Below are 60,948 nucleotides of genomic sequence, written 5' to 3' on the forward strand. Positions count from 1 at the left end.
CCATCCATCCATCCATCTATCTATCTATCTATCTATCTATCTATCTATCTATCTATCCATCCATCCATCCATCCATCCATCCATCCATCCATCTATCCATCCATCCATCCATCTATCTATCTATCTATCCATCCATCCATCCATCCATCTATCTAGTAGATAGTAACAACATAGCACCAATAATCCAACAAACAAACAATATAGTTCCCCAACAACAACAATAAAAACATCTCCCCATGAGTATTTTGTGGCTGCTGCTGGACAGAACTCAGTCACAGTTTGTGATGTTTCTGAACCTGGAAGTTAAGGCTGCAACAACTCTGCACCACTGTTCCACAACTGCAGGCTGATGTCTCCAGCTGCTCAACATCTGTCTGCATGTCTGCCATAGTGAGCGAGATGGAAAACATCGAGAGCAAGACAGCAGCCACACTTCAAGAAGCACTGCCATCAACATGTCTGATACACCACCTACAGAAATACAAGGACAGGTGAAGAAAGACCGGTGAGACACAGACAGGAGACATGGACAGGAGAGACAAGTAAAGATACAGGGGGTTAGGATAACTATCACCTGCAGCAGTTGCTGGAGACAGCATGGCATGGTTGATGCGAAGCAAGAAGTGCAACAGAGTCTCCCAGGTGTCTCTGCTCATCATGGTACTCTCTTTAGCCAGTACTTGGACAGCACACAGAACCTGCTGATAGAGAGACAGGTAGACCAGATTTACCTGGTCAGACCTGAGTGGAGAGTCAAGAAGAGAAGAGTTCAGAAGAAAACAGTAACAAGTACAACCACATTGATCTGCATGACACCACACTAATGGCTAGTCGTTGGATATAATAATAATGGATTGCATTTATATAGCGCTTTTCGAGAACCTCAAAGCACTTTACAATTCCACTATTCATTCACTCTCGCATTCACACACTGGTGGAGGCAGCTACAGTTGTAGCCACAGTCACCCCGGGGCAGACTGACAGAAGCGAGGCTGCCATATTGTGCCATCGGCCCCTCTGACCATCACCAGTAGGCGGTAGGTGAAGTGTCTTGCCCAAGGACACAATGACCGAAACTGGGGCTTGAACCGGCAACCTTCCGATTACAAGACGAACTGACAACTCTTGAGCCACAATATGATTAATAGAAGAATTTTATCTTTAATCACTGTCTCAACTGGTTTTGGTCTGGTAGGTGTCACTAAATAGAACAGCTTTGTGCAACATAAGGCAGAAGAAACGTCAACTACATCAATCTGACCTGACCGATACTCATCAGCCAGTAAAATAAGTATTGATAACTGTTAACACGTATGTTGTTATAACAACATGAATATAATATATGGCTTAATTCAAAGAAGGGCTGAGTTGCATCAAAAAACATCAAAACTAACAAGGTCCTTAAAGGTCAATGGTTCCTTAGTGGATCCCTGTATGGGATCAGTAAATCAGGGTAATCAGGTCTAGATTGTCTACCTGGGCAAGAACAGATTGAACAGGTGTCGGAGGATCTTCTGGACATACAGGTTGGGGTCTCTGCTGATTGGTGGAGGAGTGGAGTCTCTTGGGGAAACCAAGGCCATTAGCCAATCAGTGTAGATGTCAACGCAGAGTTTGACGGTATCTCCTTCTAGTGGGAGAGTGAGGCCATAACACAAGACCTCCATTGTCCACTTTACCTGCATATTCAGATTATTATTATTATTATTATTATTATTATTATTATTATTATTATTATTATTATTATTATGTTTCTGTCCTCAGTGATTAGGATTGAGATTAAGATTCAGATGTTTCTTTTGTATTTTTATGATGTGGTTTGTGTTACCTGCACAAGTAAATAAACTTGTTACATTCAGTTTTATTTATGTGGGTTAAATCACAATAACAGTCACCTCATGAGTACTCCAGTAAAGCTAAGAGAGCTGTACAGAGGTTTGGAGGTTACATATACTGTCATAGATACGACTTATGTTTCAAGGAAAATTTACATGCCAAACAGAAAAAGAAGTCCAGACCTGTCATCCACTGAAAATATTTGGTGAATTATTAAACAAAAAAATACATCAAAGGAGGCCTTTGTATCTAGGTTTTAATGATTGGTAAAAGGCTACATTCTCTGTTTATTAATATTTTGCACAGCCCCTCCACATTCTTGGTAACAGGGTCTGACTGTATCCAACTTGCTTTGCAGTAAACTGGTCTGGGCTTCAAGTCATTCTTCACTTCCTGCTGTGTTGTCTACCCCCACTGTGTGTTTGGCTTTAGTTAGAGGTCACACTCACCTGTTTGTCTGTGCATAGCAAGCTACGGGTGCCAGGGTTTCCAAGGCCAGCTCCCAGGGGTTTCACCACAGCAACAGCAATATCTCTGCCTACAGAAGGCGGGAAACAGCTGAGCACGCTCACTTGACCCCGCCCACCAGACAGTGATTGGTCCATGGTTGGAAATTCAGAGCTCAACTGCATAACAGACATGCAGAGTTTCTTATTGTGTGAACTGCTTAACAGGCCCTTGGCATGGCAGTTAAAGTGTAACTGCAGCTACATTAAACAGATATCAGCAGCTGTAATCTTCCCTTTTTGCACTTTGTGTACATGTTTATTCTGCAGTCAAGTTCACATGAAGTTGGAAAATCTTTCATTGTTGATGCCTTGTTGTCAGTTTAACACATTTACACTGACAACTGAATTGCAACATGAATCTCTAACATGTGAGCCTGAAAGTATTCAGCTCACAGATAAAATTAACTATTATAATGTACAATTATGCTAATGCAGTCTGAGGTTAATGTAATACCGTACAATACGATTTATTATACAATCTATAAATTCAACTGATACAGGATAAAGTGGTTGTTTGTTATTTTGAGTTCATCTAATTTGAAAATATCTCTTCACAGTGTCCATATGCAGTCCTTCTCTTAAGAAGAATAGACAGTGGTTAGATGGAGAGAGAAAAGCAGATAATAAAAGAAAGTGAAGGACACAAAGTAAATTGAAGAATAAGATGTGCTGTTGGAAGACATTTGATCGCTAAGATCAGGGTGTTTAAATAAAAGTAAATAAATAAGTCCAGCTTGTATTGAAATAGTACTGCAGTAAATATACTTCCAGAGAAATGAAATACTGATTACAAGACAGTTCAACATTTCTAAAGCAGATTCCACATTAAACTCAAGCATCATACCTGCACAGGTGAGTCCAGCTGAATGGTTTGCAAGTGAAATTCTGCGCTACCACCTGCTGACACCAACAGTGAAATCAAATCAGTTACTCTAAGGCAAAACTTTAAGCTTCAAGTCACCTTCTGCTGCTGCCTTCAGGGTCAGTTAGGAAATGTGACATTTCAGTCAGAACCGGTTTAACTAGAGGTGTACCTCTCGAGCTGTTATTGCCAGACTGCAGCAAAGCACAGAGACAGTTTTTAGCTTACATTAAACAGATGGGTTTAGTATCAACATGTAGGACCTTCCCGATAGGTTGGTGTCATGTAACGACTCTGTTTGTTTTACTGAAAAAGCTCCATGTGTTAGAGTCCAAACCAGTAATTATCTACTGCTATTCATTCAGATGCTGCTCTCAGCAGTAGTTGGTTGCTCAAAATGTTCCCTAAGAACATCTTGATGCTCAATCATCCAGGTAAGGAAATTCCAAAAAGTTGATTCTGTTCATCTGGTCGTAGCGTTTTCAGTGGGAGAGACATTTAGTCACTCATCCAAGTCTCAACTGACTGCAGGTTTCCCCAACCTTATAAACAGTACCTTTTCACAAAGACTGAAACTAGCGCTGCTGAATGAACAATGAGCTGTGAGGTCAGTTGCAATGGCTGCAATCACAGCATTGTAAGATGGTGAAAGATGTACCCTTAGTCCCCCTCCACGATTCAGAGATGGTCTTTCCCTTTTCACATTAATGGCCTCCTCCTCTTTCAATTATGACGTTGAAAGAGTGTCCACTGGCCTGTAGGTGTAAATAGATTGTGGAGTCCTGGCCTGATGTTAGCTCTTCTGTTTTGTGCCACCTCTTTATTGTCATTGTTACCAGAACAATGAAACATAGTTTGGCATCTCTGCATTTGCAGCAGTAGATAAATTCAACATTCTTTGGATAGGAGAATGAGATAAATAAAGATAAAAATACGTGTAAGAGGTAATGCACACATTATATACAGAAACAAAATATATAGAAATATCTACAGGTACAGTGTAAGGAGTAGGATCAGTGCAGTATAAAGTGTGATGTGATTGGTTGTATTGCACTTTGAGTAAGGGGTAGGAATGCTGGTTGCTATTGTACAGTTATATAATAGAGGTATAAAATCACAGCAATTCTCCAGGCACTTAATGGTCGACAATATATAACTCTATTTGTGTGGAGGGACCCGATCTTTGGCGCAGCGTGTTTTGGAGTTTAAAAGCTGCAGAGACAGAAAATGGGTCTCAGCTGTTCCAATACTTATGAGACATAAGGGATCACTAAGGGTTTTCGCTTAGGCAGTGGTTGTCCTTTTTTCCTGGATCGGCTGGAGCTTTCTTTGGTGCCTTTCCAGCTTTGACAAAAGTCCAGCTGGGATAGCTACATTTAATCAGGGCCTTCTTGATGTGATGTTCTTCTGCTTCCCTGGTCATTGTGTCTGTTGGGATGAGTTCGCTCTGTGTTGTAGCGTCCTGATGACACCCAGTTTCTGCTCCAGTGGATGATGAGGGTCAAACCTTAAATACTGATTCCACAGCATGTCTTTTATCCTGTCTTCCTTCTCTCACCCCAACCGGTCGCAGCAGATGGCCCCGCCCCTCCCTGAGCCTGGTTCTGCCGGAGGTTTCTTCCTGTTAAAAGGGAGTTTTTCCTTCCCACTGTCGCCAAAGTGCTTATTCATAGGGGGTCATATGATTGTTGGGTTTTTCTCTGTATCTATGAAGCGCCTTGATGCGACTTTTGTTGTGATTTGGCGCTATATAAATAAAATTGAATTGAATTGAATTGATCCGTATGTGTAACTGTGTGCACCAGTGTCCTGCCAACTTGTTTGGCAGCTGGAAGCAGAGTTGGCATTATTGCAAATGAGTATCTAGCCAAACGGTTAACCCTACTCAGAACATATACGACCTACTGTACTCACATACATATAAAATACAGTTGTTTTAAGAATTCTGAAGTCAATGGGTACTGCAAGTATCAGTTCTCGTCCCTAATTGAACCATGATGCAGCGAAACGCATGATTTTTTCACTGCATAAAAAAGGCTATTAGAGTGCAGGAAAAGGACATTGTTCATGTTAAAAAGCACTTTCTACTAAACAATGAACAAATGAAGATCAAAGACACTTAAATACATCACTTTATTGATTATTAACAAGTACGTGTTTTATAGATTTGACACAATGACACAATGTCCTGCGTTTGATAGCTCAAGTATCAATGGATGAAAGAAAGTTCAGATATCTGAACATAAATGCACTGAAAGCATCAAATAATAGCGACTGAGTCAGAGTCCCCATCAGCTTCGCCAGCTGAGACGCTCAGCTCCAGCTTGTTTAGGCCCTGGGGATGCCTGCCAGACTGATGCATGAAGGGTTTTCTATCAGAAGAATCTTTTAAATGATTTGACAGTTTTTAATGACACTTGACGCCTTAGACAGCCTTCTTGCTCTGCAGCTGTTTGGGCAGCTTTCTGCGGTCCTTCATGGCGTTCCTCTTCCTCTTCTTGCTCAGGAAGTTGTCCAGTTTGCTGCTCTTCTTCAGCTCTTGGTATTTTTCAGCCAGCTGCAGCTTTTTCATGTCAGCTAGAAGCAAGAATAATTGAAAGAACAGTTATTAAAACTTCCACTACCTTCACAGATACTGTCACTGTTTATTTTTTACAGAAATGCAAAAAAATAAAATCAATTCTTATCAACGTTTCTTTTTTCATGATTATCTTAAATCAGAATCAGAATACTTTAATAATCCATAAGGAAATAGTCTAAGTCACAGTTGGGACCACAGGTCAGTGTATTCCTAATGTCAGTCCCAAGTGTGAATAAATGGGAAGGATTGCATCAGGAACTCAAGATGTCGTTTTGGAACGCTGGGGCCAAATACTTAGTGAATCAATAGATGTCACATTGAAAATAAGCATTCCGAGATCTATTGATGATCTTCTTACATTTCTTGAAGAAGAATGGTTTTCCACCCTCGCTGGCTCTCTCTCTCTGCTGTCTCTTGAACTGCAGCTCTCTCTCTCTCTGCTGCTCTTTGCTCTTCCTTGCTTGGTCTTGGTTTTCCTGCACAAAGTCAAATTTGACATTAAAAAGACCTCCGAATAGAACCATGCAAAGTAATTGTAATTGTTTCCATTAATGTTGCTGCCGCACACACACACACACACACACACACACACACTATAACCTATACAAAGAACAAAACACACACCCCTGAAAATCGCCAGTTACACAGACTGGAGTGAAAATCACTGAAAAAAGCAGCAAATGTTTAAAGAAAAACTGAAAGAGAGCCTGGAGAACTGAATATCAAACAGAATATTGATGCTGCACTGGCCCATTTGATGTTTGATGACCTCATGCAATGCATTACTATAACATGTAAAGTCAAATTTATTTATATAGCACATTTGAAACAACAACTGTTGACCAAGGTGCTGTACATTTAAGACAAAAGAGATAAAACATAGGAAGACATGATACAAATTTAAGGAAGAAGAATAAAATGAGAAGATCTGTGGGGCGATCGTGGCTCAAGAGTTGGGCGTTCATCTTGTAATCGGAAGGTTGCCGGCTCCGACAGTTTCAGTCGTTGTGTCCTTGGGCAAGACACTTCACCCGTTGCCTACTGGTGGTGGTCAGAGGGCCTGGTGGCGCAAGTGTCCGGCAGCCTCGCCTCTGTCAGTGCGCCCCAGGGTGGCTGTGGCTACAATGTAGCTGCCATCACCAGTGTGTGAATGTGTGTGTGAATGGGTGGATGATTGTGTATAGTCTAAAGCGCTTTGGGGTCCTTAGGACCAAGTAAAAGCGCTATACAAATGCAGACCATTTACCAAGATCTGGGTAAGAAATAAGACCAAAGTAATGCAAACTCACTCTGAGTTAAAAGGCAAGGAATAAAAGTGGGTTTTCAGATTTCAGGTTTTGAAAGTGTCCAATGTCGAGGAGGTCTTGAAATGAAGGGGACGTTTGTTCTACGATTTAGGAGCAGTCACAGCAAACAGAGGTCTCCTCTGTGCTTTAATCTTGACCTCAGGGCAGCTAGGAGCATTTGATCTGCACACAGTGATCTTGCAGGAGTATGAGGGTGCTAACCTCTGCAACATACAAAAATGAATAAAATCTTAAAATCAATTCGAAAACTAACTGACAGCCAGTGTAAGGATGCCAGTGTGGGAGAAATGTGCTCTCGCTTGCGTGTGGCAGCTAGTAACCACGGTTACTGCTGCAGCGGTTTTGTTTTTATTTTTTTAAATTGCAAAGTACTTTTACACATACTGCTGAAAATGCTGTTTGCCAACTACAAGCAATAGATTGGTTGCTGGTGCAGCCCTTTAAGAGGTCTGTAGCAACAAGAGGTTGATGATGCACGCTCCTTATATTGCACCTGCTCCTTTGCATGGTACATATAACTGGTACATATCTGGCAGAAACTTATGTTACGATGTATATTCCCTGTGTGTCGTTAGCTCTATAAGTCTATTTTTTGGCTTCTCTTTTTTTCTTATTCTACACGCTGCTAACGGAGAGATGCCAAACTGTGTGTCACTGTTCTTGTAACAGTGACAATAAAGATCTATTCTACTCTATTCTCTTCTATGATTTCATAAATCAACAAACTGAAATGGTTTTCCAGGAAGATGCTTAAATTGTAAAACTATTAATGCGTTTCTAGTTTTTCTTGATAAAAACGAACAAACTGAATAATTAAAAGTGAATGAAAGGCAGCAAAGACTCACCATCCTCTTCAAAAGGAACTGCAGTTTCTCCTTCTTCTGGCTGTTTTTCTTTATTCTCTTCAGCTTTTTCTGAACAATCTGCAAATAACAAAAATGGTGCCACTGTTACTCTTCTCACACTAACTGAAACAAACACGTTTTACAACTGTTATCATCTTAGATTCTTCAGCCTACAGTTAAAAATGTCTTTTTTGTTTCCATTCAGCACATTGTCGTTCATTTTCTCACCTCCTTCTCTTTGTGTCGGATGTCATTAATGAACTTATATGTCTTCTCAAAGATCTCTGGTTTGTATTCTCCAGACAAGTCATCAAATCGAGGATCTCTCAGCGTCTGGAGGACAGAACAAAAAACAAATCTGTATATACCATCTGTAGGGCTGCCACAAACGATTATTTTTGCGATTAGTCGACTAATCAGATCATCATCCATTGGACGTAAAACGTACAGCTTATTGCACCAGCAGCATCTGCTCTTATATAACTATCATTAGCTTACAGCTTTAACCTCCTAGGACCTGCCGTCCACATATGTGGACATCACATTTTGGGTTATTTAGACCAAAATACTCAATTTTGCTCTACAAGGGCCTGATATCCACTTATGAGGACATTATACTGCCTCTGTTCTATCAAAATTTTAAATGAATATCCTCATTTGTGGCTCTAATTTTTCTTAGAAACAAAAATAAGGTAAAAAATAATCTGGTAATTCTTTGTTTTTACATTCATCAGGCCCCAATATGCCCAAATATCAAAGAGAAATTAAAAATGCATGTTCAGGAAGAGTTCGGGTCTTAGGAGGTTAAGTGTTTCAGGTATGTGCTAACTAAAAATAAAGACAAGATGATAGTTTATTAAATTTTAATGAAATTTGCAGATTGTTTCGGTGAAGTTTAATAAACTCAGCCGTCTGCTCCTTACTATCTAAAATATAACAGGACACCGGAGTAAATTCTCGAGCATCTCACACTTCTGATAATCAGCTGTCTGCTTGACGTTTATTCAGCTGTGTAAAAACTATAACTTTAATCTCAGCCAAACCGATTTACTCAGGAACAAATAAAATACTAAAAAAAAGCCAAACAATAACATTTTTAAGTTATCTAAGTGACTTATATATCATGTTTAACCTGAGTAGCAAAAGATGGCGGTGGGTTTGAAAACAATTTGCCGGGAGTCCGGTGTTCTCACGGCTCTAGTTAGCCTAGCCCCCGGCTAGCTATCGAGCTGGTGGGTAACAGACGTCTCCGAAAACGTCGGAGCGCTTTTGAAAATATGTGGTGTCTTGATAAACTGAGCAGATATTTGAGGTTTACACAGCTACATTCTCGCCTGAAAATATGTTAAACGTGTATTTTGTGACCCAGAAAGAATAATAAGAGTATTATTAAAACTAACTAGCTGCCGCCATTGTTGGAAACTGAGCTGGGCTGCACTATGAATTCTGGGACACAGCTTCTTCTTCTTCAGGGTTTAACGGCAGCTGGCATCCTTGTACATGCAGTGCTGCCATCTTCTGTTTTCAGTCCGTTATTCCTGCGTCTTTTGTGATCTTGCAAAGCTTCAAACGACGCGTCGACTATTAAATCAGTCGTCGACGATTTTGATAGTCGACGTAATCGTGACTAGTCGACTAATCGTGGCAGCCCTAACCATCTGTATACACATGAGTGCTTGTGCATTGAACTCAACACTGGAGATTTTCTCCACTCACTGGTTTCTTGACGGGGACGACCTGTCGGAGGAATGGTGCTGGTTTCTTGGCTGAGAGTTCCACTGGCCTGAAATCACAAGCAGACCGTAAAGCCCTGCAGGATTCAGATGAGGAAAGTCTAACAGTTGTCTGAGCAGGCTGAGAACGTTCACCTGTTCTTGTTTAGTCGTTTCTTCTTGCTGGACTCGTGACTCCTGTTGCTGCCATAGGCGACCGTGTTGTAAACTTTGGTTCCCACCTGGTTCTGCAGTTTTACAATGTTCTCAAATGACATGTTGGACAGCTCTGGGAGGGTTGAAGAAGACAGAAGGGGAGACACTGCAATTAGTTATCACACGCAATTATACATTCAGCACTATATTGGGTTTGTGGCAGAAAAAAAAACAAAGGGGGGGAAAACCTTGAAAAAAACACCCCAAAAACCATACAGCAGCTGGAACACAAAAATATGAAAACGCACAGAAACATAAATCAACAATCTGTGTTTGTGTGTGTCTGTCATAAAATGTACTTGAAAATGAGGGTGGGAACTAGGGCTGCACGATTAATCGTTAGAAAATCGCGATCTCAATTCATACTTATGTGCGATCTCATTTCCAAATGACAACGATTAAACAAACAAAAAAAAAAGACGACGACGATTGTACCGCATTTTGATCCGGGACGTAATCTGCATGAAAACAAGCGCTCACTCTTCCTGCTCAACAAATGACAAGGGCGGAGCCTTATACCACGTGATACAGAAGCTGGCTGCTAAAATTAGCAGGGAAAAAACAACGGAGAGCACGTCAGGGATGACGAGAAAGTGACAGGAGAAAATCCGTCCCGGTCAACCACCCAAACATCAATAACGGGAACCTCATACAGCGCTTCCCTATACCCGTCGAACTCCCGCAGGCACAAAGAAATTACGGAGGCTATCACTTATCACCTGACCAAAGATATGGCTCCATCAACACTGTGCAAAACGAGGGATTTAGGAAAATGATCAACACCCTAGACAAACGCTACACAGTGCCGTCCCGCAACTATTTTTCTATTGTTGCACTACCTGCTCTATACACGCAGTGTCGAGCAACGGTGGAGACGGAAGTTCAAGCAGTACAACATTTTGTAGCAACGACAAAACGTGAGACATTTGTTGTTTTTATGTTTATTTATTGTTTTTATGTTTATTTATTGTTTTTATGTTCAGTCTCAACTGTTACGAAGTTGATGTGCAGTTAATAAGTGCAAGAAATATTTATACTGGAAAAGAAAATCGTGAGAGAATCGTGATCTCAATTCTAAGCAAAAACGTCGTGATTCTCATTTTATGCAAAATCGTGCAGCCCTAGTGGGAACCCTATGCTGGTCAAAATCCTACTTGTCAGGGCAGTTAAATGAGGAGCACCACAACAGGTGGTGGCCAGTGAGAACACAAAACGAAAAGCACTGTGTTTGCTAGTTAATTCGCCTGCACTGAAAGCAGCAACAACAAATGATGTTAAAAAATTCACAATGGTTTACACTAGGGCTGTTCGATATAACGATATATATCGGATGACGATATAAAAACGTCTATCGTTTCATTTTACGCTATCATTTGTTTCGTGGTGTCGCAAAATAAACTGTTTACAGCAATATTTTTTCACCGTTTTGATGTCACTGTAGTGGTTATATTCATTTCTTAAAGTTCTCTCTTTCTCTTATATTTTATATAACCACACTACGGACGGACAAGCGCCTGTTTTTATGCGTTGTCGTTAGCAACAACGACGGTAAAACCATCGTGTGTCCGCTTGTTTATGTTCCATATAAACCTTTCACAATAAAGCTCAAGATCCTGTTGAGACTTTTCAAAATAAACTGAATCAGGTGAAAGAGCAGATTATTTACGGATGAGAAGCAAAAAAGAGCCGTTAGGTCGAGATTCACAGAATTTACAGAAAATGTTACATTTTTGTGATTTATATGGAATTCTTATATCGGGATGAGATTTTGGTCATATTGCACAGCCCTAGTTTACACTTCCTAACTGAACAGAATAATATCCTTTATACAAACAACATACATACAAACACACTTTTGTGGCCAATCGCACAAACAGGGCTTACGTCAGCACTTAAAGGTAACGTGGTTGTAATTATAGCTGCACCACCCAAACTTAACTAGCTGTCCTGCTACGACATTTATACCCACTTTAAAAATGGCAGACGTAACCTGCAGGTTACGCTTCACCAGTTTGGCATCGTTCATATTCTTGCGCTGCAGACACACTCACCCTTTCTGATGTCTTCTTTTGTTTGGACTTCATTGCTGCCACCAGCATCTTCTGGGTCATCATCACTGTTGCAGTCCTCTTCATCTCCCTCTTGTTCTTCATCATTATCAGATTCCATCTCATCGCTGCTATCTGATCGTTCCACATCTTCATCAGTCTTTTCCTCTCCTATTTTGTAGCACCGATCTTCCTCCTCAGTCCCTTTTCTCTCAGAAATCAGTGCAAAGTTCCTCTCCACATCCGACGACTCCTCATCGCTGCTGCTTTCCAACCCTTTCTTCTTTGAGCTCGGCAGCTGTTTCTCCTTCTTCATCTTTGTTTATGAGGTGTAGTAGACGCAGAGAGCTACTGGAAATAAAACAAATATGAACTATTTTACGTGGTGCTGAGTTTGTCATAATTATTCAGCCCTACAAAGAAAAAAGCGTTCTTAGGCTACGTTCACACTGCAGGCGAAAGCGCATCAAATCCGACTTTTTTGACCCATATCCGATCATGGTGTGACAGTGTGAACGGCACAAATCCAATATTTTCAAATCCGATCTGGTCACTTTCGTATGTGGTACTGAATCCGATACATATCTGATGTTTTAGAAAGCGACTGCTGTTTGAACGGTCACGTCGCTTAAATCCGTCTTTTACATCACTGACACAAGACAGACGCCAATTATCAGCGCCGGAGAAGACATGGTGAACACTTCCTGGCCATCCCGTGAAACTGTTGGGAAGACAACGTGAACATTTTATTTGTACTGTATAATCTGCAGATCCTGACAGAAATCTGCAACTATCCTTTGACTCACCGCTCCTCTAAAACAGCAACAAGGATAATTATTAGGCCACATGTAAATAACTTTATAACTTAAAGCAAAATTGGGAAACGTAAAGTCCGAAACAAGTCTTTATATTAAGGCCATCAGTCAAACAATATTGTTTGCTCTGGGTCTAAACAGAGCGCGTTGTGTGTGACGTCTTTTTTTGCGCATGCGGGACGCTTTGAGGGTTCACACTAGAGCACGTTTGCTGTCACATTTTATCTGTAGTGTGAACGAGCAGACAGAAATATCGGATTTGATCCAAAAATCAGAATTGAGCATTAAGACCTGCAGTGTGAATGTAGCCTAAGAGTTTCAATCTTTCTAATGACGCTTTCCACCAAGCGCAGCAGCACTGAGCAGGCAGGTACTAGTGTCTGCCAAAAACGGATTGCTCGTATTTAAGTTGTTATAAGTAACTTGTTGGGCTGTAATATGTGAAACATATGACAAATGCATCCCTCATGGATGACATAAAGTCATCTTGAGCCGCAAACAACATTCGTGTAACAAAGTAGAAGCCGCAATCAGGTTTTGGCCGTGACTTTTATATAACCTTTATTTATGCAGTTAAAAAAAACTCATTAACATTACAAATGTGTGTAAGAGTAAGTTGGCCAAGAGGACAGCAGAAATGGCAGCAAATATTACAATAGTTCTGTAAAAATATTTTAAGTGGGGATAAAGGATTGGTTATAATGTAAGTACAATAACACAGAGTTGTAAAGATACATGAAACAACAGATAATTTTTTAATTCTATATATATATAACCCCCTTTGTAAACGCTGTTTACCGAAGTCTATTTACCAACATACGTAAAGATATTACACATAAAAAAAAATACACGGAAACATTGGAAATCGCTTTTTGGCACAACACCGGTCTGTGCGCCATCTTGCATCAGATGTGTTACACTAATAAATACGCTTCTCCTGTCTCCATTGGCACAAGTGGATTTTCTTTCTTATTAAAAGCTGACCTGACATCAACGTGGGCGCTCCTGAAATGTCTCTTAAAGTTTTTCCAGTTCTTTGGGGTTTTTGTACTTTCAAGATGCATAACTTTAAAAGCGCAGATTGACGGAAATAACCACACACCACACAGCAACTAGCAACTCGGTGCTAGCTAATGATCGATGCCGCTGGATGAAAATGTGATCTTGAAAACTAACTAATATTAATATCAGTACTTTCTATTAATCCTAGCAAATCTTTCCGAGGACTAAAATGTAAGTTTTCACTGGTTCATAAGGACTACGGTTACCTAACAGAGCAAATAACTGCATGGGGAATTGCATACATAATGTATCTTGTGGATTGTATTCGCATTAGCTTGTCTAACACATGAATGGGGATTTTACGGCAGATTTATTCGGCTTTGATGAGAGCTGAACTCTGATTCGGGTTATATGGAGCAACAATAATAATTCTCAGGACAGTCATCGGTATTTTACCCACGGAAATGGCGTCATCTCGTGTACAGTGTTTACTTTCAGGAGGCTTGTTAGGTGTAACATTCACAAGCAGGATTAACAGTTAGTACATGGGGGGAAACAAGCGAAAACGTCATCCATCAAGCTTATTAAGTCTGCTCTTTCCTGTATTTCGTATAAAATAAACGTCAACACACCTGGATAAAGAGCCGCTGTTAAGTCGTCTTTTCCTAAGTTCCAAACACACGTGTATCGATATAGCGTAGCCCCATTACTCCAGGAAGCTAAACAAAACACTTCCTGTTTCAAATTAAAAGTTTCACTGAGAATTTTTGTTACGAAAAACACCAACCTTCAGTGTTTGATATAATTACTGCCCAGGACACCAATGGTGTTAAAGGAAAATAAGAGCTAAATTTAACCAGTGTTAAGCTAATGATAATTGTAACCCATGATAAATGTTTCTGGCACATGCTCAGCTCACCTCCAAATTCAGTCTTGGCTCCAAAATAAAATGGAAAACAAACAAACAAACAAAAAATAATCATAAAACTAGGACATTTAATATTCATTACTGCCTGAAGAAAATAAGAATAACCCAGGTTAAACTCAAGGTTCTTGCCAGGCTAACAGAGAGTCACATGTCTACTGACCCAAGCATTCCTTTAACCTTACCTACTAATGAATTAACAAGTTTCTTTAAAAAAATTAATGAAATTGTATTAACAAATAAAATTTTCACCATTAGAGGAAAAACATTTCCAACCACCCCACAGATCGTTATGTACAGCTGATATTTGTTTAGATTCTCTCTCCAATCTTTCTGTGTTAACTTCAATAATAACTTCCACCAAACCATCAATGTGTCTGGTTCTGCTGGAGGCTTCTTCCATTTAAAAGGGAGTTATCCTTTTCACTGTCACCAAGAGGAGCTCAGAGGTCATTTGATTGTTGGAGTTTTCTCTCTATTATTGTAGTCTTTACCTTACAGTATAAAGCACCTTGTGGTGACTGTTGTTGCAATTTCGTGATATATAAATAAAACTGAATCGATTCAGAATTCACTGTACACAAGCAGCATTAATGAAGGTTACAAATGTGGCCTCAGACAGTAGACTTACCTCTGTACTGCTAGACAGTGTAGTGTTTGACACTGTTGACCACACTTTTTTATTACAGTTGTTAGAACATGTCATAGATATGAAAGGTACTGTGGCACAGTGGTTTAAGTCATATCTGTCTAATGGACTCCAATTTTCTCATGTGTGAGGTAACTTAAAGCAGACAGAGTTAATTAGAGCGCTGTATGTATGTATTTGTCCATCACCTCAGGTTCCAGTTCATTCCATGGGAATTGTGAATATGAAAGATTAAAACAAAATCCCCTGATTAGCCTGTTTCTCTGTAACACAGAGAGACAGAGAACATTTCACACTCACTCACGGACAATTTAGATTCCCAGTTAACCTAATCCAGTGCAGAGAGAGCCCGTGTAAGGAATATGCAAACTCCACACTGGCCAGATGATCGATTCGGACCACGAACCTTGAACCAAGACACTGAACGATTCAATTTGTATTCATCTTTTCAATTCTCCTTTCTTCCTGTATTTTTCTGTATTATTATTGTGCTTGATTTGTAGGCTAATATTGTATGCTGTTATTCTTTTCTGCCATTTCTTTTTTCTATTTAGTAGTGTGCTGTCTAGTGTAGTGTGCGTTTTTCCACCCCCCCCCAAAAAAAAAAAAAAAATCAAACATTAGCACAAGTCATTAGCATAGACCTCTCTGCTGAATCACTCTTGTTATTAATCTCTGTCTCTCTTCCACAGCATGTCTTTATCCTGTCTTCCTTCTCTCACCCCAACCGGTCGCAGCAGATGGCCCCGCCCCTTCCTGAGCCTGGTTCTGCCGGAGGTTTCTTCCTGTTAAAAGGGAGTTTTTCCTTCCCACTGTCGCCAAAGTGCTTGCTCATAGGGGGTCATATGATTGTTGTTGTTTTTTTCTCTGTATGTATTATTGTGGGGTCTACCTTCTGATATAAAGTGCCTTAAGGTGACTGTTGTTGTGACTTGGTGCTATATAAAAAAATGAATTGAACTGAACAACTCTCCATCTTTTTTTAACACTTCTGCACTTAAATTTCCCATATAATTTAACAATTACAACAAGTCAACTCAAACTCATTCAGCTTTCAAACAACATTTTCTTGGAAATGTATTCTCTAGTATTATTATGTGTAAATTTCTTTTCTCAGAGCAAAGTGGATATTTATCACTGATGCTCTATTATTTATTTGTTTTCTTTTGCTAGAATTTTAATTTTTTCATAACTCTGTGTATTATTTAGTATCACGGTGGTTTAAATCTCTGATCCCCACAAATCGAAAATGTACATGTTAAAAACATACTCTGGAGAAAGAGTCGCTTTAATTCTGAAAAGATTTGACCGGGAGTGCTGTTCCTGTGTAATGATCGAGTAAGTCCAAAACCAAGCCTCGTTAGTGAGATGCTGGGAGCTGAGTAGGATTAGGAGCGCAGCAGGAGAGCAGCAGCTCGGCTCTCCGCGCTTTGTTTTCTGCTCAGATCATCAAGAGCTGCAGTCTGGCGTGTAAACGCTGCTCTCCTTCAGCTGCGTGTAGTTCTTCTCTCTGGAAGCGACCTGCCTTTTTTCTCCAGAGGGCATCCCACCGTACCACCCGCCGACCCATCGCAACAGGTCGAGCAGGAGGTGAAATCTAAAAACATATATAGATGTGATGTGACAGTAGTGCAGAGAGAGAGGCGGGCAGCAGAGGAGGTTGACGGTGTAAGCTTTGATGGTTTCAGCTGCAGTGGATGCGACAGAGCGGGGAACTGCCAACATGATGCCGGTGAGTGGAAAATCACATTCTGCCTTAATGACCCATTCATGCACAACTGTCACCACCATCTGAGGGGAAACTCCGAGTTCAACTTTCTACCACACATCCTTACATAGCTGCATCACGAATTAAATTTATAGCAGCAGTCTCCAACCTTTTTTGCGCCACGGACCGGTTTATGCCCGACAATATTTTCACGGACCGGCCTTTAAGGTGTCGCGGATAAATACAACAAAATAAAACTAGTACCGGTACCGAAAAAAATAAGATTTATTCATAACACACGTGAAAAGACCCAGGAAAACCGAGAGAAAATAACGCTGAAAACCGATAAAAACCCTGAAAACCATACATTTCACACCTGAGCCTCAACTTTCGCGGCCCGGTACCAAACGACTCACGGACCGGTACCGGTCCGAGGCCCGGGGGTTGGGGACCGCTGATTTATAGGACCACGCACTGAGATCTTCGTGGAACCCCTTTAAATCATTTTTAAATAAGAATGTGTCTCGAAATAACACGTCATGTTTTATAAATTAAACTTTTTTGTCGCACTAATCTTTTTTGTTGTACTTGGCTACCTCAGACTTTGTAATGTAATGATAAATACTACATATAACACAATTAATATTTAATCACGCAGTATATTTATGTTTGAAAATAAAGATATTAGGTGTAGTTTTAAGTTGTGCTAATGTGCAAACGCTCAGCTTTAAATCATGGCTCTGGGTGGAGTTCTTAGCGGTTTGCTTTGTGTTGATATTGTGTCTTTGCGTTGGGTGCAGTTTGCACAGTGCCTTCATGTGCTGTCATGTCATGACTGTTAAATGTATTACAGTACTCTGTTACAGTATATATATCATTTTAACCCGATTCCTCACACTGTATCTAGCAGATATCTGCTGAATACAATGTGAGGAAGCTTAAACAGAAAAACAGGATCAGTTAGACAACAGATGCCAGTGTGGTGGAATCAGACAGAATAGGGATTACGTGTTCCTCTCATCACGGACCAACTGCAGGTGACACAGAGGATTTGAAGTTGTCTGGTGTCTGTCTGCAGTGACTCAAACACAGCAGACTTCTCTGTTGCACCAACCAGTGTCACAACCAGATGTGAGCAGGCCAGCTGTGGATCTACTAATAATAGATTAACACCATTGTTTTCATGTGGAATGATGGTAATCTTCTGGTTTATGAGAATAAAAAAAGAAGTGTTGACCTGTCCGTGCATGCTACATCCTCAGTCTTACTTCTGCCGAACAGTTTGACATTTCAGGCTGTGGTGTTCTGGTACTTGTCACATGTCAGACGTCCCACTCTTCACTGGTGTCCCGTGTCTGGGAACCACCAAAGTGTCATTATTTCACTGAAATTCAGATAACTGACACGTTGACTGGTTGGATTTAAGTGTGTTTCAGCTACAGTTATCTGCATTAATGATTGGGGGGGTGGGGGGGTTTGCACACTAATGGATGGCAGACAAAAGAGGAACTTTATAGACTCTGTTGAAGGAAACAGAATCTATCAATGAGGAAATGGTGAGATGAACTTCTCATTTATTGTTCTATAGACAGTAACTTCTACTCTTGACTTCATTATTTCTACATAGGTTGTTTGGAGGAAGCTCTTATAAAACAACCAATTTACTCACAACTTGTCTTAAATAAAGGTGTAAAGGTGACACATATTATACTCTATGCTGCTGCTAAATGTAGCTTTTTTGATTCACACTTCAAAATAATCTTTATTTTTTATAAAAATAACAAGTTGAAAAAAACAAATCAAAAAACAAAAATAAATTTTTTATCAATGCCAAATATTACTAAACTCTGTAAATTGTTTACAGGCTGTTCTGTCACCAAAACAACTGAAACTTAGCTCTGCTACCAATGTACCATTGATTAACCGCAAATGAGATTCTGTGCACTCATCTTTGACATATTTGACCTTACCGACCAAAAGCAGGTGTAACAGATGTACAGAACAAAGCAAGTGTCAGGTACTTGCATCATTTTCTAGTCTGACTGTAAATTCAGCAGATAGCAGGATATCGACCTGTTTCTCTTCTTCACTCATCTTTATAATTTCTCTTCTAACTGCTTTGATCTTTTTAAACCTCACCTAGACCGCTGGCTTGCGCTGTGGCAGTCAAGCTCCTTGTAGCTTAAGCTACGTTACCTTTGTTAACTTCCTTAAAATATCCATGTTCAGCTGGGTGAAGACAATTTATGATTAAGTTTTCATGGTGCTCCACCTACAGTTTATTTTGAACTGTTTGACTTCACTCATAGTGAAGAGCTTCCATGTTAATGACATGTTGTATGTGTTCATGTGACTGTTAGCTCATAACTGAACATGGTGACCAGACAGGATCAAGAATGCTGGAACAAATCGAGCCCCTGGTCAGCTGATTTGTACAACTTTACTTATGCCGACTTGATTGGCTGCCCTCATTAACAACATAATGTTAGAGTCATGTGTCCTCCAACACAGCAACTACAGGTTTCTGGATGTTAATGAACAAATGTTGATTGGTTGACAAGTGGGTGGCTGCAGCTCAGGAGGTGGAACAGGTCATCTACCAATCTGTAGGTTGGTGGTTCCATCCCCGGCTGCTCCAGTCTGCAGATACTAAGGCTACGTTCACACTGCAGGTCTTAATGCTCAATTCTGATTTTTTGATCAAATCCGATTTTTTTGTCTGCTTGTTCACACTACAAATAAAATGCGACAGCAAACGCGCTCTAGTGTGAACGCTCAAAGCAGCCCGCATGCGCAAAAGAAGACGTCACTCACACAACGTGCTCTGTTTAGACCCAGAGCAACAGTATTGTTTGACTGATGGCTGTTAATATAAAGACTTCGGACTTTACGTTTCCCAATTTTTGCTTTAAGTTATTTTGTAATTTACATAATAATGTAAATAACCTAATAATGATCCTTATTTCTGTTTTAGAGGAGCGGTGCTTCAAAGGATAGTTGCAGATTTCTGTCAGAATCTGCAGATTATACAGTACAAATAAAATGTTCACGTTGTCTTCCCAACAGTTTCACTGACATCTACACCGGATGGCCAGAAAGCGTTCGCCATGCCTTCTCCGGCGCTGATAATTGGGCAGTCTTGTGTCAGTGACGTAAAAGACGGATTTAATGCGACATGACCGTTCAAACAGCAGCTTTCTAAAACATCATATATGTATCGGATTCAGTACAACATACGAAAGTGACCCAGATTGGATTTGAAAATATCGGATTTGTGCCGTTCACACTGTGATACCATGATCGGATATGGGTCGTATAGGGTCAAAAAAATCGGATTTGATTTGCTTTCGCCTGCAGTGTGAACGTAGCCTAACTGATGCATCCATTGGAATGTGAATGTTAGACAGAAAGCACTTAAGCATAGAAAAAGTGCTCAGATGAATCGGTGAATGAGTGCTTTGAGTGCTCAGGCTGAGTAGAAAGCCGCTGTTTAAGAACCCTTACAACTGAAACAAGGGCAGAGAGTCAGGAATGAGAGAAGTGTGAAAAGAAACAGCAAAGATGCAACACACAGCAGTCATTGTTTTTAACACTTGGTTTTACTTGAGCTCTTTTGCATGTTAACGCCGTCTTCTCTGGCAGCCTGATAGAGACCCACAAGCAAGAGTAGCCCCAGATCCGTTACACCACATTGTACACTGCCTCCATCAACAACAGGCCCACTCTGCAGGTAGACAGGGTGCCAGCGGACTGCTAATAGACTACCACTGCTGAAACATGATTTCAGAATAAGTGGGAGAAATCTTAATTAAAAGTATGAGATTTGAAAGTATTTCCACTGCAGTTAGAAGAGTTCAAGAAAATCACAAAGCTCTATTTTTAAATAGTGGAAGTTGTCAGTATTGATTCTGCTGAGACAGTCACTGTGGCTCACAAAACAAAAAAACCCCAAAACAAAACGTTTGTCAGTCTTTTTTTGTTCGTTTTTCATATTAAACTTTGACGTCCAGACTGTAAGAAAAAGAAGGAAACAGGTGGAGGACCAGGATCAGATTATCTGTTAACCAGAGAGGAAAACCTTACTGCAATGGGGGGAAAAAGAGACGTCAGTATTTTCCAGCAGAAGATAAGGAATATAATATTATGTTTAAAATAAAAGGTTCAACCTGATACTTTTGGTAATATTTTGTTTTCTTTACAAGCATGTTTTCATTTATTACAGTATATTTAAATCTGACCATTTTGTGATTTACAATGTTTTGGAGAACTATAATAACATTAATAGAGATTATTATACATATAATTTAGAAACCAGATTTTTTTTAAAAGTCTAAAGTGAAACATTGAGAGCAGCCTGTAGAGGTTACCTGAACATTTGCCGACCTTTGTATCTAAGACTTTGTCCTTGTCTACTTAAACCTCCAACACTATAAAAGTATACACATATACTATGTTTGTGTATATGTATATATGAGGGAAAAAAAGAAAGGCATAAAAGGACCAGTTCTTGTGATTCAAGATAGTGAAGCAAGCCTTAAATGTTACATAAAAGCTGCCTTTAAAAAGGCAGCACACCCTATTCATTAAACTGCATCCTCATAATCTTCCAGGCTGAGCTCAGTGGAGCTCATTGTGCTGCTTGGTAACTGTTGCCACAGTGACCAGAAATTAACACTAGCACACTCACTAACACACACACGCGATTCAAGGTCATATGGGAACACTCTTTATTTAATATTCCTTAGGCGATGAGGCGCTAAAGCATTTGTAGCCTTCATGTTAGTTTGCAGCATCACCCTGGTGCTGATATTCAGGTCTCAAAGGTGACAATAAAGTCAAACTCGTCCCGCTCTGGCTTTGTTTACATCTTTAGGCAGAAGCATTTTGACAGTGAGAGTACTTCCATTCTTTCATGTTCAATGTATAAAATTGCGCTAAACATTCAAATGTAGAAAAGTCACCTTCTTGTTGACATCCTCTGACAGACATCAGTAAGAAAATTGGTTTTCACCATATATGTTGGCCAATATGCTAACGTGTTTAAATAAGTATATAATCAGCTAATCAAATGGCAGCAACTCAGTGCATTTATCTATTTAGGTATGTAGACATGGACAAGACGAGTGGCTGAAGTCCAAACTGAGAGATAGAGTAAGGAGGAAAGGTGATTTAAGTGACATTGCATGTTGGCGCCAGACAAACTAGCCTGAGCATTTCCAGAAACTCCTGGGATTATGTTTAGGTTGACAGAAAACTGTCTGAAAAACAGAAAGTATCCAGTGAGCAGCAGACCTCTGGTGTAATATCCCTTGTTGATGCCAGAGGTCAGAGGAAAATGGTCAGACTGCTTTGAGCTGAAAGCTCAGCTCAGCTATACATGTATACATATATACACACACTGCATGTTTATAAGCGCAAACAATGCTAAACACTGCTGATGACAGGCGTTACTAGGTAGGTAGATTTTATTAATAGTGTGTAGTGTAATATTATAAGTTGGTAGGTGGGTTACAGACACCAATAGCATCATAACATACACTTTATCAAAAGGTATGACTTTATAGATGATTAGTCAGCAGGTGGGACATCTCCCAATATAATCTAACAAAACAGTGTCAGTCAAGGAAGACAATGTGAACAACAGATGTCTGGAAGCATTCTGCGTTTATACTGCTCACTGTGGGAGCGTCCTAGACAATGGGGTCGTGTGTATTGTTTATCCAATATTGGCATGTCATGTGATGCTGGTAGCCATATGGCTACAGCCCTCCACAGTGCCTACAAAACATTTGGGATGTGACCTGCAGTGTGGCAGCTGTCAGCATGTTGCCCTGAGCAGAAACAGGACAGATACTGAATGAGTGAATGAAAACAGTCGGCACATTGACAGCGAAATGTGTTTTCAGTCAGTTTAGTTGTGATTTAACACTCTGTTATAAATAATGCATGCTGAGATCAAAACCAATATTCTTTGACCTTTGGTTTTCCCCGGTCTCGTCTGATAATGTTTCAAATTAGCTTCAGTTTTGAGCTTCTGATCTCAGGATTTCAGATCTACAGAAATATTTGACAGAATTTCCTAATTTGTCTAGTTAATTATAATAATCAAATGATTTAATTAAATCAGTGATCTACTGTGTTAAATGTTTAGATTTATTAACTGTCACATTTGTAGTCATTGGTGCTTTCATAGAAATCTACATCAGCACCAGTATTAAAAAAAATAAAATAAAAATGTTTGCAGTTGTAATCTGAGTAGCAACAAAAACAGCTTAAAATGTTTTTAATTTGCTAAAATTATGTAATACGTTTCTTTTGTTGATTAAAGCTGAACTATATGTATCCATGTGTGTTTGTCTGCTTCTGTTGTGACGTCTCAATTGTTGGCGAGTCAATAACAGGATTACGAGGTGACTCCATTTTGATCATTGTTAAGACGAAGCTGTTGACCTCTTTCAGACAGTAGATGGATCGTTAATTTCATCCCACACAGCAGTGGGGGGTTGTGGTAGTATTAAGCAGCGTGATGCAGCTCTAATTCCTGGCTGGATTAGGAGCTGAGGCCACAGGACTTTAAGGCTCGCCGCCTGTTGACTAGAAGGTTCACTCTTCGGGGCTTTTTAATATTTCAGCTTTCACACGTTTCCACTTTCAGCTACTATGGGTGCAGCAGTGTTTCCAGGATTTCACAGGGTTTTTTCCTCCATGATTGAAATTAATGATGTTGTGGTGGTATAAAATCAAACAGCCTATACTGTCCTCTTGGAAGGATTTCTTACAGTGTTTTAACTGCAAGATGACAGCTTTGGTGTGTGTGTCATGTTTGTGTTTTTGTGCAAGTGTCTGTGTTCGCTTGTTAAAGGCTACGTTCACACTGCAGGTCTTAATACTCAATTCCGATTTTGTGATTAAATCCGATTTTTTCGTCTGCTCGTTCACACTACAAATAAAATGCGACAGCAAACGCGCTCTAGTGTGAACCCTCAAAGCGGCCGCATGCGCAAAAGAAGACGTCACACACAACGCGCTCTGTTTAGACCCAGACCAAACAGTATTGTTTAACTGATGGCCCTTAATATAAAGACTTCGGACTTCACGTTTCCCAATTTTTGCTTTAAGTTATTTTGTTATTTACATAATAATGTAAATAACCTAATAATTATCCTTGTTGCTGTTTTAGAGGAGCGGTGCTTCAAAGGATAGTTGCAGATTTCTGTCAGAATCTGCAGATTATACAGTACAAATAAAATGTTCACGTTTCTCCAACATTGTCTTCCCAACAGTTTCACCGGATGGCCAGGAAGCATTCACGATGTCTTCTCCGGCACTGATAATTGGCGTCTGTCTTGTGTCAGTGACGTAAAAGACTGATTTAATGTGACTTGACCGTTCAAACAGCAGTCTCTTTCTAAAACATCGGATATGTATCGGATTCAGTACCACAAACGAAAGTGACCCAGATCGGATTTGAAAATGTCAGATTTGTGCCGTTCACACTGTCATACCAAGATCGGATATGGGTCGCATAGGGTCAAAAAAAAATTGGATTTGATGTGCTTTCGCCTGCAGTGTGAACGTAGCCCAAGTGTTCTAGTGAATGAGAGAGTTTGTGTGTCTGTATGCCTTTAAAAGAGCATGTAGTGGCTGCAGTGAAGAAGAGAGAGCATGTCAGCATTCTGAAGTTTGTGCTTTGATGCAAAATTTAGTGCTGCTGAAAACAAGGCATGATGATGGTAAAGATGTTAATAATTGTGTGGATGCCCTCAAAGGCCTCATACTTTCATGTAGAAACTCCATTCAAACTTTAAAACGTTCTCAAATGATTGGGCTATTCCTGTGTGATTCAGCTTTTTCATATCTGATACCGTTTTCATTTAATGCCTCTTTAAGTTTTCAGTTGCAGATTTGTGATTTTTCAGAAAATACATGTGTTGCTATGGTTGCTATGCAATTAACTCAGAGTGAGCACTGGTGCGTTCTGAATTTTCTCTTCATGTCTGAACAACTTCTTGCTACTCACTCAATTTCCACTCATCCCCCACAAATTATACATCAAAACGTAGGTATTTTTGCTGGCTTTAAGACAGTGTCACTATAATTATCGTGCGAGTTACGGTTTTTTCACAATTTGCCTCGAAGTGACACGAAGTCTAAAAACTCCCCATTCAAACTCTATGGGGAGGTTGTGAAACTCAGAGCTGAAATACTGAAACTGAAGGCATTTTCAAATCGTCATATCTCCTTAACGAAGCAAAGTTAAGACATGAGGCTTGTGCCAATTCATCTTCAGACACTGCTGACACTCACGGTCGAAGCAGTTTTTACAGTCATCTTACCGTTGAGCCATAAATTACGTTTGTTTGAGGGGTGGAAATCTGTCCTCCTCTCAGTTTTCAAACTCCGAAAATGAAGCCGTTTCTTCTCTCGTCATATCTCCGCGACGGAGGTACAAAGAGCTAAGTAAATCGCAGTCAAAGTTCACCAAAGTCCGCTGATTCACCCAGTGCAAGAATTATGCCACCTAGTTTTTGAGTTACACGACGTTTTGTAACTCCAAAAAACGGCGTTTTCGCCTCTCACCGCGATCTAATTCTGACTGCTCATCAACCTGTTTTCCAGGCATCCGCTCTCTTTGCCAGTGGCGCAGTTGGTAATGAAACGGATCTTCAGGCAAAGTTCGTGGGTTCGATTCCACCTTGTTCAACATTTTTTTCCACTACAAATTGATACACTATCACAGACCTGTAATTCATATTGATAATTTAGTACAATTCTGCAACGTTTAATGATTTTGGAAGCTTTTCTAATATGGACCTCAGATTCTTGTTAACGCTCCATGGCAGAAATACATACAAGTACACAGCCTGATAAAGCAGACAGAAGAAGTACCTCTGATTGGTTCAGCCTTTTCACCTCTTATCAGCACAAATCTCAGCCTCTTCTGCTGTTTTTATTAGAATTTTAAGCTTTTTCACCGTTTTTCTGTTACGTGAGAACCAGTTTGGCTCAATGAGTAGCTGAAAAATGTCAGCCTCTTCTGCTCTTTCAGAAGAATTTCAGAGTTCAGCTTTTTCACTTGTTTTAAGCACAAATTTCACAACAAAGTAGTTCTTCCTCTTCACCTCTTTTCTGCTAATTTAAGCTTCTGCTCCACAGTGCACATTTTTCTTCTTATCATATCTTTGCTTGTGACCAGAACTCATTTGGCTCAGAGGGTTGAGCAGCTGCCGTGAGACCCGGAGGTTCGAATCCTACCTGTGACAGTTGCCGCACATGTTCCCTGCTTGCATGCGCAAATTCTGCTTATTCACCTCTTCTACAAAAATTTCGGCCTTTTCACCTCTTATTAGCACAAATCTCAGCTGTTTACAGAAAAAACTCTTTTGAGCACAAATTCTGCTGATTCATCTCTTTTCAGCGCAACTTTCTGCTTCTTTCCATCCTTTCTGCAGAAATTCTGCTCATTCAACTCTTTTCAGCAAAATTTTCAGCCTTTTCACCTCTTATCAGCACAAATCTCAGCTGTTTTCAGAAAAAACTCTTGAGCACAAATTCTGCTGATTCATCTCTTTTGAGCAGAAATTCTTCTGATTCACCTCTTTTCTGTAAATTTTTCAGACCTTTCACCTCTTATCAGCACAAATCCCAGCTTTTTCAGCTGTTTTCAGCAAAAACCTCTTTTTAGCAGAATTCTGCTCATTCAGCTTTTTTCAGCAGAAATTCTGTTGATTGAACTCTTTTCAGGAGAATTTTCACCTCTTTTCAGCTCAAATCTCAGCTGTTTTCAGAAAAAACTCTTTTGAGCAGAAATTCTGCTCATTCACCTCTTTTCAGCGCAATTTTCTGCTTCTTTCCATCTTTTCTCCAGAAATTCTGCTCATTCAACTCTTTTCAGCAAAGTTTTCAGCCTTTTCACCTCTTATCAGCACAATTTTCAGCAGCTTCTTCTCATTTCATCAGAATTGTCAGTCTCTCCACCTATTCTTTGTGAGAATAGGTTCGAATCCTGCTCAGGGCAGTTTTTTTTTTTTTCACCACTTTTCAGAAAAAATTTCTCCGTCTTTACCCCTTTCAGTAAAATTTTTTGCTTTTCACCACTTTTCAAGAAACTTTTCTGCTTCTTCACCTGTTTTCAGCAGAATTTTAAGTTTCTTCACCACCATACAACTTTTTGCAACATTTCAACTTTTTCAGCTTTTTTCAGAAGACATCTTCAGCGTTAAGGCATCCACACAGCATTTTCGCAGGAAATGCAAATTTTTCTAGTTCTTTATCCTTTATTATTCTGGTTGCTTCCGTACACTTTTTGGCGCTTAACTACTCCCTCAGTTTTTGTGCTATTTGCACCGTTCAAATCTTAAAAAAATTCTGCTCTTTCTGCTAATGCCGGCTATGACTTTTGGTGCTCATAACTTCTATACTTTTTGAGATATTGAATTTTCTTTGCAATATTTTTTGCCCTTTTCTGCCACATTATCAGTGGCCTCACTGATTTTCCTTGCCGGGTTGACCTGTGTTTTAGCTCAGTGAGATGAGCATCCGTTCTCAGACTGGGAGGCCCGGGTTCAAATCCCGCTTATGGCAACATTTCTTTCAGTTAACAGTTAAACTTTTTAAACTCTTTTCAGCAGAAATTCTGCTGATTGAACTCTTTTCAGCAGAAATTCTGCTGATTGAACTCTTTTCAGCAGAAATTTAAATTTTTTCACTACTTTTCAGCACAAATCCCAGCTTTTTCAGCTGTTTTCAGCAAAAACCTCTTGTCAGCAGAATTCTGCTCATTCACCTCTTTTCAGTAGAAATTCTAATCATTCAGCTTTTTTCAGCAGAAATTCTGCTGATTTCAATTCAATTCAATTCAATTTTATTTATATAGCGCCAAATCACAACAAAAGTCGCCTCAAGGCGCTTCATAGATACAGAGAAAAACCCAACAATCATATGACCCCCTATGAGCAAGCACTTTGGCGACAGTGGGAAGGAAAAACTCCCTTTTAACAGGAAGAAACCTCCGGCAGAACCAGGCTCAGGGAGGGGCGGCCATCTGCTGCGACCGGTTGGGGTGAGAGAAGGAAGACAGGATAAAAGACATGCTGTGGAAGAGAGACAGAGGTTAATAACAGATACGATTCAATACAGAGAGGTCTGATTGAACTCTTTTCAGCAAAATTTTCAGCCTTTTCACCTCTTATCAGCCCAAATCCCAGCTGTTTTTAGAAAAAACTCTTTTGAGCAGAAATTCTGCTGATTGAACTCTTTTCAGCAGAATTTTACATTTTTTCACTATTTTTCAGCACAAATCCCAGCTTTTCCAGCTGTTTTCAGCAAAAACCTCTTTTCAGCAGAAATTCTGCTGATTGAACTCTTTTCAGCAGAATTTTTAATTTTTTCACCACTTTTCAGCACAAATCCCAGCTTTTTCAGCTGTTTTCAGCAAAAACCTCTTGTCAGCAGAATTCTGCTCATTCACCTCTTTTCAGTAGAAATTCTAATCATTCAGCTTTTTTCAGCAGAAATTCTGCTGATTTCAATTCAATTCAATTCAATTCAATTTTATTTATATAGCGCCAAATCACAACAAAAGTCACCTCAAGGCGCTTCATAGATACAGAGAAAAACCCAACAATCATATGACCCCCTATGAGCAAGCACTTTGGCGACAGTGGGAAGGAAAAACTCCCTTTTAACAGGAAGAAACCTCCGGCAGAACCAGGCTCAGGGAGGGGCGGCCATCTGCTGCGACCGGTTGGGGTGAGAGAAGGAAGACAGGATAAAAGACATGCTGTGGAAGAGAGACAGAGGTTAATAACAGATACGATTCAATACAGAGAGGTCTGATTGAACTCTTTTCAGCAAAATTTTCAGCCTTTTCACCTCTTATCAGCACAAATCCCAGCAGTTTTTAGAAAAAACTCTTTTGAGCAGAAATTCTGCTGATTGAACTCTTTTGAGCAGAATTTTACATTTTTTCACTATTTTTCAGCACAAATCCCAGCTGTTTTCAGCAAAAACCTCTTTTCAGCAGAAATTCTGCTGATTGAACTCTTTTCAGCAGAATTTTTAATTTTTCACCACTTTTCAGCACAAATCCCAGCTTTTCCAGCTGTTTTCAGCAAAAACCTCTTTTCAGCAGAAATTCTGCTGATTGAACTCTTTTCAGCAGAATTTTTAATTTTTTCACCACTTTTCAGCACAAATCCCAGCTTTTTCAGCTGTTTTCAGCAAAAACCTCTTTTCAGCAGAAATTCTGCTGATTGAACTCTTTTCAGCAGAATTTTTAATTTTTCACCACTTTTCAGCACAAATCCCAGCTTTTCCAGCTGTTTTCAGCAAAAACCTCTTTTCAGCAGAAATTCTGCTGATTGAACTCTTTTCAGCAGAATTTTTAATTTTTTCACCACTTTTCAGCACAAATCCCAGCTTTTTCAGCTGTTTTCAGCAAAAACCTCTTGTCAGCAGAATTCTGCTCATTCACCTCTTTTCAGTAGAAATTCTAATCATTCAGCTTTTTTCAGCAGAAATTCTGCTGATTTCAATTCAATTCAATTCAATTCAATTTTATTTATATAGCGCCAAATCACAACAAAAGTCACCTCAAGGCGCTTCATAGATACAGAGAAAAACCCAACAATCATATGACCCCCTATGAGCAAGCACTTTGGCGACAGTGGGAAGGAAAAACTCCCTTTTAACAGGAAGAAACCTCCGGCAGAACCAGGCTCAGGGAGGGGCGGCCATCTGCTGCGACCGGTTGGGGTGAGAGAAGGAAGACAGGATAAAAGACATGCTGTGGAAGAGAGACAGAGGTTAATAACAGATACGATTCAATACAGAGAGGTCTGATTGAACTCTTTTCAGCAAAATTTTCAGCCTTTTCACCTCTTATCAGCACAAATCCCAGCAGTTTTTAGAAAAAACTCTTTTGAGCAGAAATTCTGCTGATTGAACTCTTTTCAGCAGAATTTTTAATTTTTTCACCACTTTTCAGCACAAATCCCAGCTTTTTCAGCTGTTTTCAGCAAAAACCTCTTTTCAGCAGAATTCTGCTGATTGAACTCTTTTCAGCAGAATTTTAAATTTTTTCACCACTTTTCAGCACAAATCCCAGCTTTTTCAGCTGTTTTCAGCAAAAACCTCTTGTCAGCAGAATTCTGCTCATTCACCTCTTTTCAGTAGAAATTCTAATCATTCAGCTTTTTTCAGCAGAAATTCTGCTGATTGAACTCTTTTCAGCAAAATTTTCAGCCTTTTCACCTCTTATCAGCCCAAATCCCAGCTGTTTTTAGAAAAAACTCTTTTGAGCAGAAATTATGCTGATTCATCTCTTTTCAGCGCAACTTTCTGCTTCTTTCCATCCTTTCTGCAGAAATTCTGCTCATTCAACTCTTTTCAGCAAAATTTTTACCCTTTTCACCTCTTATCAGCACAAATCTCAGCTGTTTTCAGAAAAAACTCTTTTGAGCAGAAATTCTGCTGATTCATTTCTTTTCAGCGCAACTTTCTGCTCCTTTACCTCTTTTCAGCAGAAATTCTGCTGATTCCCCTTTTTTTTGCAAAGTTTTCAGTCTCTCCACCTCTTCTTTGTGCGAATGAGTTTGCCTCAGTGAGATGACTAGCCGCCTTGAAACCAAAAGGGCAAGGTTCGAATCCTACTCAGGGCAACACCTTTTTTCAGCAGACATCTTCAGCATTAAGGCATCCACACAGCATTTTCGCAGGAAATGCAAATTTTTCTAGTTAATGTTAATAATAATTCAGTGTCCAACGTAACAGGCCACATGTACATTTTTATTGGAACGTGGAAGAGAAAAGACAACTTGATTATATCATCCCCTCCTGCTGGTACTGTAGCTTCAGCATGCATGCCCATTTCACTTTTGGAAAGAAAGCGTGAAATGGTCACAGTGGACCGGTGTGTCTATTACATGTTTTGCTCACAAACAACAGGTTGCAACGATTGACAGCTGGTGCTTCTGGGCAGACATTTATGGAAATGCCTGGTGTGAAGTGTTACTCATCTCAGCTGACTATTTATGTTACCCATTTTAATCAGAGCTACAATTGAAACTGACTGAAGGTGACTGAGGTGAAAAAAGTGCACGCACTCACAAATGTAGTCTGTTTTTAAGATCTGTTGATGTTCAGGAATCAGTGGTACCAATGACAAGAGACTCCCAAGAGAAACTTTCTTTCCTCCACCATCTCTGATTGGCTGCAGTGTTTCCTGGTCTGGTGACAGTGGCCCACTTTGTCTGAACCTGAAGGAAGACAGCATTGCTCCAGTTTTCTTTATGTAGGACAGTAGGCAGGCTGGTTGACGGCTTCTCACTGAGCCCGTTAAATCTCTTTCAGAGCCTTTGTTGGTTTTATTATTTCTAACACTATTGCAACTTAAATTTCTTGAGTATTTCCATTTTCTGTTGACAAGAACAGCTACTGTAGCCTGCAATAACATAAAACAATCGTTCTTAAGAGCTAAAAGGCCAGGAGAAACGAATGGGGCTAAATACAAAATTACACTTTTCTTTCTGACAATGTTCATTTACGTTTGCAGAGTAAACTTTCAGTTTGACTGAACGAGACCAATAAAATTAACAACGCCCTTAGCAACCTTTCTTATAGTAATTAGGACTAAAGTGAAAAGATTATTTTATTTAATTTGAAAAAAAATCCCACTCATGTGTGACCTCATGGGTGCCTAATCGCTGGCATTGACAAGCTTGGAGCTGCCCATTTTAGCTCTGCCATGGTGACACTGTGGATTTGTTTCAAAGCCTGAAGTCCAGATTCTCCATGGTAGTCACTTTTTCACAGTTATATCCATGTGAGACATTTTAGTTCTCATCTTTTCCTCACACGACTGTCTTGCAGAAAAAATAGAAAGCACACGAACAAATTCAAAAAACCAAGAAGACTGAATGTTGCATATATGAAAGTTATTTTGCTTTAGTTCTGTATTGAATTGATTCCTATAGAATCTCTGACAAGCAATCCTCAGGTTAGTGACTAAAAAGGTAAACTGTGTGCACTGAAGTACCCACTGATTTGTCAGAAATGATCAATAAGATCAATAATTGTCACATCCATATGCCCAGTAATTTATCCCTTTGTGTATTTGCAGTTGAGCTCTCATTTCGGTCGACTGTATTTGTGGTTTTGAGTAAACTGTTTCAAGACCTTTTTGGATGGACTCAGTGACATTTAGCTCACATACTTGTGTTCCCCCCAAGATCAACCAATACCGTTTTCTCCTGTTACACCTTAACCAGGCCTCTTACAACAAAGAGGGTTGTAAATTGGTTTCAGCTGCTTTGGTGTTAATGAAATCACTAACATGTGCACTAGAATGCCAACAATGAGACAGACCTAAAACAGGAATGTTTTACATTTGGATCTTCTTTCATCAACTGGTTAAAAATATTATATAATTCCCCAACAGCTTGTGTCAGAACAAATGACCAGACATCCTCCAGCTTATGTCTCCTGAGGGGCACCAGGCAGGGATGCCCACTCTCCCCTTCACTGTTTGCAATTTTTATCGAACCACTAGCAGCAGCAATTAGACAGAATTCAGCAATTAAGGGCATAAAATGCAAGAACGTAGAACATAAAATCAGCCTTTATGCTGATGATGTGTTACTCTTTCTCCAAAATTCACAAACCAATATCACTGGGGTGATTGAATTGATAAACTCTTTTGCAAGAATATCAGATTACTCAATTAACTGGTCAAAATCTACAGTCCTTCCTATTAATTGCTGCTTCCATAATTCCTCTTCTACTCCACTGCAATCGGGAAATATAAAATATTTAGGTATTAATATTTCTCCCAAGCTTGCAGATCTAACTAAATTAAACCATACCCCACTTTTAAAGAAAGTAGAAGGTGATCTGGCTAGATGGAAATGTCTACCCATATCACTCATGGGAAGGGTTGCTGCTATAAAAATGATGGTATTACCAAAAATAAATTATTTATTCTCAATGATCCCAAATAAACCGCCGCAAGATTGGTTCAGATCTCTAGATTCATATATGTCCAAATTCCTTTGGAAAAATAAGCCCCCACGTATAAGCTTAAAAACACTACAAAAGACCAAGGATAAAGGAGGATTAGAACTACCTAACTTTCAGCACTACTTCTTAGCCAACAGGCTTCAGTTTATCTCAGAATGGCTAAAACATACCCTCTTAGATGAACCTTGGCTAGATGTAGAACAAGCACTTTGCAATAATCTAGAGATTTCAGATCTACCATTTATCAGCTCAAACATCCAACGACATGAATGCTTCAAAAGCATCAACATCAGCTCTTCTCTGACAGCATGGTGGGAGTTTCTGAAGTTGACAGAGTCTTCATTAATCCCATGCAAACGTACACCTATCTGGAACAACCCTGACATATTACAAAACAATAATATGATAAACTTTTCAGATTGGAATGGTAAAGGAATCAAATATGTAGAACATATACTAGAAGGAACAGAATTTATTTCATTTGACAGACTAGTTACACAATATGGGATCAACAAGAAAAGATTTTTAGAATATCAACAAATTAAATCCATAATAAAAAAGAAATTTAAACTGGGTCAAGTTGAACTACAAACACCACCAAGTGTGGTTCAATTTTTTACTCTTAAAACCCCCAAATTACTATCCAAAATATACAGAATGCTTTCTAAAACAGATGAATCAATATCACTTCCTATTGCAAAATGGGAAGCGGATTTATCAGTTAACTTAGACCAAAACTTCTGGTCTCAGATTTGCTTAAAAACCTTTCATCTAATCAGAAATCCCAGTCTTCAATTAATTCAATACAAAATACTACATAGAGTGCACTATACAGGTCATCGGATGTTCAAGATGGGCTTTGCATCTACCAACAACTGCTCACACTGCCAAACCAATTCACCGGACAATTATATCCACGCTCTTTGGTTCTGTCCACCAGTTCAGAAGTTTTGGCGCGAGATATGTGAAGACTTATCAAAGTGTCTGAAATGTAACATTCCAACTTCCCCCTTAGTGTGTTTGTTGGGCAGCTTAGATAATGTCACTTCAGAAAAGAATATAGCCCATATGGTTTTCACTGCTCTATGCATAGCCAAGAAAACAGTCCTCATGAACTGGAAAAATAAAAACAATCTTAATTCTAACCAATATAGAAATTATCTATTAGATTACATTAGTCTTGATACAGCCTCTGCCACCACATCAGATCAATCGCTCTGGGCTCCTCTGATCAGCTCCATCACCTAGTGGGGGTGGGGGGTCATATTTTGGTCTCGCCTTCACTGTTGTGATTGGTGTGGGGGTAGGGTCAGGCTTGGGGCGTCGGGGGGTTCCCCGGGAGCATCTTCCTTGGGGGGCTCAACCCGGGGTAGCGGTCATGGCCAATTAGGGGCTCTGTTGGCTCTTAGGTGACGGCTTCCTCGTGGCTACGTGCAGCGGGGCTAGGGGAGGGTCTGTGCTGACGGACGGGGGTTACTGACCTGGTAGCCTGGCTGCCCCTGGGTGGGTCCGGGACGGGCGTGAGGTTCTGGGGGCGCTCCGGCTCTGGCCTGGGGCCCTGGCCGGGCCTCGGGGGCCTGGGTCCTGGTTGGTGTGTTGCCGGGGTTGTGGGCCGGTGGGTGTGTGGGGGCCCGCCACTGGCGCAGGGTGCCGCCGGTGCGCCGAGCCAGCTGGGGGGCTCTTCAACTGGTGGGGGGGGGGTTGTCACATCTTGCAGGGGCTTTCCTCTCTCAGGAACTCTCTCTGCAAGAGGGGGAGATACAGGAGAGGTGGAGGAAGATCTCAGCCTGGGCGTCTATTGTCTTATGTAGTCTGGAAGATGAGTGGATGATGGGGTGGGTGCAGTTTTCTCTGTTGTGGGGTTGAGTGGACTGCCCCGGGCTCTGTGGGGCCGGGCGGTGCCGCTGCGCTGGGCCCCGGTTCGGATGGGCCTGGGCCCCCCTTCCCTGGTGGGTCGCGGAGTATGGGGGTGCCTACTGGGGTCAGCGGGGGAGCTGGCCCCAGGGAGGGGTCACTTGCTCCTCCCTTCCTTCCCTCCCCATCTCCAGCTGCCTCCCTCTTCCCGCTCCACCACAACCACCCACACATGCAGGGCCTTGGAGTGGGGGTGTGTCACCAGGGTGCAGAGGAGGTAACCCCCCCCCCTCTGTCCCCTTCTGGCTGCCTCTGCCTCAATTTTATCCCGCAACTTAGACATTCACATTACTCACATTCTCATTACACATAAATATAGGATCTTGGGGGTGGGCACGCTACACGGAATCCCAATTACCATCAGGGTGTACACCTCACCCCCGGCGTCGTTGCCCACCTCTCAATTTTAAATACACGTAGACATTGAGGGCTAGCAGGAGGGACTATGCGCTTACCTGCTGCTCTCTGGCAGGTAGCTCCATGCCCTCCTGGGTTTTAAACGCACCTTAGAACACACATACATCAACACTACAATGAGCGGGTGGAGGGAGGTTAGGAGTCTTCTCTCACCCTCGTTCTCTGCTTTCTGCTGGAGCAGGGGGGCTAGGAGGAGGAGTTGGCCGTCCGACTGGGGTCCGGAGTGTGGGGCCTCCCTGCTGCTGCGGAGTCGGGGCGGTCTGCTTCTCCCCACTGCAGGGAAAAGGGTAACACAACCTGGGTCTGGGTGCAGTTCCCCCCTCCAGGGGCAAGGGTACCTAGACCCGGTTCGTAGAGTACGCTTGGGGAGTGTGATTGTGTGTACAGCGTCTCTTTATGTCTGTCTCCACGTTGGTTGAGTGTGGAGTAAGTGCATATGAGAGCATGAGGGTGGGAATGGATGTTTGTATCTGTGTGTGCCTGTATGTCTGTGTCTGTATGTCAGGTTGGGTATCAGATGCCACCTCTCTGAGGACAGCTCAGGCCCTCCAAGGTTTGGAGGCCTATCTCCCCCCACCACTTCCCCTGCCGGGGGCGGACTCCCTCAGACGTCGGTGCGTTGGTGGTTCTTTGTGTCCGGGGGTGGGCGTCCGGATACACACCGGCTCACTCCTTGGCGGCTGCTTATCGGGGCCTGGAGCCTGGGGCTCGCTTGGGCCACTTCGGAGGTGGGGTGCCCCCGGCCTCTCGGCCTGGGGCTCGGTCACTCAGGCACAGCTGGCTGCCGGCGGAGCTCACGGGCACGTCACTGCAGCCCCCCCTGGCTTCTGCTCCGTGGCTGCTGGGTGACCCCTCATCTGGGACTCTCCTCAGCTCTTTCTGGGACAGTGGCACGGCTGCCCCTCTGTTGGTCTTCCTTGGTCTCTTGTGTTCTGGGGGCCTCTGGATGTCTGGGGTTTTGATCTCCTCCATACCTGCTTCATGCCCTGGAGGACGGGGCAGTGGCCCCCCACACCCTCTAGCAGATCATTACATGAGGGAACCTTTTAAGAAAACAAGCGCGTCCATGCTCACAGGTGTACACACGGGTGATCACACACACAAACTACACCCTTTTTGGCTCCTACCTCAATGCACACTGTGCTGTCGATCTTACGTGCTGCACAATAATGTTTAATATTTAGTATTTACTGTCATATTCCCATATATCATTGTGATGTGGTTTATTGTATTACTCTCGTTTTCTTCTGCTTGTTTTCTTTTTTCTTTCTCAACAGGTGATCCAGGTGATCGATATATGTATTTTTTTTTTTTTTTTTTCTTCTGCTTATTCTGTTGGTTTTTGTTTTTTGCCCTTCTCCCCCGTCCCTCTTCTCAACTGTTTTTCTTCCCCTCTTTCTTTCTCCCTTTTCTTTCCCCCAGTCAAGTCTGTCCCGTATTCAGCAAGTGAAAATAAAATAAAGAATAAAAGGTGAATCAAATGGACCATTACGGCAAAGCTGGGATGGTCAATTTGGTAAAGAAAATCCGTTGGGCATCTTTCTTCGCCTTTAGACAATAATTCTGATGGCAAAAGAACCAAACGGGACAGGCAAAAAAAAAAAAAAAAAAAAAAAAGGAATGTTTTACAGGTGGAGGCCTGTTTCCCCTCAACTGGGTATGTCTCCTTTGTGCGAGTGTCACGACCCACTCGATAAAGCCTCTTTTAATGACACAAAGAGCGGCTAGGTCCACACAGCCTCAGGGCGCACCACGTGATCATCGATTTCTTTCACTTGTTCAAAGACCCTCCGCCCCCGGAATCAGTGACGGACGTCGCCACTGAGCACATGATGTGATTGCATCCCCGTGTACTGTCCCCAACACGTTATTAAACGCTGTTCAATTCGTACCCGCAATCAGGGGACAGGCGCGGGTAACTGTGTGTTTTGACCTTGTATTTCAATATCAGCGGCACTTTGGGACACTTGTGAATATCACCATGAACACATTTCACCAATACACACTCCGCTGTCAGCAATGCACCGGGGCGAACCAAGCTTTGGTGCATAAGGCTCTGCGTACAGACCGTGTCCCCCAAAGCATGGCGCATACCCCGTTGACTCCTTACCGGAACGCTGTAGTCCCTCCTGAACCGGGGGAGGGTGTCGGAGCCCGAGCGATGTGAGTCTGGCATACCAGCTGAGTTTCGGCACCACTGTCAAGGACCGTGACCCGACACGCCGCTCTTTCGATTGTGTAACTGTTTTTTTCCTAAATTGATTGTGCACTCTGGTTCGGCACACACACCAGCCAGCTTCCAACCCGCACACACACTTCTCCTCTCGTGTCCGACCTCGCTGAAGGGAGAAACCTTGTTTGGTTGATTATCTCCACCTGGCCCTCCAGCCTCCCTGGCCCTGCCCCTTGAGCTCACTGCGCCATCCCTCCCCCTGCGGCTGAGCCAGGGACCACGCCTCCACCACGATGATGGCACAAGCATACATTGGCCCTCATTCACAAACAGCGTGCATAAATCATGCATTGAAACTTTCATGTACAAACCTAAATGTTATCAATATTTGTATAGTTGATTTGTACTTCACAAACAACTTTACAAATGTGAGTACAAACAAATGAAAGCCTGACTGACTTAGAAAACTTACATGTTTGCAAAATGAATACTAGTGTATTTATATTTATTATATATATTAGGTGATAATATTATTACCAATAATGATATAGTGATCTTATTATTAATTAGGTCACTATATACACTTTTCAAAAACATGGTTAGAATTGTTCTTTTTCTTCTTTTGGCTGTTCCCGTCACCAGTCGCCACAGCATATCATCTGCCTTCATCTCACACTATCCCGGGCATCCTTTTCTGTCACGCCACCCCCTCTTTTATCCATGAACTTCTTGGGGGTTGCTGTAACTCAGGAGGTGGAGCAGGTGATCTACTAATTGGAAGGTTGGTGGCTCCTGAAGCTCCACCTTCAAACATCCTTTGTCCAGTATATTCACTATCCCTCCTCTATATATGTCCAAACCATTTCAACCTTGCCTTTCTACCTTCAGCACTGACGTTCGATTTCCAGCTTCAAACTCATGATTCTGACACTCTTAACCTGCACAACACTATTTCCATGCTTTTCTTTTAAGGTTACACTTGCTTCATTTCTCTTCATATTTACTCTGTGGTAGAAGAGTGTGAATCCACCTCCGTTGCAGTAGCATTTAGCTTAAAATACTGTTTTGTCTTTTTTGAATGCTCAGCCCCTCTCTTTTTATATCTTGTTGGCATATGCATCATATATGTTTTTGTTCTTTTGAGCTTTTTCCAGACCACATTGACTGGAATGAATAAAACGGAAATCAGGGCAGAAAGAGCTGTGCAAAATGAGAAAAGCCAGCTCAGGGATGTCAAGTTGAAGATTTTAATCCTTAGACCAGCTTTGTGGATGGGAAACCTTAGAAGAAGCTCTGATAAGCCTTTGAGCATGTTGTTGGTTAGTGCCTAGTTCACAGGATAAGGCTGGAAAGTGCTGAGTGCTGCATCCACGCAGGTTGGCAGGCTGTGGGAAGTAATCTGGCTGTGGGCCTACCCTGCTGGAGTAACAGATGGCTCATTGCATCATGGGAGTTCTGTCCACAAATATCTGTAATAGTTGTAAATAGCGCAAAAGCTGCAATAAAGGTGAAAAGGGCAGGTTTTGTTTTCAGTGAAACTGTTATGTTGCATGCTGTTTTACTGAACACAGTCTGTTGACGGACTATTCCAATGATTTTGGTTTTAACACTTTAATCAGAACATTGGAAACCCGACAGCCCTTGGAACTATTTTAAGTTTGTGCATGTTGTACAGGTCTGTTGTGAAAGTGAGGCTGGTGATCTTATGATGTTACTGGTTGAGTTTTACTTATGGTTATGCTTATGAGTGGGTACTAACCAAAACATATGAGCATGAGTAGCAGAATGAACCTCATCCAAGCAGAGTGAAGCTTTTGGTCATGCAGGAAGTAGACCGTTCAACCACATTGAAGAGGACAGTTGAGGTAGTTCTGGCGTCTGATTAGGCTGCCTCCTTTATAGAAGGAGGTGATATAGCCTCAAAATTATATCACGAGATTTTAAGAAAATTTGCAATAATTATATTTTATGAAAATATAAAAAATGCTTTGTTGATGCTCAGTTCCTTTCAGTTTTGTTTATATAGCACCAAATCACAACAAAATTGGCCTCAAGGTACTTTATTATTTTAAGGTACAGACCCAGTAATACACAAGCTCACAGTTGTAAATCAATGACGCGGATCTCTCGTCCTGCTTTTCAAGTGAGCTACTGTCCTTGATGACAGTCTTCCTAATTTAAAGGTAGTCTATTGAAACAACGTGCCAGCAGCAGCATTATAGTGCAATCGTAGTGACACAATATTCTATGACACATCATAAGTCAACTGTAAGTTTAAGTTAAGTATAAATTACATAATTAACACTTTAGATTGAAAGTAACTAAAGTACTTTACCTGGGATGTTGTTTCTTCCTTTTTAACCAATAGCTTAAAGTAATGGTTTTCCACCATGTAGCTGCTTCAGGAGTTTCCATCCAGCATTTGCTTTTTCTGTCACGTGGAGTGCAAGTAGCAAAGGCTGACTTGCCTGGCTTTATCTCATTGAGAGATGAAACATCTCTACAAACATCGTCATCTTCACAAAGATGTCCAGTCCTGTTTCGTCCCAAATACCATTACCTGGATGACTGAGAACCTACACAGACATATCCACTATCATTCGGTTTCCAATTCCAGCCAATCAGCATTCGACTTATGCACAGTGTTGTTGGTGTAGCTGGTTAGAGGGAGGTCTGGGCACCTCTGCATAGTCTGCTACCCTCAGTTTGGTACTCTAGGTCACCCATTCAATTTCTGGAACTCATGAAGTGGTGTTGACACTAGCAGCTGGTTTCTCAACATCTGGCAAATAAACGAACCCTGAATTCTTATTACCAAAATGTGTTTTGTAATTGTAGATGTTCCTAACTGTGTACCTCAGCAACAATAACCAACACTTTAGTGAAGTCCCCATCACACCAGAGACACTGTGCAGAGATGTGGTGGAGCTCTGCAAGGAGCCTGGCGAGTCCGACTGCTATCTGGCTGAGATATTGAGAGGCTCAGGTGAGTTTCTTGTGTCAAGTAGATATCCAAACCGCTAGTTTTGGGTAAATTGTATTCATTCACGTGAACCTCAAATACACAAACACTGATATGGTTGTAGCTATATTTCAAAAGTAGCTATAATGTGACTTTCAGGTGATAAGACTTATATTTTCACACATAGTTTTTGGCCCTATGGTGTAATTATATCATGATTGATTCATTCCATCTCTTTTTGTAACAAAGGGTTAATGTTATATTCTTTAACGTTGTATGCTTTTTTCAATCAATCAGAACGTGTTGTTGGAGAAGGAGAACAGATGCTGGAGGTGTTGCAGCGATCAGGACAGCAGAGGGGAGAGGTACGTTATCTCCTCCGTCACCAAAGAGCACCTGGACGAGAATCAGGTAAGAAAGAAACTTAATGGCTGAAGGTAATTAAAAAACTGACATACTATGTTAGTTAATAAAGGACCACACACCACCAGAACAGTCTCAGTACTATTTGGCACTCATACACAATTCTCTGGAAATCTACTAAAGTGAAGAAGCATATTTCTTCCAAAAACTCCAACCTCATTTGGTGTTTTGATGATTGTGCTAAGACATCAGTCTAACATTTCTTGAAGGACATAACATATGCTCACTTTAAAAAATGTAAAATTTAAAAAGAAAAAATTGTCCAAACAGCCGTAACTACAGTACAGGTTATGATTTAGGTCCAACATTTAGGTCTAAGCTAATTTCTAATTATAAGTAATCAATTGAATGTTAATTATGAAGAATTTGATAGACAGTATCCATCCTCTCACTTTTGATGGCAGGTATGGATCCTGTGGTTAACTCAGTGAAGTGGCAGTACTGGTGTATCCCCTTTGTAAATATACAGATATACCTCTATCCATCTATTAGTTGATATACAGAGGTGGCAAAAGAACACACATTTTTCACATTTTTAATAGAAGTACAGATGCTTGTGTTTGAAAAGTAAAAAGGTGAGTGTTCCTTTAATTCTCTTGACAGTGTATTACAATTTACAGAAAATATTGGCACTATTGAAGGTCCGAATGAGCACGGTGTATCTTGTAGGTTACTTTGCTTTCACTCGTTTGTCCATCCATCTTCTTTCGCTTATCCAGCATAGATTGCTGCCCTCGGGTCGCGAGGGCAGCAATCTAAGCAGAAAAGCCCAGACCTCCCTCTCCCCAGCCACCTCCTCCAGCGTGTCTGGGGGAACACCAAGGCGTTCCCAGGCCAACCGAGAGATATAATCTCTCCAGCATGTCTTGGGTCTGCCCCGGGGCCTCCTCCCGGTGGGACATGCCCAGAACACCTCACCTCACCCAGGAGGCATCCTTATCAGACGCCTAAACCACCTCAACTGGCTCCTTTTGATGTGGAGGAGCAGCGGCTCTACTCTGAGCCCCTCCCAGATGGTGGAACTTCTCACCCTATCTCCAAGGGAAAGGCCTCACAGAACGAGTATCTGTGATCTCGTTCTTTCGGTCACTATCCACATCTCGTGGTACATAAGGGATGTAGATCAACCAGTAAATCAAGAGCTTCGCTTTTAAACTCAGCTCTCTCTTCACCATGACAGACCAGTATAGTGTCCGCATCACTAATCCGTCTGTTGATCTCTCGCTTCCTTTTCCCGTCACCCGTGAACAAGACCCCAAGATACCTAAATGCCTGCACTTGGGGCAGGATCTCGTCACTGACCCAGAGTGGGCACTCCACCCTTTTCTGGCTGAGGACCATGGCTTCAGAATTGGAGGTGCTGATCCTCATTCTCACCACTTCACACTCAACTGCGAACTGTTCCAGTGTGAGCTGGAGGCCATCATCCGATGAAGCCAACAGAACCACATCATCTGTGAAAAGCAGAGATGAGATTCTGAGACCACCCAACTAAAAGCCGTTTACCACCTCAAAATTCTGTCAAATAAAAATTACGAACAGAATCGGTGACAAAGGGCAGCCCTGGCCAAGAATGAGTCCGACTTATTGCTGGCTATCCGGACCAAGCTCTTGCAACGGTTGTATAAGGATCGAATGGCCTGAAGCAATGGACCAGACACCCCATACTCCCGAAGCACCTCTCACAAGACACTCTGAAGGATACGGTCTTCTCCCAGTCCACAAAACACACGTAGATTAGTTGGGCAAGTTCCCATGCACCCTCAAATATCATTGAGAGGGTAAAGAGCTGATCCTGTGTTCCATGACCAGGATGAAAACCGCATTGTTAATGCTGTATCAGAGGTTTGACTAACAGGTGGACTCTCCTTTCCAGCACCCTGGCATAGACTTTCCCAGAGAGGCTGAGGAGTGTGAGCCCCCTATAGTTGGAACACGCCCTTTGGTCCCCGTTCTTAAAGATGGGAATCACCACCGTGGTCTGCCAATCCAGAGGAACCACCCCTGATCTACACACAACATTGTAGAGGCATGTCAACAAAGACAGCCCTACAACATCCAGAGCCTCCAGGAACTCAGGGCGGACCTCATCCACCCCAGGAGCTCTGCCACCAGGGAGTTGTTTAACTGCCCCAGTGACCTCGCCCCCGGAGATAGGCTAGTCGTCCCCCTCAGACTCTGCTTCCTCCACAGAAGACGTGCCAGAGGGATTAAGGAGGTCCTCAAAGTATTCCTTACAACGCCCGACTATGTTTTCAGTCAGAAGTCAGCAGCGCTCCACCCGCACTATACACATTGCAGGTGGAGCACTGCTTTCCCCTCCTGAGTCGTCTGATGGTTTGCCAGAATCTCTTCGAGGGAGTCCGAAAGTGTTTTTCCATGGCCTCTCTGAACTCCTCCCACCTCTGAGTTTTTGCTTCAGCCACTGCCCGCGAGAATAGAATAACAAATGAACTGAACATGACACAGGAACACAGGAAAACTAAGAACGCTGGGTCAAATGACCCAGAATCTTGACACATACAAGGCCTTGAATAATCAGGCCCATCTCATCTTAATGACCTTGTAGTACCATATCACCCGATTAGAGCACTACGCTCTCGCACTGCAGGCCTACTTGTTGTACCTAGAGTATTTAAAAGTATGGCAGGCAGAGCCTTCAGTTTTCAGGCCCCTCTTCTGTGAAAGCAGCTTCCAGTTTGGAAATGGGACACTATCTCTACTTTTAAGATTAGGCTTTAAACTTTCCTTTTTGCTAAACCTATAGTTAGGGCTGGACCAGGTGACCCTGAATTCTCCCTTAGTTACTCAGCAATTGACTGCTGAGTAACTAAGGCTGCTGGGGGCTTATTATTATGCACTAGTATTTTATCGTCATTCACCTTTTTCACTCACTATGTGTTTATATACATTGTTGTCAATCTTGGCTTATCCCGACCATCCTCTGCACCAACACTGGATAGGCAGTAGAGCATGGCTAAAATGATTCAATTCTTCATTAGTATTTACTGTGTTTTGTGTCCAGTTGGATCCAGGGCTGCAGATCAGATGATGAAGAGAAACCAGGTGAAAGCCTCTTTGGAGAGATGTCTGGAGAATGGGGTGAGAGACTTTTACTGTGATTTTGATAAAAACAAATCAGTGTGTTTTGCCTTGGCTTACATTTTTATTACCGACTAACATGAATCCCTTTGCATTGTGAGTTTCTGTGATCAGCAGTCCCCAAACTTTTTTGTGCCACGGACCAGTTTATGTCCAACAATATTTTCACAGACCGGCCTTTAAGGTGTCGCGGATAAATGCAACAAAATAAAACCAGTACCCATACTAAAAAAAAAGAAGATTTATTCATAACACACGGGAAAAGACCCAGAGAAACCAAGTTAACGATAAAAACGATAAAAAGAATAATGCTAAAAACCAACAAAAACCCTGAAAACCATGAATTTCACATCCAAGCCTGAACTCTCGCGGCCCGGTACCAAACGACTCATGGACGGGTACCAGTCCATGAGTCGGGGTTGGGGACTGAACAGAAAGTTGTGCATTGCACCTTAAAATGCATGAAGGTTGTGACAGCTGGACAGTGTAATGTGTAACTCTGACTGTATCTGCGTTACAGGTTTCAGCTCCTTGTCTGGACATGACGCTGAATGAGCTGCACGACCTGGCAACCCGACAGCAGCAGCAGATCAGTGCTCAGCAGCAGCTGCTGGCCTCCAAGGTAAAACACACCATACACAACTATTACTACTGTTACTACTACTGGTGTTACCACTTATATTGATGCTGATACTATTTCAAATGCAGTTCACAATAACCTCTTGCAGTTGCCTATGGATGCTTATTAACTGCTTCTTGTACTCTGTTTGCCCTCTGGACTAGTGGACCAAACAAAGCTCTGTGCAAACAGAGACTAATGTTCATACTAAAGTGATGTACATGATTCGACTGTGACTACACAAGCCTTCTATACCTCATATGAATGTAAATGTTTCACGTCTTCCAGTTAAAGTATATCAGGAAGAAATCTGTGTAGCTGTTTAGCATGATATGATATGATAAAGACCTGAAAAGCATTGTGTTTTGCAGGAGCAGCAGCTACGGTTCCTGAAACTGCAGGATCACCAGCAGCAGCAACAGGAGGCGTCAGAACAGGAGCGGCTGTGGCAGCTCAGGGAGAATGCGCATAACCAGGAGGCCAAACTGCGACGAGTCCGGGCCCTAAAGGGTCAGGTGGAACAGAAACGCCTGAGTAATAGCAAACTAGGTCAGTGAGCCATGCGACTACATAGGCTTTGTAACACTTTGCAGAGCTTCTTTATTCTTATCCAAAACCTTTGAACTGTTTTATGTGTCACATATTCCTGGGCCTAATTGTATAAAATCAATATGAAACACTAATGCACCGACAAGTTTGGCACATTAATTTGGGGCAAACATCAACATGGGAAAAACATTAGAAAACTATTTAAGAAATTTTTTGTTTCATAAATAGTCTAATTTTTGTATTTTTTAAAATAAACTTGGGATTTTTTTAAACGGGAGCTAATATTCTCATATCCAACTATATTTCTGTTCATTGACTATCAGAAAAAGAAGAGGTACTGGCGCCCCACTCTTCATTTTCAATCTCAAACTCGTGGTGTAAGTCAACTTTCTTTTGACTGGCTACCCTTCTTAAACAAAAGGTTTACATGCAGCTGGTGTTACGTATAAGAAGAGGCTCTAAATAAAATTCAACCGTCCACATTGTTATTCAATTCAATTTTCTTTTACATAGTGCCAAATCACAACAACAGTCGCCTCAAGGCACTTTATATTGTAAGGTAGACCCTACAAAAATACATGCAGAGAAAAACTCCCTATGAGCAAGCACTTTGGCAATAGTGCTTGCTCATAGCACTATTGCCATAAAACAATAAGAGAAGGTGTGCCCTCTCCCATGCTCCCAGGATGTGGGTGTGAATGCCAGAACACTCTGGAATGCACACAAAGTCTTTGCAGACTCCTATGGATCACACATCGTATCACTACACAGTCGATTATACACCTCTAAGCATATATGGTTAAATATTGCTAAGCATAAATGACAATCAACAATATAAACCTGACATGAGGCAGGTTGCGCTGGTGCATTTGTGACAGCTTCACTTGAAATGCCTTCACTGCATCACACATGTCCATGAACTGACAGATTTCCTTGCCGAGCTCAAAAACTCGATTGAGAACTTTTCCCCAACTCAGCCAACGGACCTCTGTATGATGAGGAATGTCAGCAAGCTCTGAATCTATTTTCCACATAAAAGACTGAAATTGACGGTGATTTAAACTTTAACTCGGTGATCATTACATGCTGCATTTTTAGGACTCTACCACACAGCCTTTCCTGGTGTGTGATGCAGTGATATGCTGTTAACTCACCGGTACATTTCTCCTCCTGCATCTTTACTCTCATCCTGCCGACTAGTCTGCTTTTTTCACCGCACAACACCGGCGCTCCATCTGTTGTAAGTCCAACAAGTTTGCCCCAGGGCAGTTTCACGTCGTTACACTTTGACATGCGTTTTCAAAAATGTCTTTTCCTGCCGTTGTCCCGTGCATCGATTTAATGTCCAATATTTCCACTCCACGGATGAAGATGTCCAGCCGTGCAATGTCCATCATGTCTGTGCTTCCACAGCAAGAGAGTATGCCCAGTACAAGGTTTTAAAAAAACCTATTCAAACTGACAATGAGTGTAATGGTTATCTTTAAATAAGTAGTGCAGGGTACTGCGGGATGACACCAGGATCAGTTAAGGACTGCAATGATATGATTGTGTTGCAGTGGAGGAGATCGAGCAGATGACCAGCCTTTTCCATCAGAAGCAGACAGAGCTGCTCGTGGCTGTGGCGAGGGTAGAGGAGCTGAGCAACCAGCTGGAGGGGCTGAGGAGCAACAGTCTGGAGCCTTCTCTTCCTCTTCTTCCTCACCACCACAACATGTCCTCTACAGCTGAGCTGGAACGTCTCTACAAAGAACTGCAGGTGAGAATTTCTCTTGCTAATGTTAAATTATACTTTGCTGTTCTACAATTAAATTAAATGTTTGCCATGTTTTCTGCTTTCTTTACAGTATCATATAAATATATATCGGATTTTTATAGCAACATTTGTCATTCAGCGTTCTTTGATGAATGTGAAAATCTCTTGACATTAATCAGCTACAGACATAAAATCATATTTCTACCTAATAGAGAGAGTGAAGATATCGATGATACTGTTATGCCTTTACACAAATTACTTTGTATTGTGGAGGGAAATATATTTTCTGTTCCTGTTCTTGTTATGTAGCATTTGTAATCATAAAAAGGCAGTAAGAGTAAGAGGCAGGCGGGGCCATCTGCTGCGACCGGTTGGGGTGAGAGAAGGAAGACAGGATAAAGACATGCTGTGGAAGAGAGACAGAGGTTAATAACAGATATGATTCAACACAGAGAGGTCTGTTAATACATAGTGAGTGAGAAAGGTGACTGGAAAGGAAAAACTCAATGCATCATGGGAATCCCCCGGCAGCCTACGTCTATTGCAGCATTCTATCAGAGATAGTGTCTGTCTCCCGAATCCAAACTGGAAGCTGGTTCCACAGAAGAGGGGCCTGAAAACTGAAGGCTCTCCCTCCCATTCTACTTTTAAATACTCTAGGAACAACAAGTAGGCCTGCAGAGCGAGAGCGAAGTGCTCTAATAGGGTGATATGGTACTACAAGGTCATTAAGATAAGATGGGGCCTGATTATTTAAGACCTTGTATGTGAGGAGCAGGATTTTGAATTCAATTCTGGATTTAACAGGAAGCCAATGAAGGGAAGCCAAAACAGGAGAAATATGCTCTCTCTTTCTAGTCCCTGTCAGGACTCTTGCTGCAGCATTTTGGATTAGCTGAATGCTTTTCAGTGAGTTTTTTGGACATCCTGATAATAATGAATTACAGTCGTCCAGCCTGGAAGTAATAAATGCATGAACTAGTTTTTCAGCGTCACTCAGACAGGATATTTCTAATTTTAGAGATGCTGCGCAAAAAGAAGAACGCAGTCTTACATATTTGTTTAATATGTGCATTGAAGGACATGTCCTGGTCAAACATGACTCCAAGGTTCCTCACAGTGTTACTGGAGGCCAAGGTAATGCCATCCAGAGTAAGAATCTGGTTAGATACCATATTTCTAAGCTAGAAATATGGTATCATGGTAACATGGCTAAACCTGATGTGATCTAGTTGGGAACAAGAAAGAGCTTCACCTATGACTCGCCCAATCTTCAAATCTGAGTGTCAATAAAACAGAAAATCATTCATAAGTGAAACTTTTGAATTAATATTTACATTAAATATTGAATATTTCTGCTAAAACATAATAGTGTGAAATCTAACATTTACTATGATTTTAAGAATACATGTCGCCGAGTACAATAACCTCAGTTTTATCTGAATTAAGAAGCAGAAAGTTAGCGGCCATCCAAGTCTTTATGTCTTTAAGACATTCCTGCACTCTTATCCTGTCTGTAGTGCTGTGCAGTATATTTTGGTATCGATCCAATACCAATACTTTTAACATATATAGGCAACTTATGTTGGGGAGAGAAGTGTGTCATGACTTAAGACAGAGGTTCTCAAAGTGTGGGGCCAGTCCCCTAGGGGGGTGGGGGTGCAGGCCATTGCGGGGGGGGGTATGAGAAGAGAGAAACAGGGACACTGCTAGCATAATGGACAGGTTTTTGGCGGGGCTTCCACACATACGCAAAGCAGGGTATGAAGCATCGCCAAATATGTTTTCAAACCAAAGACTAGAAAATATGGTGAAGCATATCTTCCCTTTGGCTTCACCTGCATAAGGCCAAGGTAGGTCTACCCTGCAGAATTGGTTTTCCCTGCGTCGGGAGCACGCACTGGGCTCTCCAAATCACGGACAAACAGTATCCCACATTCTTGATGTTTACTTCACAAACACTTCTTATAATGACCAACTATATGGGCTCAAATTGTGGTCATAAATATTTTGTACTTGTAAATCAGGATTTGTATGTGTAAAACGAATTTGTGTGCGGCCAAAAAATACACGTGAAACTCTGCACTCAAGTTTCAAGTTACAAGTACGAATTTTGATCCTATTTTTCTTCCTTTCATCTGATTGGCCAATGTCATGTCAATCACAAATTTAACTATCCAATCAGAGAACAGATGGATTTGGCTATTGGAGGGGTGCTTTATGGAGCTTCAGGTCCTTGAAGGGAATAAATGCCCTTTTACATGCCAGCCCAGCGTCACCACGAAGGAAAACAGTCTGTGGTCGTCCGAGTTTGTGCTTAATACAGGGACCTCCAGAGCCTTTTCAACAGCGCTGCAGACCTCGGGGTGGGGTGGGGGGCAGTGTTGTGGAAATGACAGTCTTCACTAGTGGGGATAGTTACAAAGCATTCTTCGTTATGAATGAGCATACATGTTTTTACTGAACATTTGAAGGACCAGCAAAAAAAAACCAAACTCTTGTAGAGGACATAAAGTCAGAGATAGAAACGACAAGCAGCAGGTGCATCTATTACAGGTAGAGCTGCTGCAAAAACCCACAGAGCTCAACAGCCAGCGCAACAAATTCTGGATCCTTGGCCTTTCGTTAGCAGTTAGCATTAGCAGCACATGCTGCCGCCGATGTGAAAGGACCTTTAGGCTGCGCACTGTGACTCACAGCAATGCTCCCAGATCAGCACTAACTTTGTGTTAAACTAATCCTAAAGTGGCATAAACTCTCGAGCGTCTCACACTTCTGTTTAATCAGTTTTCTGTTTGACGTTTATTCAGCTGAGGGATTAATAAAGTTAAATTTAATTTAATCTAATCTAACTTTAATCTCAGCCAAACTGATTTACTCACGAACAAATAAAACACTGAAAAAAGCCAAACAATAACATTTTTAAGTTATCAAAGTGACTTATATATCATGTTTAACCCGAGTAGTGAAAGACCGCGGGGGTTTGAAAACAATGTGTCGGTCGGCTCAGATATTTGAAGTTTACACAGCTACATTCTCACCTGAAAATATGTTAAAAGTTTTTTTGCGACCCAGAAAGAGAAATAAGAGTAATATTAAAACTAAGCAGCTGTCGTCATTATTGGAAACTGGAATTGGCTGGGCCGCTATGAATTCTGCGATATGGTTTTTCAATTTTGTTGTCTGGGTGGAAAATCGGGAGAATAGTGGCTCCGGGATTCTCCCGGAAAAATCGGGAGGGTTGGCATGTATGGTTGTGGCAACATCACTAACCTTGTCAAACACCTCAGAGTAAATATCACAGAATATGAGGAGCGTATGTTGAGGCGAACTAAAGAGGAGGAGAGGGACAGGTGCTGCTAGGGCGAGACAGACGTCCTTTAGTGCTGCAGGGAGGCAAGGTGTTCAAATAGCCGCAACTTCAGTTTTTTTATTTCTATATGATGAACTCTGCATTATTAAGTGATAAGAACAAGTAATCTGATGTCCTGTAATCATTATGACGCTATAATTTGAGATACAATAAATAAAATAAGTTTTTGTACAAAGTATCGGATCAGTATCGTCGATACCATCCTGAATATTACTTGGTATCGGATCGGAAAGGAAATCAGTGGTATTGCACATCACTAGTTAGGGGACCTAGCTTCTCTCAGATATTAATACAGCGATCCTCCAGCTTCAAACTGTATTACCCTTCAAGGACCTGCAGTTCAAAAAAGCGCCCCTCCGACAGCCAAACCCAGGTGTGGATGTAGCGTAACAGAGTTAGTAGTGTATTTTATTACTACCTGTAATTTATTGCAGGTTACTTGTATTTGTTTAATTGTTTACTAAATGTAAACTAAATGAACATTTTTCTTAGAAAACAAAGGAGCAAAAAAAGTTTGGGAACCACTGATATAGGGAGTGATTTGATATCCGGCTGTACATACCTCTATCTCACACTGTTAGTGCTTCCAGCTACAGTTGCTGGGAGGTTAAATCTAGTGTCTAATAAATTATTCTAGACAATATTTTTTCTGTTGGTTTTCAATCATACTTTGATTTCTCACCCCCCCCCTCCTTTCCAAACAGCTAAGAAACAAGCTGAATCAGGACCAGAGTGCCAGGCTGCAGCAGCAGAGAGATAGCTTGAACAAAAGGAACTTGGAAGTAGCTGCGATGGACCGTCGGTTGGTTGAACTCCGGGAACGGCTCTGGAAGAAAAAGGCTGCTTTGCAGCAGAATGAGAACCAGCCAGTGAGTTTATACAGGAAAAAATATCAGCAAAAGTAGATTTCTACAATTTCATACAAGTTTTTTTTGTTTGTTTTTTGTACAAAACATTTATTTTTGCTTTGTTGTTGTTTGCTTAATATGAAAGTACTGCAGTCAAACATTTCTGCTCCCTCCAGGTGGCTTCAGACTGCACAGCCCCACAATATAGCATGGGCTCCAGAGTGGCAGCGGTGGGGCCGTACATCCAGTCATCCTCCACATCAAGCTCTCAGGGGCCACCTGTGCCGGTCCGCCAGGAGATTCTGGTGAAGCCAGCATACCCAGATGGCACTGTCACCCTGCCCAAGGCTGATTCGTCACTGAAGCCACCTCCTAGGCCTGTCAAACCAGCCTCAGGTACATGTTTACGTGATGTAAGAGATATATCTTTCTGTTTTGAGTCCTAGCATGCTAAAACACTATTTGAGTCTGACTTCTATTTCTAGTACCAAAACTCTACTTGATGTAGTTATCTCTGCCTCACAGGTTTCAACACCTTAAAAACAAGCAAGATCTTTGACTGGGAAAGCTCATTTTCCGAATCCAGTAGGGGCTACGAGCATGCCTCCACGCTGCCTCGCATGTCGAGTCTAAGCTGCCGCAACTCAGGTCAGTCAGGTCCTGTTTCTGTTTTACCTTTTGCAGAAAGAGGATTTAAACTTTCTATGCCTTTACAATCATTTGTTACTACATTTCTAATCTGACACATAAACGTTCAGGCATGCTGATTCATTGAGACATTGAGACATTCACTGAAAACCTAATTTAAGGATGGTCTATCCATGCATTCATAGGATACCATGTACAAATGACAGGCTAATCAACCTGAGAATAGAAGGAATGAGATCTGGGAGACAGAAAATTGTTTAAACAAAGTCCCACGGATGTTAGAGTTACTTTCTCTTTTCTAGGTGGTGAGACCGCCATAGACAAGAGCTACTCTGGGTCCGACATTCCTCCTCCCATCCCCTCACGATCGAATCGTTCCACAGAGAACCTGCTCAGGGACAATCAGGTATCAGTGGGACATCTCAACATTAATGCCTTTTCATTTTCAGAAAAGACTAACCTGGGATAGCGGTGATGTAATGAGTCAACAGCTGTCTTGCTAGGTCAGTTAAAATCAACCTAATGGTGGATGATGCAGCTGTTGTGTCAAAATAAAAACTTTCTGAACTAAACTCAACCACTTCACCAGCAGGTTTTACTAAACAAGAAGAACAGTAAGAATAAGCAATAAGCAAAATCAGTAATTGAATAAGTTGGTAACACGTGTCTCGTTACCACACACTGATGAAAACAAGGATCCTGACTGATAAATGAGATGCTGTTAAATCTTTGCAAAACTAATTCATATATGGACAACAACATATGTGCAGAACAGAAATATATAGAGTTGCACTTACACATACGTTTTCATGTTAAGTTATGATAAAAAAAGGATATTTCTACCATAGATGAATGGATTGATGTGATATATAATATTTTTGTTATGGAAAGAATAACTTTTAGGTTAAAGTGGCAGGCGGACTCATTTGAAGAATATTGGTTGAAATGGTTGAAATATGTACAAAATTGGAGGTCCGATTTTGTATAATGTCATTGTATTTCTTGGTTTGTTTGTTTGTTCTTCTGTTGTTGTTCGGTTTGGTTTTGCTTTCCCCCCCACGGCGATTAAGTTGAATTTGTTGTACATGTTGTATAAATAAGAAAACTAATAAAACATAAATTAAAAAAAAGAAAAAGAAAAAAAAAGATATGATAAAAAAACAAAAAACAAATTAAAGCCCTGGTGTAAGGTTGAATATGAAAAGTCAAACTCAAACTGGTTAATAGCTGCTGAGCACTTTTACATTTCAGCTCATTTTGATATTTGATTTCTTGCTTCATTTTCTGTATTTTGCAGTTATATCATCGTGTTTCCACGTTTGCTATATTTTACTTTCAGCTCTCATCCAAAAGTCTTTCCAAGTTGACACCACCACCTCCAGTTCCCAGCAAGCCCAAACCATTCCGATCTTCTGGCCTGTCAGCCATCTCCAAAGCCCCCTATAACACTGGCACCTTCCCTGGTAAGGTGAAGCCAGTTGGGGCCCCCCTCAGGGCTCCAGGAATCCTGTCCAGTCATAGCAACACCCTCCCTTTGCCCAACAAGCAGGAGAGTCCTCCAGCTGCTGCTGTGCGACCTTACACCCCAGAACTCTCTGATTGTCCCCCACCTGTGCTTCAGAAACCTCAGACACTGGCGGCTTCCTCAATCTACTCGATGTACACCCAGCAGGCTACACTGGGGAAGGGATACCAACATAGTGGCCAAGGAACACTGCCTCGGAGCCAGCCCCGAGGTAATCCACTGATACGGCTGCCCGTGTACTAGAATACTCTTCCTGTTAAGATAGGGCTGCACAATTATGGCCAAAGTGATTTTTCTGATTATTTTGATCAGTGTAAGATTGGTCCTTGGAAGCACTGGTCCTCCTTATTCACCAAAATGTAGTACATGTCTTAGTAGAAAAATATGAATTTAAAAAATTCACCAAAACACCAAAATTCAGTCAACAGGGGAGAGGCTTTTGCATTTACATCTTTGCAGAAAAATAAGGTGTGTGCGACAAACTTGCCTACACTTGGTCTTGGGGTAGAGCATCACTTCCTGTTCCTGTTACAGCACACAGTGGTGTTTTCTGTAGCTTATTTCGAGCTGTGTAATCCTTAAATGCTTTATCCAAAGCACACTTTCTGTTGAATAACCCGCTAATTATATTCAAAGTGTTCATTCATCTTTAGGGACTCACTACCTTAGCTTAGCTCGTAGCCGACTGACTAGTACCTTGGCCTCTTCACTCTTCACACCACCAAACTGGGTCTCTAATAATTTCCTCCACACAAAAAAAGCGTGATTATCGAGAGTTGGGATCAGGAAGCAGAGTCGCAGTCTTACACGCCTCTCCACAGCTTCTCTCCTCCTGTTATCCCCCAAAACCCCATCCCCTTAGAGACTGTGTCTGCCCCCGAACCAACAGAAAACAAACCAAGAATCAGCAAAATAATGACTTAAACATAAAAAATCACAACAAAAGAAAAACATAGTATCCACAAATGCACCAAAGAGTAAAATAGTGTCTATTATTAAACAATATAAGTCCCTGTTAGTAATTGATCTACAAATTCCTCGACCTTACAGAAACCTGGTTACAGCAGGATGATTATGTTAGTTTAAATGATTCAACAGCCATGAGTTATACCAACCGTCCAAAACCTCGAAGCACAGACTGAGGACGGGGTTTGACAGCAATCTTCCACTCCAGCTTATTAATCAACCAAAGACACAGGCAGAGTTGTCATTTATTTGAAATTACAGCCACACAAACATTTGTTATTGTTCACTTCATAGTTTCTGGCTGTTTTCTCTGAATTTTTATCTGATTTAGTGCTCAGCTCGGATAGGATAATTATTGCAGATGATTTTATCATCCATGCATTTAATCCTTTGTATTCAAAATGAAAAAATAACCACTTTAATCATACACTAGATCTTGTTGTGACATATGGGATGGAAACTGAACAGTTAACATGAAAACCCTGTTTTGTCTGATCATTTCCTGATAACATTTCAATTTACAATAATGGATTACACAGCAGTGAGGAATAGATTTCATCACAGCAGATGTCTTTCTGAAAGTGTACAAGGGGAGGAATTATATCCTTAATTTAAGGATATAATTCATCCCGTTGTCTTCTTCAATGTCATGTGCCAACACAGTGCAGATCAGCAGTAAAACATTACTCATAACAATCTCACAGATGTAACATCATGTACTTTCAGAACCACTGACATTTCAAGGTTCAAGGTTCCTTATTTGTCACATGCATAGTTATACAAGTATAACACACAGTGAAATGTAGCCTGACACGCTCCTCGACATGTGCAAAAATGGGGGGGGGGGGAGAACATTATATATATATATATATAGTATGTACATTGGGTGAATGTGCAGTAGTAGCAGCAAGCAGGTGAATTCTGTACATTAATATGAATAGACATCTGACTATTTTACAGAATAGACAATACGCACATATTTAAAATTAAAGGAATTCCTGACTCAGTCAATTATAGATGATGTGAGAGGGCGGGTGTGTGTGTTTAGGGCCTGGATGGCTTGGGGATAGAAGCTCCTCTTGAGTCTCTCTGTCCTTATTTTGTCTCTTTTTCTCCAATTGATCTTCCTGAGTTAACTTCGATAATTACTTTATAAAAAACCATCACTGGTCCTTTAGACACCATTTCTACAAAACTGCTCACAGAAATCCTGTCGTTACACTGAGGACACTGAGGTGAGACCAGGCATGAACAGGACCAGATACCAGACAACCTGGGCTAGAAATACAGATAGCTAAACTAGCAACGATTGACACAGAGAAAACTGGTGGTGGTCAGAAGGCCCGGTGGAGCGGTGTCCGGCAGCCTCGCCTGTGTCAGTGCGCCCCAGGGTGGCTGTGGCTACAATGTAGCTGCCATCACCAATGTGTGTGAATGTGTGTGTGAATGGGTGTGTGAATGTGTGGATGACTGAATGTAGTGTAAAGCGCTTTGGGGTCCTTAGGGACTGAGTAAAGCGCTATACAAATACAGGCCATAAGCCTGTCTCCTAGAAGTAAAATACGGAGTATTTCACTCCATTAATTATACCTGCATGATGGATGTAAATAAAACGTATAGCCCAGTACTTGATAGCTATCAGATCGCTCTGCATTTCCTCTGTGATGTTGTGCTTGTTCAGACTATATTTTGGAAACTTCACCATGTGAGGTGAAGGGAACAGCTGTGACTGGTATTTACTGGCATGTTGTCAGGGACTGATTTAGATACCACTTGATTTCAGTATCAGTATTTAGGAAAAACAGGTACCTATCTATCAATAATGAAGTTTTTTGGGGGAGTTTTTTTTCCTCTCACCCCAAACAATAATCAAACATTTAATTTGTAATCTGTGCGTTTGTTTAATGGAGGTCAAATAGAACTTGCTGTGAGAAATGTCTTGTGAATCCATCTATTTTCTTTCCTTTCTTAGTGTATGGAAAACCAGTCCTTCCAGCCAGCAGCAGGCAGCAATCAATCAGCTCAGAAAACTACTCCGTCAATTCTGAATTTTGTGCACCTGACGGAAGTGAAGCTGGCAACAGTTGCCCAGGTAACACTGAAGGTATCGGAGGAGAAACAGCGGAACACAGTATCCCTCGCCCGCTCAGCCCCACCAAGCTCCTCCCCTTCATATCAAACTCTCACAGGAACCCCAGCGATGCTGACCTGGATAATCTGCGTCGCCGGCTGCAACATGCACCCCGACCCCTGAAGAAACGCAACTCAATCACAGAGCCCGAAGGCCCAGCAGGACCCAACATTCAGAAACTGCTCTACCAGAAAACCACTCTGGCTGCTATGGAAACCATCCCCATGGAGACAGCTAATTCTGCAGGGATCCATATACAGCCTACAGTTCCTGAGGACAGGATGGGTGGCATAGATGGAGCAGCCAGGGTTCAGGAGGAAAGTGAAACTGACTTGAAAGAGCCACTCTCTGAGAAAAGTTTGACCCCACCCCCGCTACCCCCTCGCTCACCCATCTCTGATCCTACTTCCTGCCACTGCGTGCTATCACCGCTGGAAGACAAGGACAAGGAGAAAGAGAAATGTCCATCAACCTTAGCTCACCAGGAACCGTTTCTAGAGGAGTTCCCTCCTTACCCACCCCCACCTTACCCCAGCTGCGGGGAGTTGGAGGAGGGAGATGATGCTGTTCCCCTGCAGCCACCAGAGGTTGCAGGACAGGTCACAGTTCTGCCGGTGAGTGAGGCGACTCAGATTTTGAGAGGTTATTAAAAATCCAGTTTGCTTAAAATACAAACACAATTTTTTTTCTAATTTATTGCAGTTCTGTTTTTTTCTTAGGGTAAGAAATCAATCCTCCATAAAGCTGGCAAAGAGCGAGCCAACCACAATTTGCGGGTCAAGTTCAACCCTTTGGCCCTGCTACTGGATTCATCTCTGGAGGGCGAATATGATCTTGTCCAGAGGGTGATCTATGATGTGAGTCACACACACAAAAAAAGAATAAAATAGCCCATTATTGTCATTGTACATGTACCAAAAAGTTGTGGGAGCTACACACTGCTATACTTATTTTATAGATCCACTAAAAAGATTTATACTTCCTTAATTGTTCTTCACCCCGGGGTATATGGTCAGTATGTTACTGTGTGTCTTTCAGGTGGATGACCCTAGTATGCCGAACGACGAGGGCATCACGGCTCTGCACAACGCCGTTTGTGCCGGCCACACCGAGATTGTCAAGTTTTTGGTTCAGTTTGGTGTCAATGTTAATGCTGCCGACAGCGACGGCTGGTGAGCCTAAGTAGGAAACAGTAGAAAACACGGGCAGTATAAAAGATGGACTTGGTGACACCTCCGGACATAACTTCCGGATGTTATGTCTGTCTTTTACATTGTCTATGGTAGGAAGAAAACAAATGAATTGGGCACAGCACCAGTCCTTATTAACTAACTACTCATTCTCCTTCTGTTTGTGTCTCCAGGACGCCCCTTCACTGTGCTGCCTCCTGTAACAACGTTCAGGTCTGTAAGTTCCTTGTCGAGTCCGGAGCAGCTGTATTTGCCACAACATATAGTGACATGCAGACAGCTGCTGACAAGTGCGAAGAGATGGAAGATGGCTATGCCCAGTGCTCCCAGTTCCTCTATGGTGAGACAAAACCTGTTAACATATTAACAAAAGGGGTTCAGGGAGATAAGCCTCATAGTTCGTAACAAATTTGTTGGTTTCAAGGACAATTTCGCAAATCTTTCAAGGGGTTGAGCGTTTTCTGTAGCAACAAGAGATTTACTGATGTATGATGGGTGTCTGTACAGGTTACAGGCGAGTTTGGAATTTGCTTAATTGTCCTTTAGGACAGCGGTCCCCAACCCCCGGGCCTCGGACCAGTACCGATCCGTGAGTCGTTTGGTACCGGGCCGCGAGAGTTGAAGCTCAGGTGTGAAATGTATAGTTTTCAGGGTTTTTATCGGTTTTCAGCGTTATTTTGTTATTGTTGTTATTGTTAACTCGGTTTTCCTTGGTCTTTTCACGTGTGTTATGAACAGTGTTGGGGAGTAACGGAATACATGTACCGCCGTTACGTATTTAAAATACAAAATATGAGTAACTGTATTCCGTTACAGTTACCGTTTAAAAAGGTGGTATTTAGAATACAGTTACTTTGTTGAAATAAATGGATTACACGGCGGTACTTCCCTGTTTCATATTGTGGCGGGTCAGGACTGTTTGGGTTTTGTTTGACAGCTACGTTCTGTTGTTCCAGGCGGCAGCATTACGGTTGCCATGGTTACAGGGTGACGCTCTCTCTCTCTGCGTGTTTCCTGGGTGAGAGAGGCCTTTTTGTTGTTGTTGTGCTAAGCTAATAGGCAGAATGCTACAGGTATAGCTCTAAAGAATGTAGCATCATAGGCAGTGTAGTCCGTGCTGCAGGGAGAATGGACTGCCATACCCGTTATGTGTCTGTGAGCGAGGGAGGGAGAAAAAGGAAAAGTACGAGCTGTCATCGAGCAAAAACGGGAGCTGGAAGCATGTAAATATAATAATAACCACTGCAGCCAAGAAGAGTGCCTGACGAGCCCAGTTGTAAGTAAGCTATTAAGACTCGACTGTACACCGTGTTCGTGTTTTCCTCCAAAAACAATAAGTTCTGTTGGAGCAGCCTTTCAATGCCTCTCTCTGTCTCTGCTAGCAAAGTTGACCCAGACAACAAAGTAAAGCTAGTTTTAGCTACGAGCCGACACAGAACCCACCGTATTAGTCAGAGGTCCCTTTACTACGGTTCGGAGCCGCGGACCTTCAGTAACAGTAATAAATCACAGCAATAGTACATTCACGTAGTTGTAAACAGCATGATAATATATTAAGTAATCCAAAGTATTCAGAATACGTTACTCTCATTGAGTAACGTAACGGAATACGTTACAGAATACATTTTGGGGCATGTATTCTGTAATCTGTAATGGAATACATTTTAAAAGTAACCTTCCCAACACTGGTTATGAATAAATCTTCTTTTTTCAGTACCGTTACTAGTTTTATTTTGTTGTATTTATCCGCGACACCTTAAAGGCCGGTCCGTGAAAATATTGTCGGACATAAACCGGACCGTGGCGCAAAAAAGGTTGGAGACCGCTGCTTTAGGAGATTTAAAAGATCTTGGGTGCCATAAGGATCTTGTTATGATCTGCCTGGATTTTGAGGACTGTTGCATAGGTTCATGCATTTTAAGGGGGTTCGGTTCAGACCAGTTATATCAAGGAAGTAAATCAATTTTGTAAAAGTTTTCTAGACTTGTGAGGCTTGTGTTTCAGGTTTGTTTCTCAGGTTGTTACATTTTCACATAAAAGTTTAAAGAATATCAGACAACGACTCATTAAACTTTTAACCTATTTTTGTCCTTTTAGGTGTTCAGGAGAAGATGGGTGTGATGAATCACGGTGTAGTGTATGCCCTGTGGGACTATAAGCCTCAGAGTGACGACGAGCTCTGCTTCAGTGAGGGTGACTGCATGACAGTGCTGAGAAGGGAGGATGAGGAGGAAACGGAGTGGTGGTGGGCACGATGCGGTGACCATGAGGGATACATTCCCCGAAACCTTCTGGGGGTGAGCCGCCCATGCCAAATTTAGCAGAGCTTGTATAAACGTTTTAGACTGAAGCTACTCATAAGGAAATGTTCAGATTTCTGGGTTTAGGGTCCCATTACATCAGCATTTAAAACGTTCTTGTTAAAGTAAAAAAGCATCTCAGGAGAATATCAGAAAAATGTAATAAAGAATAAGACGGTAAGATTTCCTAATGTGCAGGAATTAAACTGTCTAGTCTGCCAATCTGTTGCTACTTCAGGTTGGCCTTAAATCACATGTTTTAATCAGGTTTAAAAACTGCTTTGAGAATCCTGTTACTTAACAGTCTTAAGTTTGACGTTTCAGTGTTTAATGAGAAACTCTCTATCTTTCATTCCCAGCTGTATCTGAGGATCAAGCCCCGGCAAAGAAGCCTGGCCTAAAAGACGGCTTGTATCTCTTTCAGAGGACTACATGTTTCCACGAGAGAAGTGCATCAAGGGAATAAACCTCTGGGTTCTTATAGTAGAGAAAAAAAAGTCAGATGTTGTTGATTTTTAAAAAATAAATGTAAAATTGGAAATGTTTCTCAATCTTTCATTGAATGTGAAAAAGATTTAACCTCATCTGGATTTCTCAGGAGCTTTTTTTGCATATTTGTCACACTTAAACATTTCAGATTTCATGGTTCCAAATTACAGTCGTCCATGTCTTCAAGCAGCAAAACAGCCATAGACCATCACATTACCACCACCATGTCTGACTGTTGATATGGTGTCATATGAAATGCTGCATTAGTTTCACAACAGTTGTAATAGGGTTAAATTTAAATTAAAAAAAAAATGCAATTCTTTTTCTTGGCAGTTCGCATTTCAGCGATTCCTGAGATTAGGGACAAAACAGGTAAAAAAGTTATTTTTTGATTTTTCAAAAACATATTTACATATAATTGTTACACAAAGTTTTGACTGTCTGAATATGTTTTGGTACAATCTCCCAGGTGTTTTTTAATTTACGTTTTTGCTGGGGAAGTGCAAGGTTTTTGTCAACACCATCAGACAC

At 41.5% G+C, this 60,948-nt stretch overlaps 3 protein-coding genes and 2 long non-coding RNA genes across 7 annotated transcripts in view; 2 read left to right on the forward strand and 3 right to left on the reverse strand.

Annotated features, from left to right (window-relative positions):
* Positions 1-3,817, reverse strand: part of LOC146517598 (ral GTPase-activating protein subunit beta-like) — a 29,007-nt gene extending 25,190 nt beyond the window's left edge. Inside the window, exons 1-5 of one of the 2 annotated variants that reach the window (XM_085163984.1) lie at positions 3,190-3,817; positions 2,286-2,462; positions 1,477-1,679; positions 575-741; positions 297-471 (exon numbers count right to left, since the gene is read on the reverse strand). In XM_085163984.1, coding sequence (XP_085020110.1) covers positions 297-471; positions 575-741; positions 1,477-1,679; positions 2,286-2,441 — 701 coding nt within the window. In that variant the 5' untranslated portion in view covers positions 2,442-2,462; positions 3,190-3,817. Of the gene's footprint in view, positions 1-296; positions 472-574; positions 742-1,476; positions 1,680-2,285 lie in introns of both variants that reach the window. The other variant, XM_085163983.1, reaches the window with a different exon arrangement.
* A 1,504-nt stretch (positions 3,818-5,321) lies between these two features.
* Positions 5,322-14,473, reverse strand: rrp36 (ribosomal RNA processing 36). Of its 2 annotated transcripts, none has more exons than XM_085164064.1 (8): positions 14,366-14,473; positions 11,920-12,267; positions 9,809-9,941; positions 9,657-9,723; positions 8,169-8,273; positions 7,941-8,018; positions 6,147-6,264; positions 5,322-5,784 (listed from the first exon to the last, which is right to left on the reverse strand). In XM_085164064.1, exons 2-8 carry the CDS (start codon positions 12,230-12,232, stop codon positions 5,633-5,635), a joined length of 966 nt encoding a protein of 321 aa, XP_085020190.1. In that variant the 5' UTR covers positions 12,233-12,267; positions 14,366-14,473; the 3' UTR covers positions 5,322-5,632. The 2 variants fall into 2 exon arrangements, with proteins under 2 accessions (XP_085020190.1, XP_085020191.1); XM_085164065.1 differs by having other exon boundaries at positions 11,920-12,264; positions 14,366-14,457.
* Positions 8,196-11,256, forward strand: LOC146517600 (uncharacterized). The gene is made up of 2 exons (XR_014874729.1): positions 8,196-8,313; positions 9,614-11,256. It is a non-coding gene; the product is annotated as an uncharacterized LOC146517600 (long non-coding RNA).
* A 2,036-nt stretch (positions 14,474-16,509) lies between the features above and the next one.
* On the forward strand, positions 16,510-60,469 carry LOC146517601 (apoptosis-stimulating of p53 protein 2-like). The gene is made up of 18 exons (XM_085163994.1): positions 16,510-17,039; positions 40,375-40,522; positions 40,796-40,909; positions 43,947-44,023; positions 44,544-44,645; positions 45,014-45,191; positions 46,751-46,950; positions 51,025-51,189; positions 51,345-51,564; positions 51,694-51,816; positions 52,119-52,222; positions 53,156-53,552; positions 56,280-57,052; positions 57,158-57,295; positions 57,477-57,610; positions 57,802-57,968; positions 59,726-59,925; positions 60,288-60,469. The coding sequence occupies exons 1-18, from the start codon at positions 16,986-16,988 to the stop codon at positions 60,327-60,329; spliced, it is 3,336 nt and encodes a 1,111-aa protein (XP_085020120.1). The 5' UTR covers positions 16,510-16,985; the 3' UTR covers positions 60,330-60,469.
* LOC146517602 (uncharacterized) lies at positions 18,491-40,381 on the reverse strand. The gene is made up of 2 exons (XR_014874723.1): positions 37,474-40,381; positions 18,491-31,273 (listed from the first exon to the last, which is right to left on the reverse strand). It is a non-coding gene; the product is annotated as an uncharacterized LOC146517602 (long non-coding RNA).
* Positions 60,470-60,948: the final 479 nt, after the last annotated feature.

Source organism: Neolamprologus multifasciatus, chromosome 6 (assembly GCF_963576455.1).
Source record: "Neolamprologus multifasciatus chromosome 6, fNeoMul1.2, whole genome shotgun sequence".
Lineage (NCBI taxonomy): Eukaryota > Metazoa > Chordata > Actinopteri > Cichliformes > Cichlidae > Neolamprologus > Neolamprologus multifasciatus.

Excerpts from the sequence above, each read along its gene's own strand:
- LOC146517601 (XM_085163994.1), top strand. The coding sequence starts at position 16,986 with ATGGTTTCAGCTGCAGTGGATGCGACAGAGCGGGGAACTGCCAACATG. Across the intron at positions 44,024-44,543 it reads AGAGATGTCTGGAGAATGGG|GTTTCAGCTCCTTGTCTGGA; the intron begins GTGAGAGACTTT and ends TCTGCGTTACAG. Across the intron at positions 51,190-51,344 it reads AGCAGAATGAGAACCAGCCA|GTGGCTTCAGACTGCACAGC; the intron begins GTGAGTTTATAC and ends TGCTCCCTCCAG.
- rrp36 (XM_085164064.1), bottom strand. The coding sequence starts at position 12,232 with ATGAAGAAGGAGAAACAGCTGCCGAGCTCAAAGAAGAAAGGGTTGGAA. Across the intron at positions 9,724-9,808 it reads AAACGACTAAACAAGAACAG|GCCAGTGGAACTCTCAGCCA; the intron begins GTGAACGTTCTC and ends TTGTGATTTCAG. Across the intron at positions 8,019-8,168 it reads TCCGACACAAAGAGAAGGAG|ATTGTTCAGAAAAAGCTGAA; the intron begins GTGAGAAAATGA and ends TGTTATTTGCAG.